The sequence below is a fragment of the Marmota monax genome, unplaced genomic scaffold (assembly GCF_021218885.2).
Source record: "Marmota monax isolate L192 unplaced genomic scaffold, Marmota_monax_Labrador192_F-V1.1 WCK01_AAM20220418_F8-fsc00560, whole genome shotgun sequence".
NCBI classification, from domain to species: Eukaryota; Metazoa; Chordata; class Mammalia; order Rodentia; family Sciuridae; genus Marmota; species Marmota monax.
In genome coordinates, this window is record NW_026694225.1 from 238455 (window position 1) to 300141 (window position 61687).

Sequence of the window (61687 nt, forward strand, 5' to 3'; positions counted from 1 at the left end):
CCAAGAAGATCAACATAGTATTGTGTGCATCTCATATGCAGAACTAAGAAAGAGTGGGGCAGAAATTATATTTGAACAAACACTGAGAAACTTCCCAATTTTGATGAAAAACATACGTCGACAAACCAAAGAAGTTAAAGAGACTTCAGGTGGGATAAGCTCAAAAATAATTATACGAAGCCACATTATAAATTAATTTATTGAAAGACAAAAATAAAAAGAACACTTTTGGAGCAGCAGAGGAATTCAAAGCAATCCTTGGTGAGCCTATCACCTAATTTCTCACTAAAAACCATGAAGGCATCAGGCTTTCTTTTCTCCATACCCTTACCAACACTTGTTATCTCTTTGTTCATGTCTTACTCATATAGTAATTTAAGCAAGGTATAATGTAATATCTTACTGTGGTTTTTAATTGCATTTCCATGATGTTTGGTGATGATGAGAAACTTTTAGCCATTTGTATGTATTATTTGAAAAAAAATGTCTATTTAAGTCTTTGTCCTTAAAAAAAAAAGGAGTTTTTCTTTTCTTTTCTTTTCTATTGTGTTGTAGGAGTTTCTTAATATTTTGGATATTAGCCCCTTTTCAGCTATATGGTTTGTAAATAATTTTTCTTCCATTATTCACATTGCTTTTTCATACTACTGATTATATATTTTGCTGTTTATAAACTATAGCTTAATACAGTATCATTTGTTTTTGTTTTTATAGATACACTTTTGGTGTCATATCAAAAAAAAATTTGTAAGACCAAGGTCAAGGAGACTTTTCTTTGTTTTCTTCTGGAATTTTAGGGTTTCAGATCTTATGTTTACATCCTTAATCCATTTCAAAATTTTTATAAGGTGTATAAATAAAGATACAATTTTAATCTTTTGCATGTATATATTTAGTTTTCCCATTTATTAAGGAGACTTTGTCTCATTGTATATTATTCGTGACCTTAATTAAGATTAGTTGACCATATTTGTGGTGGTTTTTCTCTATTTTGTTTGATTCTTCTATGTGTATTTTTTTTAAATTCCAGAACTATACTCTTTTCAAAGCTGTTGTTTCATAATATAGTCCTAAATTAAGTGATACCTAATTTTCTTCCTTCTCTTTGATTGGCTTGGCTATTTGAGTATTGATGGTCCCATACCTATTTGAGAATTTTTAAATTTTCTATATTAAAAAATGTCATTAGTATTTAGATGAGAATAGCATTAAATCTATAGTTCACTTGGATAGTATAGACATTTTACCAGTATGAATTCTTCTAATGGAAAAGAACAAAAAATTTTCCATCTGTTTGCAACTGCAATTGTTTTCATGAATATTCCACAGTTTTTTTTCTAATATTTTTTTAGTTGTTAATAGACCTTTAATTAATTTATTTATATATGGTGCTGAGAATCAAACCTAGTGCCTCACATGTTCCAGGCAAGTGTGCTACCACTGAGCCACAACCCCAGCCCTCCCATAGTTTTATGAGATGTAAAAACTTATCTGGGAAGTATTCATAGCAAGCATAAGGGGAAAAAATGAGTATTTGTCTTCTCATTCTGAATATTTGCAAAGTTTGCTTCAGTTTTTTAAAGTTTTAGCATTGCCTAACTGTATCTGGAGCCAAAAAAATCTCCGAACCAATTCATACATGGGGTGGAGTGGCATTTTTTTGAGGTCATTTATGTGAATATTAACTTCACCTTTGAGAAAAATTTCAATTACTCATTTAATATGTATTTTAAGGTTTTGATATAGTTAGTGTCATAATTGTGTTAATTTTTTTTTAGTTTCCATTGATGATTCATGGCACATAGTATACATTTTGAGGTATTTTAAGTGTATTTCTCATCTAGTCCATTTAAAAGATAACATCATACATTATATCTCAAAGTTTCTTTATAATTCGATATCTTTGTACTTTTTTGTACTAGTGTTTTCTTAATACTATTGACTCATTATATTAAGATTTATATGTGTTTATATCTTATGGAGACTTTGATATATCATGAAGGGAATAATTTTTCCATCATTTTATATTTTACAAACATTCACAAAAATATATATTCTTTAAATGAAGTTTAGAATAAAATATTAATAAAACATTGTAAATATTTTGATTGCACAGGTCTTTGAACAATTTATATTTTCAATAGTTCACAGATAAAATATATATTCAGGTAATCTGATGCTACATGAAAGTTTGCTTATTGATAATTTTTCCCCAAAAAAATTTCAAAATTGTTTTAATTTCTTATTGGACCACTATAATTATATAATAAGGGCATTGATTGTGACACATTTATACATACACATAACATAATGTGATCAATTTTATTTTCCAGTACCTCAATTCCTTTATCCCTCTCCGGATTTCCTCCCTTTACTCTATTTGTTTCCCTTTCATTTTCATAATATCCTCCATCCTTTTTCCATTTTTTTCTCCCGAGCTTCCACATATGAAAACAAACAAAAACAACACTTGATGAGTTTGTCTTATTTAACTTAACCTAATGCTCTCAAGTTCCATTCATTTTCCTACAAATGACATGATTTCATTTTTTGGGGTTGAATGAAACACCATTGTGTACATTCTTTTTAAAAACTATTTACTAGTTTTAGTTATAGGTGGACACAATCGTTATTTATTTTATCTTATGTGGTGCTGAGAACTGAATCCAGTACCTCACACATGCTAGGCAAGCGCTTTACCTCTGAGCCACAACCCCTGCCCCCCACATATTCTTTATTCATTCATTAACTGATGGATATATAGGCTCTCTACATAACCTGGCTATTGTGAACTGGGCTGCTATAAGCCTTCATAAATATATCTGTAATGGTCAATGTGAATTGTCAACTTGATTGGCTTAAGAGCTGTCAAGGAGTAAGAGGCTTATAAGTGTGTCAATGAGGGTGTGTCTAGAAATGATTGGCATGTGGGCTAGCCAACCAAAATGGAGACCCTCCCTAAATGTGGGCAACATGATACAATAGGGTGAAGGCTTGGATGGAATAAAAGTTGGAAGAATAAGGAAGCAGAGCAGATGCAAACTCAATTCTTCTTGAACAGGTTCTTGATTGCTACTGCAATCATCTGAGGATATCAGACTCTTGCTTCTACACTTTTCCAAAGCAGACTCTGCCAGTGATTCTCCAGGGAGTTTCCAGAAGTCTTTGGTAACAGACTAGGGTAGAATTGTTTATCCCTGTTGTTCTGAGGCTTCAGTCTCTCAGACTGTACAGCTACTGGTTCTTCCCCCTCTCCAGCATGCAGACAGTCATTGTGGGCTATCCAGCTTCTGGTCATTTAAGCCAACCTAGTAAATCCCCTTAGTTATGCTTCCTATTGATTCTGTTCCTCCAAAGAACCCTGACTAATACATTTCTCCACAGCAAGTATACTAATTTACAATTCTACCAGCAGTGGAATAATAAGTGCCAGCATTTATTATTATTTCTATTTGTGATGATTGCCATTCCAACTGGCATGAGTTCAGATCTCAGTGTAGCTTTGATTTGCTCCCTGATTGCTAAGGCTGTTGAACATTTTTTTCATATATTTCTTACCATTTGTTCATTCTTGTGGGAAATTTCTTATTCAGTTCATTTGGCCATGTGTTGATTGGGTTATTTTTATTTTAGTTTTCAATGTTAAGTTTTTTGAGTTTTTTAAATATATATTCTAGATATAATCCCCTGTCAGAAGAGTAGATGGCAAATATTTTGTGTAGGCGCTCCATGCTCTTATTTACTTTGCTATGCAGAAGCTTTTAAACTTGATGCCATCCCATTAAGTAATTATTGGTATTATTTCCTGAACTTTAGATCCTAATGAGAAAGTTATTGCCCGCACATACATATTGGAGTGTTTCCCTTATTTTCTTCTATCAACTGAAAAGTATCTAGTCTAATTTCCAGGGTTTTGGTCCATTTTGAGATTATTTTCATATGGATATCCAGTTTACCCAGCACCATTTGTCAAAATGAGCTATATTTTCTCCAGCCTATGTTTTTTGGTGTCTTTGTCAAGAATCAGATGGCTTTATTTGTGTGGGGTTGGTTTTGTGTCTTCTATTCCATGGTTTATGGGTCGGTTTTAATGTAAATACCATGATGCTTTTGTTACTGCACTTCTGCATTATATGCCTACAGTATTGCTCTTTTTCTTAATAATTACTTTGGCTGTTCTGTGTCTTTTATTTTTCCATCTGGATTTTAGGACTGTTTTTAACTAATTCTGTAAAGAATGTTATTAATATTTTGATGGGGATTGCACTGAATCTATAAGTCACTTTTGGTAAGGTCATCTTTTTAGCAGTATTAATTCTGGCTAGACAAGAACATAGTACATATTTTCAACTTCTAATATTGTCTTCAATTTTTTAGTCAGTATTCCATAGTTGTCACTGTAGAGATCTTTCACTTTTTTAGACTTAAACATAAATATTTTATTTTTATTATTTGAAGCTATTGTGAAAGGAATTATTTTCTGATTTCTTTTTTAGTGAATTCATTATTGATTTTTGTATGTGGGTTTGTACTACACTACTCTGCTGAATTTGTATATTAGTTCAAAGAGTATTTTGATAGAGGTTTTTTTATAACTTTTAAGTATCAGATATATCATCTATAAAGCTTGATAATTTGACTTCTTGTTTTTCTATTTGTATCCATTCATTTCCTTTTTATACCTAATTTAACTGGCTAAAATTTCAAATACTATATTGAATAAGAGTGTTGATAGTGCACGTCTTTGACTTATTCCTGATTTTAGAAAAAGTGTTTTTAGTTTTATCCCATTCTATATGATGTTGGCTCTGGGTTTATCCACATAGCCTTATGATCTTAAGCCAAACTACTCTTTTATAATTTCTTCAATTTTGTGGTCATGAATGAGTGTTGAATTTTATTGAAGGCTTTTGCCACATCTATTGAAATAATGAAGACATTTTTGTAAATATAATCCATGTAGTGAATTATATTTATTGATTTGCATATATTGGATATATTGCATATATTGATTTGCATATATTGCTTCCATAGCAAAAAACTAACTTGATTTATGGTTGTGATTTTTGATATTTTGGTAAACATAGTTGCTCTTTATTAAGTATTTTTGCAGCTACACTAGTAAGTGACATTAGTCTGTAATTTTATTTCCTTGATGTGTCCTTATCTAGTTTAGGTATAAGGGGAATACAGGCCTCAGAAAATGAATTTGGAAGTGATTCATCTCTGTTTCTATTTCATGAAATATTTTTAGGAGTCTTGGCAGTAATTCTTCTTTAAAAGCTTGAGAGAGTTCACCAGATAATCCATTTGATTGTGAACTTTTCTTTGTTGGAAGGCTTTTTATTACTGCTTCAATCTCATCGCTTGTTCTTGTTTTGTTTAGTGTTTTTTTTTTAATATCTTCTTAGTTTATATCCTCTTGGTGATTCATATATAAGTAGAAACTTATCCATTTCTTTCAGTTTTCTGATTTACTTAAGTACAATTTCCAATACAGACCCTAGTTATTCTCTGGATTTTTGTAGTGTCTGTGGTTGTGTCTCCTCTTATATTTCTACTTCTATTAATTTGGATCTTGTCTCCTTTTTATTAGTTTGCTTAAGGGCTTTTCAATCTTATTCATCATTTCCAAGAATCAACACTTTATTTTACTGATATTTTATATTTTTTAATTCTCTATTTCATTAATTTCAGCTTTGATCTTAATTATTTTCTTTTACTGCTTTTGATATTTTTTCTTGATTTTCTAGAACCTTGATATGCATCATTAGATTACTTATTTATTTATTCTTTATTTGGGACCTTTCTTATTTTATATAGGCACTCACTGCCACCAACTTTTTTTTTCGTAGAGCCACCTGCACAGTGCCATAGAGATTTTGATATGTTGAGCCAATATTCTCATATTATTCTAAAGCTCCTTAAATTTCTGACCTCATTCCCTCTATTTCCTAATTTTTATATCTTTCTTTCCTTTTGTTGTTGTTGTTGATTTATAATTTTATTCTTCTTTCATCTGGTAAGATGGAAGGAATTATATTTTTTTCCTATTTTCTATGACTTGTTTTGTGGTGAAAAATATGGCCTATTTTTTAGGTTCTATAAGCAGCTGAGAATAAAGTGAATTTGGCCACTGTTGAATGAAATATTCTGCAGATGTTTATTAGTTTAATTTAATTAATAAATTTGGGGGGGGTGCAGAGGAATCTTTACTGATGTTATGTCTGGTTGACCTATCCTAGGGAAAGATGTGTTAAAATATATCAGTATTATTGTTTTGGCTTCTATATGAATTATTACATGGAATCATGCTTGTTTATGTAATTAGGTGCACTAATGTTTGGGGCATAAATATTTAATATCATTATATCTTCTTGTTGGATTTTTCACTTTATAATGTGACTGTCTTTGTCTTTTATGATTAATTTTGGGTTTGATGCCTGTTTTGTTAGATACAAGGACAACTATTCCTGTTTCGTTTCTGCCTTTATTTATCTGGAATATCTCTATCTGTTTTAGAGAGCTTTTTCTCTACTCTGACCAAAAGACTTGAAAAAAAAAAAATTTAAGAGGGAAATTTATTTGGGGGCTCATGGTTTCAGGGTCTCAGTCCAAAGACAGCTGACTCCATTTATTGAGGCTCAAGGGCAGAAGAATGTGGTGGAGGTAGCAGCTCAGGACATCACAGTAAGCAGAGAGAGAGACCTTTACTCAACAAGAACAAAATGTATACCCCAGTGACACACATTCTCCATTTTCACCCTCCCCACCTACTGTTAGCACCAAGTTAACCCCTAACATGGTATTAATCCACTAATTGGATTAAGGGTCTCATAGCCCAATCATTTTACCTCTAAAGCTTCTTGCATTGCCTCACACATGACTTTTTGGGGACATTCCAATCCTTTCATTAAACCTTTCTAGAAAACTCATTTTCATTGCATTTGTCTGCTTCTAATGAATGGCCATTTAGCAAAGGCAAAGAGACTTTAAATTGAAATTCTTTCTGCCAGTTCTGGGAATAGTTTCTATTTAATGCTACTTCAACCAGAAAAAAAGCAGAGTGTTCTCTCTTAAAACTGAGTGTTTTCTTGCAAGTTGAAGCTGCTAGCACAAACAGCTTCTGTTCCACACTTGCAGGAATTTCACAGCCAGTACATTCAAAGCACAGTTATGGCACAATATTTAAAAAGTCCTAACAAGAAAATCCTTGTGCCTAGGAACAAAGATTTTAGCTTATGCTTATCTTGGAAAATTTTCAAGAAATCAAAAATTTATCTTTTCATTCTGAAATACAGCTTTATTGAATATGGCAATCTTGGTTTGTAGTTATTTTTGTTCAGGGCTTAAAACACATAATTCAGTCCCTCCCAGATAAGGGAGAGAGAAATCAAATTTTCATTGAATTACTTCTAAATGGTACATGACATTTTTTTCTTGAGACTTTTGAAAATTCTTTCTCTTGTTTCCCCTAATTGCTAGACAATATTATTATACAATAAGTCTTGGGGAAGTTCTTTTCTGACCTTCTCTATTTGGGGTTCTGAATGTGCCTTGTATCTGGACAGCCATCTCATTCCCAAATACAAAAAAATTTCTGATATTAACCAAAAAGTTTATATTCAACCTTATCCTGTGTCTCAGATCCCTCTTTGATTCCAATCATTCTTACATTTGATCTTTTAATGTTGTCTGTTAAGTTCTTGTATATTCAGTTCATGATTAACTTATTTTCTTAATACAGTCTAAATATTTAATGCCAGACATTTTGTCTTCTAGTTCTAGGATTCTGTCTTCTAGTTGACCTACTCTATTGGAAAAACTTTCACCTGAATTTTAGTTGATTTATTCTGCCTTTTATCTCCAATATTTTAGTTTGGTTCTTTTGAAATCAAAAGTATAATGATTTCTTTAATTTGTGAATGGCAGAGAGAAATAAAGAAAATCTGTATTTGGGGTAAAATTGGGAGTTCATAACCAACTTGAATCTAATGTATGAAATATGATATGTCAAGAGCTTTGTAATGTTTTGAACAACCAATTAAAAAAATTTTAAAAATTAAAAAAAAGAAAAGTGGTGAGGGGTGAGAAAAGTTGAATAATGAAAGTGAATTGAGAAGGAGGTAGGAGAGGTGAGAAAGGGGAACAACTGAGTAATGAAATTGACCAAATTATGCTAAGTACATGTATGAATATATCACAATGAATTCCAGTTTTATGAATCACTATTTTTCACCAGTTAAAAAAATAAAGACACATGTGGAGACACATGCATCTTATTCTGTCAAATGGGGAGGCTGACGCAGAAGGAGCACAAGTTCAGTTAGCTTCAGCAATTTAGAGAGGGCTTAAGCAACTTAGTGAGACCTTGTCTCAAAATAAAAAAATAAAAAAGGCCTGAGGATGTAGCTCAGTGTTAAAGTCCTCCTGTATTCAATAATCTGTATGAAAACAAACAAACAAGCAAATAAACAAAAACAAAACAAAAATAAAAATCAACATAAAAACAATAAAAATAGAAGAAAGATCAATAAAGCAAAGGAAGGAGGTCAATACTAGGTACTAAAATGGAGCAATGGAAAAAATTATGTTACATGAATTTATAAATGTGTTACAATAAACTTCACTATCATATATAATTATAATGTATTACTAAAACATAAAAATAATAAAATAAAAATAAAGCTATATGATAATGAGGAAAAATAAAGACAGGTGGGAAATTGTAGCAGTGTTCATATTGAAAATATTAGAGGTGTAAGGCAAATGCAAGTTTAATCAATACCCTAGCATAATCTTTTTGTCCTTAATTTGGAAAAGAGAAGGTAATGCCACAGTGTCGAGTTTTATAAATCTTGAGAGAAATTTGTTAACCAATGTGATAAATTTTAAAATGAATTAAACAAATGGAATTAAACTATATTTAAAAGTCTTTAAAATTAATTGAATAAGACAGACTTAATGGCAATAAATCTATAGGAAAAAGTAGATTGAAATATGACTTTGTCAAACTAATATTGAATTGTAACATTTTCTTCTCATAGATTGGAATTTGGTGAAAATAAAAAAAAACATTCTGAGAAAATAAATTGAGTGTATAAAATTTGCAATGAAGATTATGGTATGTTGTATTATTATTATTTATAAGTTGTATTCATAAAAATTATGTCTGAATATTTTTTGATAATAAACTAATTGTTAAACAGTTACCAGAGTATTATTGTTCTCTTTCCAAATGCTTTGAAAGAGCTAAAATTTCCTGTAGCTGAGTGTGAATATTTTAAATATTTTTAGTCCCCCAACCTCCTAAGTCTCCAAACACACCTCTGTTTTTTAAAATATTTAAACCAATTATTGATTGGGTTGTTTTTTGGTGTTATTTTTTTTAAAGATTTTTATATATCCTGGAGATTAGTGCTCTTTCTGATGTGCGTGTGGCAAAAATTTGCTCTCCAAATGTAGGCTGTTTCTTCACCTCATTGATTGCGTCTTTGCTGAGAAGTTTTTTGGTTTGAATCCATTGCATTTATTAATTCTGATTTTATTTCTTGCACTTTAGGAGTCTTGTTAAGGAAGTCGGGGCCTAATCTGACATGATAAAGACTTGGGCCTACTTTGTCCTCTATTAGAAGAAGATATACAGTTCATCAACAAATATATGAAAAAATGTTCAACATCTCTATTAATTACAGAAATGAAAATCAAAACTACTTTAAGATTTCATTTCACACCAGTCAGAATGGCAGGTATCAAGGATACAAACAACAAAAAGTGTTGGCCTGGATGTTGGGGAAAAGGCACATTCATACATTGCTGGTGAGACTGCAAATTGGTGCAACAAATCTGGAAAGCAGTATGGAGATTCCTTAGAAAACCTGGAGTGGAACAACCATTTAACCCAGTTATCCCTCTCTTCAATCTATATCCAAAGGACTTAAAAAAAAAATACTACAGGAACACAGCCACATCAATGTTTATAGCAGCACAGTTCACAATAGCTAAACTGTGGAGCCAACCTAGATGTCCTTCAGTGGATGATGGATTAAAAAAAAATGTAGCATATATATGCAATGGAATTTTACTCAGCAATAAAAAAAATAAAATCATGGCATTTACAGGTAAATGGACGCAGTTGGAGAAGATAATGCTAAGTGAAGTTAGCCACTCCCCAAAAAACAAATGCCGAATGTTTTCTCCGGTATAAGGAGGCTGACTCATAGTGGGGTAGGGAGGGGGAACATGGGAGGAATAGATGAATTCTAGATAGGGAAGAGGGGTGGGAGCAAAAGGGAGGGGGCAGGGGATTAGCAAGGATGGTGGAAAGTGATAGACATCATTATCAAAAATACATGATAAAGACAAGAATTGGGTATCAAAATACTTTATATACAAACAGAGATATGAAAAATTGTGGTATATTGTGATAATAAGAATTGCAATGCAATCTTCTGTTATTTATTTTTTTAAAAAATCAATAAAAAACATACATTATAACAATAAAATATGGAATTCATGATGAAGCTATAACATCTATGTATTGATACCATAGGAACAATATTTATGATGCAAAAACAATAGAAAACAGAATGACAAATAGAAACATACAAGAAGACATTACTTCACATGCAAAAAAATTGCTTACTTAAATAGTATTTTTTTTAAATATGCACTTGGAAAAATAATTTTCAAAGTTGCTTGAAATAACATTTATTTTGCTTAGGTTATGAAGTTTCTTGGAAAGTTTTTCAAGGATTCTTAAACCAAAATTCTAGCATTAATGCCGAATATCATTTTCTCATTCTTATTTTTGTGACATTAAAACAATCTTAGGATTTTCAGCATGCATAAATGTAAAATGATAACTGCAAAGGAGATCAAAGTGAGACAAAACATTCTGGAAAAAGAAGTTGATTTTGGAAGTGAATGAACAAATGGAAGAATGGTGTATGTGTTGACATACATGAAAATGCAGCTTCCATAAGAAATGGAGACAACAATCATGTGTGAGGAGCAAGTGGAAAAGGCCTTTTTTCTTTGCTCAGCAGAGGGGATTCTCAGAATTGTCTTAATGATGAACACATAGGACAGAATCACTAATGTTAAGGTTACAATGAGAGTTAATATGGCCAGGAAAAAATCCTAAGAGCTCTAGAAAGGATGTGTCTGTGCAGAAGATCAGGAGCATAGGAGAGGAGTCACAGGTGAAGTGGTCAATGATGTTGGAGTCACAGAAATCCAGTTGTAGTCCCATGATCACAGGTGGAAAGATAATGAGAAAGCCAGTTAGCCAAGAACCAAGGACAAGCAGGGTGCAGACCCTGCTGTTCATTATTGTTGTGTAGTGCAGTGGCTTGCAGATAGCCACATAACGGTCATAGGACATGGCAGTTAAAAGGAAAAATTTTGTTGAGCCAAACAGTATGAGGAAAAACACCTGGGCCATGAAAGAATTATGGGAAATGGTCTTATCTCCTGTTATGATGCTGACTAGGTATCTAGGAATAGAAACTGTGGTGAATGAGATTTCTACGAAAGAGAAATTCCTAAGGAAGAAATATACGGGTGTTTTTAGGTGCAAGTCTACCAGAATGAGGGCGATAATTGTTAAGTTTCCAGTAATGCTTAGTATGTAGGTGAAAAACAGAAATAGAAAAATGAAAATATTGAGCTTTGGGTCATCTCTTAATCCCAGAAGAATGAACTCAGTTGCAGATATATGATTTTTTATTCCCTTTTGTTCACTTCTTCCAGGTGTAAAAATAAAAATAAGAAATAATTCTTTAATAAGTTTAAGACTCCGTTTTTATTACATGTCCTGAGTTAAGAAACATAAAAGGCCTATAAATAAGGAATAAATTGACAAGCAAGATGTTACTGGGGTAGTAGCTCAGTGGCAGAGCACTTGCCTAGCACATGTGAGGCACTGAGTTTGATCCTCAGTACTACATAAAAGTAAGTAAACAAAGGTATTGTGTCCATCTACAAGAAAACAAACAAAAATTAAACAAACAACCAAAAATGTACTGTTTTGGAGAATGTACATTAACCATAACAAAATAATCTGTCTGTTATCTTCCATATGCATTCCCAGTCATTTAATATAAAGTCAGTCTCTTGATAGCTTTAATAAATATATCTGCATAAGAAAATTATGCTTTTAAAATATGCCTTACTTTCCTTTAAATATCTGATTATATGTGTGTAAAAACTAAGTAGAAAATTTTAAAATATAAAATATTTGTTGTTAAAATTTTTTCCAATGAACAGATGTTCTGAATTTCTGAACATGAAACTGTTAAAGAACATCTGTGCAGGGAGACTTGTGGAGGAGGCACACAAAGGACAGACACAGACACACAGGGAAGGTGCAGACAGACAGAAGGATGGTAGAAAAAAAGGGGTTCCTGCCCCTCTCTACCATCCTCTTTAATAACCCAAAAAGTTACATATTACCCACCACCAATGATTACACTTTAGCCAGTATTCCTTTTAATCCTGAAGTCTAGCTAACTGAGATAAGGTCCAGGTAAATGCAAACTCAGAGCCTCTGTCCTTCAAAACATATCAGTATGGAAACCAGGTAGTTCATGTGCATACTTATCTTAATAACCTCATTAGGGAAAAGCTGGGGGTTCCAATCATGGAAATCAGGATGCCAGTTACCCCCAGGAGTTTGCTCACCAGGGGTAACTGTCTATTTCCACAGTCAAAACACCTACATGAAATATTTTGAAGTATTTCTTAATTTTCCATGTTACTCATTATCACCCTTATTGGTATAGAGAGTTAATAATTTCACAAGGGAATCAGGACTATAAAATATTATTTACATAATTCTAAAGAAGCAAATTCAGAATTTTCCAATGTACTAAACTTATTCCTTTTTGAATTCAATAATAATTTATCACTGTATAGATCAGTTTCTGAGGGCCAAAGTTTAGTGATGTATGTTATACAATGATTAGAAAGGAGAAAAAAATAAATGAAGCCAGAAATTTAAAAAAATGCATTTACATTGAGATAATCCTACATGGTAGTAGTTGGATGCTGAAAGCCAAATGCTAGGTTATTTTTCTTTGAGTGGCAATGTTTGATGTTTTTCTTTCAGATCTTTGCATGCACTTCTCAACCTGTGGCTACCTCTGATTTTCTTGCATAATGACAAACTTGATGGAATCTGGGTTGATGATCTTTACTATATACAGTGAACATTCTGTAGGAATGACTCCATTAAAAAACATATTGCTGGGCTGGGTATGTGGCTCAAGCAGTAGAGCGCTCGCTTGGCATGCATGCAGCCCAGGTTCGATCCTCAGCACCATATACAAACAAAGATGTTGTGTCTGCTGAAAACTATAAAATAAATAAATATTAAAAAATTATCTCTATCTTTCTCTCTAAAATATATATATATATATATATATATATATATATATATATATATATATATATATATATTGCTAGGCTGGGGGTATGGCTCAGTGGTATAGCACCTGCCTTGAACATGTGAGGCACTGGTTCAATACTCAGCACCACATAAAAATAAATAAATGAAAATATTGTGTCCATCTATAACTAAAACAAAACAAAACAAAAAACATATTTCTGACATCACAGAGTCCCTGATGGGATGGGGACATGCCCTCAAATACTCAGAGAAGGTCCTACAACAATACCTAAACAAAGTATCTAAGAAGTTCTGCTGCTTAAGGTCTGAGAAATAGTTGGTGACTTGAGGAGAAATTTGGTATTCTGGGCAGTGGTAGAAGCTCTAAGTGCAGTCCCAAGTAGTCAATTCATGTTAAGCCCCAACGTCTGAAATTTCAGTAGTATTGCAAAGTTGTCATTGAGTAAAAGTGTCTCTAGTACTAACTTATTATTTAGAAATAAAAGTATGAGCTGTGGATTTGGAAATTGCAGTAGAAAAATTGATGCTTTAGAACTGCTTACAGGTAAGGATTTTGAAGCCAGAGATGATGCTCTTATGGAGTTTGAAAAAGCTATTGGAAAGAAAAAAGGAGAGAGGGAAGGGAAAAAAGAAAGGAAAAGAAAAAGGAATAGGAAGGAAGAAAGAGAGAGAAAGACATGGAGGTGAGAAAGCAGGAAAGAAAAAAAAAGTTGCAATTTTTTCAGTATTTTGGGGAAATACAGAGAAATGGAGGTGATAAAGGTGTATATTTTGCTTGTGAATCAACTGAAAATGGTTTCTAATCAAGAGAGGGCCATTTCATGAATAAGAATCAAGGAGCAATACTTATGGAAAAGAGGTGAGCTACATGGTATATGAAATAAAATTGTTGAGATGATTAATAGTAAAGTATTATCCTAGGTTGTATGATCCAAGACCAAGTACTTGGCATCTTGTTTGCCAGACTTTCTTTAAAAAGAACAGAGTCCTGACCCTAGGTGTTAGGAAACCTGAAATACATTTTACTTGGCTCTCAATAAGTATTGTTTAAAGAAAGATGGGCTGTATTTTTTAATTACTTTGTTCACCTTCCAGTTATAAAACTTGGTTTTGTAAATATTCTTTCTTAAACAAACCAATTTTATTTGCTTTTTTCCTGCCTCCAAATAGACACAGGGGACTCTTTTTGGAGAGCATAATTAAACTGTCTCTGGAGAACATGGTACTGATGAGAGCACCCTAAATAAAAGCTGAATAATTTTAATTAGGCACTTTCAGAAATTATGTTTTTCCCCCAACATTAAGTAACAGAAAAATGAACAATGCTTTTGCTAGCAACAACAAGGAAGAAATGACAGTCTTGACTTACTGTGGACTTCATACTGTTAATATTATTTTCTTTCAACCTGAAACAAATGTCTGCCAAAATAATATATCCTACTTCATGGGAACATGTAAAAAAGCATAAAATAGAGTAGAGACCATAGAATATTGTGCTAGTTATCATTTGGTTGCTCTGACCAAAATACCCAACAAGAAAAATTAGAGGGTAGAATATTTGTTTTGGATTTGGATGACTGTTTCATAAGTTCAGACCATGGTTGGTTGATTTAATTGCAGTGGGTCTGAGGTGATATGGAACATCATGGCAGGGGGTGTGGTGGGAAAGAGCTGCTGACCTCATGGAAAACATGAAGGAGATTCTCTCTCTCTCTCTCTCTCTCTCTCTCTCTCTCTCTCTCTCTCTCTCTCTCTCTCTCTCCAGGAACTGAGGACAAAATATAAACTCCAAAGTCATGCCTCCATTGACCTACTTTCTTCAACCACACCTCTCCCATTATATAGTAAGCACCCAGTTAATACATTAAAATTAAGATGGCCTAATTGTTCACTACTCTCATAAACTAATCATCTTTACCTCTGAATATTTCTTTATTAATTCAGAAGCTTTTGGGGGATATCCGATATCCAAACCATAATACATACTAACTGTGACATTTAGATTCTTACTTGTTGACAGGAAGAATATTGAGTATGTATTTTAGGCAAGATAAAGTTAGTAGATGATCACATCAGCAAGATACAATGAAAATTGAGGGTAAATATAAACATAAAACTCATGAAATATGTATCTGAAAAACTTCTCGTATATTGTTTATTTCTATACTCCATGTTTGTGTAAATAATGTGAAATACACTCTACCATCATAGGTATCTAAAAAGAACAAATAAAAAATATTGTTCCTTTCACATTAGAAACCAAGTAAGCAACATAAAAAATAGTTCATGACCTACTTTCCTTTTCTATGTGTGATTTTTCTATTGGACATTTTCAGGTCTGGTTCAGTGTTTCAGCTATGAAATTCATTGAATACAGTATGTTTTGTATGTATGCTGAATTTGAATTGTTTTTGTCCTTAGAATTGTGTTCTATATATCTGGATATGCTATGACAGATCAATCTATGGAAACTGGGGAGAAATATTGGTGAATTAGGTTGATAGTCTTTTTTTAAGAGAATGTTCAATTAAGGACAGAATTTTTCTAACCAAAAAAATTTAAAAAATTCATCTTTCCCCTTTCTTGTGTTTTTTTAATTTGTTCTTTTTAGTTATACATAACATTAGGATACATTTTGGCATGTAGGAAAGCATGGAATATAATTTGCTCTAATTCAATCCCCACTATTTCCCCATTCCCTCTTCTCTTCCCTCCCCTTTTTACCTTTCCTCTATTAATTTTTCTGCAATTTGTTTATAGATTTTCTTTTAAATTATTGTCTTGTGGATATACATAATGGTGAGATTCACTCTGGTACATTCACATATGTATATAGGAAAAATACGTCAAATTTGTTCTACTGTTATTCCCATAACCTGTATTTCCTCTCTCTCCCTCAATTACCTTCTTCTACTGGATTGATCTTTATTCTGTTGGGATGGAAGCCCTTATTTATTTTGTTTTTTCTTTTGTCCTTTTGTTTTGGCCTGGCTTCCACCTAACAGAGAAAACATTGGACCTTTGACTTTCTGGGTCTGGCTTATTTCACTTAGCATGATTGTCTCCAGTTAGCTCCCACTTCAGCAAATGCCATTATTTTCTTTTTCTTTATAGTTGAGTAATACTCCATTGTGTTTTGTTTACCACATTTTCCTTACCCATTCATCTGTTGAAGGACACCTTGGTTGGTTCTACAGCTTGTCTATTGTTAATTGTGGTGCTATAAACAATAATTTGGCTGCATTTTAACATAACACTAATTTAGATTAGTTTTTTTTAAATAGAATAACTTCTGTAGCATTATACAGGGCAGAAATAGGAACGGCAGAAAGATAGGCACAAGAGAGAGAAAAAGAAAAAATAGAGAAAAGTGGAAAGAAATAATATACATCAAGTTAAACAGAAGAAAATTGTGGATGGGTTGGGATTTGATGCAGTAGTAGATAATGTTAGAGGGAGACTAGGAGTAAGAGGAGGAAGTATAAACCAGAGGTGGGAAAACACAGACTGATTCCATGCTTTAAATGCTTTTAATGTTTAGAAGAAATACTTTGAAACGTGTTGAGGGAACAGCGTCACCTATTAGTATAATGACTAACAATCCAGATAAAGAATAATATATATAGATATATATGATTAAGTTGATGTTAGTGTTATTTATAATAAACATGGCAAATTGAAGAAAATTCTCATTGAATATTGGTTTGGGTTTTATTAGGATTTGGAATCTTCAGAAGATGTCCATCATTCTTGGCTTTGGACCCCTCCAGAGAAGCTGTCACTGGAGCCACTACCTGAGTTGCTGTGGATCTCCCACCACCTCGTTTTGGTTTGTCAGCTCAGGTGCCTGTGACTGCCTGACATGCCTGTTCCATGTTGTGTCTGTTGATCATTTTTCTTGTGTGTAGAAGTTCAGGATGCTGGGCTCTGGACTAGGGCTGTGATTGCCAAAAACCACCTTGTACTTGCTCTCCTCTTCAGGATCATTTTCAAGGTTGTAAAAGGCCTGTTGGCTGTGTACAAGCACAGGTCCCATGGTTGTAGATTCTTTGTGGTTCAAAAGCATTTCCCCTGGCTGTCACAGATCACTGGGGTACTGTCCTTATCACTAAGTAAAGAGACTCATCTGGTTTACCTGGGTTCTAGCTGAAGTAACATCCAGTAGGTGTTCAAACAGTGCCTAAACATTCGCCATCTCTGGCCATGGGTCAGTTTGTGCACCATTGCTATTTACTGCATTGAATTCTGGCAACTTTCTACCTTGACTGACTTCCCAGTGCCTAATATCACAATTCAGGCACCTTTACTTTAAGCTTCCTGGGGTTCAGGCAACTTTTCCTCATGGTCTTCTGCTGATTGCTGCCATGGTCCAAAGACTGCCCTCTATGCCTGGATTTCCAGGCAGCTTCCGTCTAGGATAGGTCTCATGCAGGCTGCAGCTGCAATCAGAGCAATAGTCCCTTCTTAAGACTTGGGCAACTTCCTGGTCAGGCCTCCTGTGTAATGATGAGCTTGTGTAAGGATCCTGACAGTTTTTCTTTCCTCTGCTTTGTGTTCAAGGTGCCTTCTTGCTTTGATATGAGCTCTCACTTTCTGCACAGAGAATTGTGTGTGTCCACTCCATCTCTGCCACAGTTCTTGAGGAGAATGTGTGGAACACTGGAACAGGCTTACACTTCCCAGGTTGGATCCACTCCACCCCACTCCCCTTGTTCCTGGTGAGAGGGAGTGAGTGGGTTCAGGCATTTTCAGGTAGTAGTGATTCCTTAACAAGTTCTTTTTAAACAGATTCTTAAGAGACCCACATGCAGATACCTCTGGTTTAGTTTATTGCTTACTGGAGGTGGCAAGATGCTGTGTTGATTTAAAGGGTGTCTGTTCAGCTGTGGGCTCCACAAAAATGGCTGCAGAGCCCAACTCTGCTTTCTCTTCAAGATTTGGCCAAAATGCTTGATCTGAGCCAGGGGTGATGTTGCATTCCTGTGATCCCAGTGACTTGGGATACTTAGGCAGAGGATCCCATGTTCTTAGACAACCTCTGCAATGTAAAAAGGCAGTAAGCAACTTAGTGAGACCCTATGTCAAAATAAAAGGGTAAGGGGGATGGGGCTGCTCCTGTCTTGCTTATTTTGATCTATTTATGTTCCCCAGCTGTTGTTAAAGGGGTGAGTTTTTGTGCTTTTCTGCTCTTTCTCTGTCTGTTGCCCTTTTCTTGCCCTATTCTGGTCTGAGTTAAAGAACTAAATTTATTTTCTTCTCCAGTAACTAATTTTCAAGTCTCTCCAGGTCTCAGATTTGTAATACTGGGTCTTAGGGCATTTATTCTGCAACCATCTCTCAGATCAGCTGTTCCTTCACTGCCTCCTTTCTGTGTTGTTGGGAATGGGGAATGGCTGCCTAGCTCTGTTCTCCCATCTTCTAATCCTCCTCTTCCCTCTTTTCCTAATATTCTTAAATGTTACATTCAGTATGTTTCAGGCATTTTTAAAAATTTTAATTTTTTTTTTTTACATTCTACACTAGACATTAAGAAAGTATTTTCTTTCTGAGATGTGGCAAAAAGATTTAAGGTAGGATTCAAGATCACCATGTTCATGCCTTTCATAGTCTGTGTTTCACCAATGTCAAGGCTGTGCCTTGCTTCTAACCAACACAATATGGTAAAGATGATGAGCTGTCACTATTGTGATTATGTTATCTAAAACTCTTGCCAGCTTAGTTGCTCTCCAATATCTTTCCATTGCTGTCTCTGAAGAAACAGTTTTCAGGAATTCCAAAGCCATGATAAAAGTGATGGTGGCAATAACCTGAGTAATCTTGGAAGTGAATCTATGATTCCTAGTTGAGCCTCAGGATAAGGACCCAGCTGCCACCGTCTGGCTGGGCACAAATGCCGCAGTCTGGCTGGGCACACAATCACGAGCCACCACACAGCTTGTAGATTCAAACAGCAACTCTTTATTCCCGAACTCACACCAGCCATCTACAATCACGTTCTGGGGAAATCCACGTTCTCTGCCCAAATCCACGTTCTCTGCCCAAATCCACATTCTCTGCCCAAAATCACCTCCACTGGGCTTCTGTCTCCAAAATATATATTGTCTAAATCCCGTGAGAACTCAAGGGGAACTCAGGCAGCAGGATACGCCCTATTCCCAGCAGGAATAATCTTAAACCTTAAACCTGGAACCTAAACTGGGAACGCCCTAAACATGATTATCTTAAAACCGGGAACACCCTAATCTGCCTTGGTCCTTGAGCAAGGTCACTTACATTCAATGTCACTGCAACATGTCAGCAACATGGGGTACGCTGGCAAGGAAATTGTCATACCTACTTGGCTAATGGCTCCCAGCACCCAGCCTACAAGGTGACTTGGTAACTATATTGTAGAACACCCAGGTTCTTTACTCACAAACACTAGATTTACATGTGTGTCCTTATGCAGCAATTGGTAACACAGCATTGAAAACTAATACACAACATACCTGACTCTGCTTCAGAAATGAAAGCTTTTTAAGGAAGTGTTGAGATTCTGCATGATTTCTAATATATTTCCTTTGGGCTCATCTTTCCCATTGTTTTTCTTTTAAATTTATTTTGCATTCATGTATTATAGTTTTATATAATTGTGTGGTTCATTTTGACATACTCATAAATTAATACAGTGTGTGTGTGTGTGTGTGTGTGTGTGTGTGTGTGTTTATTCTCAATCCCCAATACTACCTCCTTCACTCCCCATTGCCATCTGGTCTAATTATTGGGCTGGGGCTTTCCATTCAAGTGGGAGAGAAAGAGAAGGGGGAAAGGGAGAGGAAAACAAATGAGAAATGTACTGAGATAGTCTTCTGGGTTCTGGGGATGTCAAGAATAGAATAGAAGTTGCAAAAGTTGGTGTAGATCACTTATCCTCTCTGCAAACAATCTTGTCCCTTTTAACATGGATCCTTGTCCCAGTTTTCACTGTCTCCACAGGAGTGCAGTTCAGGTCCCCAGTTCAGATTTGTTTCCACATCATGACCATTTGTAATCCTGTACTTAAAATTGTTAAATTCACGTCTGTCTGATGGTGTGGTCTTTAATTCTTGAACTCTTTTTGATATCTGCACCCTTTCCCAGAACTCAGAAAGGGAATTCCCTATTTCCTCTGAGCAGCCAGACTCCACGTGGCCTTGTAGAGTGTTACTCAGACTCACTCCACCTCTGCAACTCTCTTATTTTTCTAAAAGTCTATTATTTCTGTGCTTCTTCTGAGTTGGAATGCAGCTCTGCTCTCCTGTCTCCTTGTGGAGCTGCAAAACTGTTGATCGGTTCAAAGGCAGAGCAGCCGATCTCATCTACCTGCCACTCACCCACCACCATCCTCCATAATCGCATATGTTCTTAAATACAGAATAATCCAAAATCCATAAGGAATGAATGTCATAATCATATGAAAATAACAAGTGAAAAAGGCATTTTTACTTTGCAAGGCAGAGGGAATCCCGAGATGTGTGTGTAGGAAAGAATCAACAATATTAAAATACTCTGAGTGTAACTATTGTTAAGAAAAACCTCATGAACTTTAGAAATTTTGTGGCAGGTAAGCAATCAGCAGGTGGAGTGCTCAATAGTGTTGGAGTCACAGAGATTCATTTGGAGGCCCCAGATCACTGAAAGAAAAATAATAAACCAGCTAGCCATGTGTTGGTTACAAGACAGTTGCAGACTTTGTTGTTCATGAAAGGTGTGTCATGTTGAGGTTTGCAGATAACTACATAGTAATTATAGGGCATGACGGACAAAAGAAAAAGTCTGTTGCATGAAAAAGCATTAAATAAATACCAAATAAGCCTGGCACGGAAGCCCATGCCTATAAGCCCAGAAGCTTAGGAGGTTGAGGCAGGAGGATTGTGAGTTTATAGCCAGCCTCAGCAATGTATTGAGGCCCCAAGCAACCCAGTAAGACTCTGTCTCTAAATAAAATGTATAAAGGGGCCGGGCATGTGGGCATGTGGCTCAGTGGTTAAGCACCCTAGGGTTCAATTCCGGTTACCAAAAAAAAAAAAAAAGAATACTGATCATAACAAAAAAAAATTGTGCCAGGCAAGAATTTAGAAAATGATTATGTCCTCTGTAAACAGACACAGGGGATTCTTGTTGGAGAGCAGAATTAAAATGTCTCTGGAGAGCATGGTATTGATGAGAGCACCCTAAAGAAAAGCTGAGAAATTTTAATTTGGATTCTTTTAGAAATCATGATTTTTTCCAACATTGCACATCAGAGAAATGTACGATGCCATCAACAAGAGAGAGGACAGGACAGTCTTGAATTACTTTGGACTTCCTATTGTCAATCTCATTTCAACCTGAATGAAATGTCTGTCAATCTCATATAACCTCAGGGAATGGGAAATGTAACAAAACTGAAAGAACAAGAAGAGAGGCCACAGGATGTTAAATTTGCAATTCAAATGTTTTATTCATTTATAAAAACATGTTGAGTGCCTATTTTAGGCAGGAGAAAGTAGAAAGTCACATCAGCAAGATAAAATGACACTTGACATTCGGCATTTGATTTTTTGGGATTGGCTAATTTTGCTTAGCATAATCTGCTTTAATGCCATCCATTTCCCTGCAAATGCCATGATCTTATTATTTTTTTGTGTGCTGAATTGCCAAATGTCATCTCTGATATAAGGGGCATGACTCAAAATGGGATAAGGAGGAAGAACATGGGACGAAGATTACTTCTAGATAGGGAAGAGGAGTGGGAGGGAAAGGGAGGGACAAAGGGAATTGCATGGATGGTGGAAGGAGACCCTCATTGTTGTACAAAATACATGTATGATGATGTGAATATGATGTCACATATCTTGTATACAGAGATATGATAAATTGTGGTATAAAGGCGTATTAAGAATTGTAATGCAAATAATAATAATAATAATGAGAGCTCATGTAAAAAATAAATAAGTAAAAATTTTTAAAAAACATACAACGACACTTGAGCGTATAATATAAACATAAATCTCATGAAATTGGCAAGTAAAAAACCCTCCTCAAGTATTGTTTGTTTGTTTTTTCCATAGTATAAATAAAGCAAGCAAAGTTTATGGGCTTGCTGTGACCTTCACAGCTGAATCTTAGGAACCAGGGAGAAGTAAAGGGGGGTTAAGAAACATAAACACTTATAGCTGAGATCAGGTGGGACATTGTCCTCTGATGGAGGAACAATGACATAGAGCCAGTCCAGCACATTTATTATATGTTTTTATTATCAATAGGTTATTTGTGGGAAGGATTCCGAAAAGCAGACAGGATTGCAGGTCGAAGCACTTGTGAGACATTGTGGTTATTATCTTACTGTGCTCAAAATTCTCTATCCTCAGGAGCTGGTGTCTGAGTGAGCTTAAGGTGAAGACTGATATAATTCTGTGTCTTTGCACAAAGCCTTCTCAGGAAGAGCATCACCATATCAACTGAGCAATCTTGTCCTTCCACTTTGCACAGAAAGTTCCCAGTGCAAGCACTGCCATAGGCAAGAGGCAGAGACCATGATCCAAGTCACTGTTCTCTAAAGTGCTCCTGTTATTTATTGTCTTTGTCAGATTACTTCTATTGGACAATCTGGGGTCTGTTACATTGTTTCAACTACTAAATTGTTTGATAGAGTATGTTTGGCACATATGCTGAATCGGATTTACTTTTGTTCTTCAAATTGTTTTTGTATCTACTTAGATTTGCTGTGGCAGAAAATCTAGGGGAATTGAGGAGAAATATTGGTGACTTAGGTTGATTTTAAGAGAAACTTCAGTGAAGGACAGAATTTTATTTTTTAACCAAAAAAAGAAAAAAAAAGAGCTCCTTCCTTTGTTTTCTAATATTTTGTCAATGTTTGGTGCAAGATATTTCAGAACTTTTTTTTTCTTTACATTCTCCACCAGGCTTGTAGGAAAATATTTGCTTTTGAAGATGTGGCAAGTGGATTTAATGAAGGCTCCATGATTGGCAAGCCTTGGGATCAGACCCTTTTATAATCACTTCCCCACCAGTGGAAGACAGGCTTGCTTCTATTGTGAGAAAGCTGATTTGTTGCCTCTCTTATCATTATGTTGTATTATGCAAGAGTCTTGCCGGCTTAGTTGCTCTCCAGCATCTTTCCATTGCTGTCTCTGGAGAAACAGGTTTTCAGGAATTCCAAAGCCATGATAAATGTGCTGTCAACAGCCTGTGTAATCCTGGAATGAACTCATGATCCCCAGTTGAGGCTCAGGAAGGGACCCAGCCCACAGGATGCCTTTGTGAAAATATTGTAGAATATTCAGGTTTTCCACTCAGACTTCGTGAGACTTCACTCATGTGTCCTTTGAAAATGCTTAATTTGTAAAACTTAGTTATAGGATATCAGAAACTACTACAAAAGAGGCCAGACTGTGCCATCAAAGTGAAAGCTTTGTAAGGACGAACATTAATCTATTAAGCCTGACATCTATTTCTTTTGGATTCTTTTGTACCTGGCAATATAGTGCACCAAATCTTTATTTTTTCACTTAATGGGATAATTTTCCTTCTGAGGGAGCTTATCAGTTTGCATTTATTTTTTGTGTTTTACACTTTTCTCATCTAAGTCTCAAGCTAACTTTACTCCACAAAATTTTTACTTTACGTCTTATTTTCCTGTGGGCTTGGAGATAAATTTTCTACTCTTCTATTTGTACTAATTTAATGCCTTAAATTATGAGTAATCTTATTTACTCTTCTTATTAATATATTTTTTCTTTATATGTGTGAAAATATTTGTATCTAGAGAAACACAATATTCTTAAAGGAAACTAGCAAGTGCAAAACCTTTTTACCCCTTTGTCTCTTCAGCTAGAAAAATGGGAGAAAAAAAATTCAGTTATAAAATGCATGGTGGGCAGCATAGACTCCTCCTGTGATTCTTATGCCCAAAAACACATAGGCCCCCCAAAAATTTTATCTATATAAAACCCTCAGACAAGAAAATGGAAAAACATACCATTTCCCAGTACGAAATTGCGTCTCTTGAACCATCAAATGCATGCTCAATTTCTTCAGTAAAGGGAAAAACAGACTGTAATAACTTTTATTCTTTGGGTAATATTATTTCCTCTTATACTTTGATAAAATTCTTTTTTATATCTTATAAATATTTAAGTTCTAAAGGTCACTACCACAACTTATCTTTTTATAAAATAGTTGGAAATGTAGAAAATGTAGAGGAGTAACAGCAAGAAACACAGTAATATTTACTACTGAGCTACTTTTCAGCAATTATTTATAAAAGCATCATAGGAATATTCTTGAGAAGTTTTTTCCTCTTCTTTATTTATTTCTTTTATTCCTTCTTCTTGCTTTTCAAAAATTTATTGTACCATCTGGATAGAACTCAAGGTCTCATGCAGGATGCCTGGGTGTCCTATCACTGGGCTATATCCCCAGCCTTGGGGGTTTTCCAGGGTGTTATGATTTAGATATGAGGTGTACCCTAAAAGCTTATGTGGGAGATAATGCAAGAAAGTTTAGAGGTGACATTACTGGGTCATGAGAGGTTCAGCCTAATCAGTGCATTAATCCCTGATGGACATGAGCTGGATGATAACTGTAGGCAGGTGTTATGTGCCTGGAGGAGATGGGTCACTGGGATTGTGACATTGGGTATATATTTCCATAATGAGGGGATCTCTTTCACTCTCTTGCTTCCTGATTCCATTCAAATAAGAGCACCAATTTCATCTAGCAGCAACTCTGAACTCCTGTGTTCTGAAAATTTACCTCTTTCCACAGAATCAACAATCCAATAGACTGAGGCAAAGCATCAGTGCCATTTATGATCATCTTCAGGGTTCATGCATGTGTACCTTCTTTTCTCTAATTTATCCATGAGGAGACATTTATTATCTCTGGGTGGCCCCCATGGTCATTTTCTTCTTCCTTCTCTCTTTTTTCTTTTCAGTGAATAATAAATCCCCTGAGTAAAGTTTGTCCTAGTGATATTTCTCTTTTCCTTCTAGCCAAGAACTGATGAAAAAATATAGGTGAATGTAAGAAATGACTACCATATATGGCATTATTACATCATCATTCCATTGGCTACACTACCTCCTTTGGCCTTGATCCAGACTTAAACTGAGTCTGTTTACTTATTAGCTAAAGGGCTACACAAACACATATTGAGGATTTTGAACTAAATAATTTTTTTGCCTGAGCTTCATTTCAGCTGGCTTTATTGAAGAAAAAACTGAGTAAACTGAGTATAGTTTTTGCTTGAGTTTCATCGAGATTTGATGTGTTGAGTTGATACATTTTACCTTATTTTTAATTAATTAATTATTATTTTTGTTTTAATGAGATGGGATCTTGTTATTTAGCCAAGCCTGACCTTGAACATGTGATCCTCGTGCTTTAAACTCCTGAGTATCCTGGGTTGATATATTTTAATCGGCAAAGAAAATCTTTGCAGTTATTGTTTGGAATATTGCTATTGGATTAATGCAATACCAGTTCACATGTATATTTGAACATTTTGCTACTCATGAAATACTATATTTCACATATTTTGTCATCTGTTCTACAAATTGTATGACCTACTATTTCCATTTTCCCTAAAATATCTTTTAGTCCATACTAATCATAATGAATTTTCTTCTTTATTATCAAACCCTATCAAGTATTTTATTCTTCTGTACTATCAAAACACCTGTGATGAGCATATATTAATACGAGAAAGGTAAACATTTTTCTTGTTAGTTTAATATTAAATTTTGAACATTTTATGAAATATAATGTATTACCTATAAAGGGAATACATAATGTTTCATCCTACTATGCTATATATGTCTTAATGAATTACTAATATCAATATCTGTAGAAATTTATCTGGCTTCTTCTTTTACCAGTTGAAATTGTTTTTTATATTTTTTCACATTTTACTATAGTCTTTTTAAAGAAGGAGTTTATTTTAATGTAATTTTTCATTATGTTTAATGACAGAATAAATTATCTACATGGGTTAAAGAATGTGTATGCAAAAATTTAGATGTGCTTTTCTTGAAAAGAACTTATTTAATTATATTTCTATTTAAAATTACTTCCTAGAATGTTGGTTATCACATTGTTTTTCTGGCCGTCATATTCACGTGTAAATACTTCATGCTTTGAAGTGGTGTAGAGACCATAAGTGATAAATATGTTTGATGCCCCCAAAATGAATACTATGAGATAATTTTAAAATATTCAGTGATTAATGATTATGAACAACATTGTCATTAGCTAGACATTCCTCTCTCAGTTCTTGTTTTGGAAGAGAGTGAGAAAGTTTCCCCTAGATCATACACTTGGTATAACTTAGTTTTTCATTCATCATTTGAACACCACAATAGAAATTAGACTCCACTCTAACATCAACATTTCAGACTTCCCTATAGACACTGTAACAAAGCTATTAATTAGCTTTGATATTTTGTTTCTGGGGTTAATGATGAAAATCGTCAATTAGTATGTTTTCCCATAAGAATCCCCAAGAACCTTTACCAGTTCCAAGTAAATATTCTCTGTATATAAAAACTGGATATATAACATATGGCAATGTTTTTATTCAAAACTGTTTTCATTCAAGTCAGAAAAAACTGTAGCTAGTTCTTAAGAAAAACAGAAAAAAGAAGCATTAATAATAAGATAGCACCATTTTGATACAAATAAATAGCTATGACTTCTAAACTTTAGGTTAGGCTGAACCCAAAGGTTAATCTGATTTGTAGAGAAATCAGAATAACATGTTGAAATGCCACATGTATGCTGATTGGAGAGAGAGAGAGAGAGAGAGAGAGAGAGAGAGAGAGAGAGAGAGAGCGAAATGCACAAATGTTTATGTATGTTTGTATGTTTCTAAATATCTCTGGATTTTAATGTGAACAGACTCTCTGATGAAAGTGAACCAAAACAAAAAATGTGGGTTAGAAATTAATTTTTAGAAAATTTTAAAAAATATATATATTTGATTATAATAAAAAATTCACAATGCATCAGCAAAGAAAACCCCTGGGGAATATGTGGAAAGTAAGTATTTTTTTCTATTTTGTTGTTTTGTGCATAAAATATTTGTCATGTAAAGAAGTTTATTCTGAATATATGACTACAAGATTCAGCCAGTAAAACTCAGATTTGGAGAAACATATATTTGTGTATCTCCACACTTGATCTTAGCCAAAAGACCGAGAAGCTATTATTTGTGTGCTCATAATGAAAGATTCAAAGAACATATTTGAAAGAATTACTGTTTATCTATTGAACTAACATCATGAGCAATAATTCTCAAAAATGTATATTAAAAACGTGACTGATACATATTACATTATATCTACTAAAGGATTCAGTATTTGAATATTACAAAATGCAAATTATTTATTATATAGGTAAATCTAATGAAGAAGTGAAACTTACTGCACAATTGGGAAAATATTGCAAATTCCATGTAAATTTTCAACTCTGTATTTATTTACTACTTTTGCAACTCATATTGTATTTAGGCTTAAAATGCAGAAAAATTATTTTTCTGTTGAAAAATTTCTAGTGGCCACTACCAAAAATCTCAAAACTAACCATACATATATCATCAGGAAATAACCATTTAGAAAAGATTGATTGCAAAATGTCAGTTTTAATTAGCTACATGTTTTGGAAAACAGTTATATTCTGAAAATATACATCTTTCTAAAAGAAACTGAGCAGAAGATGATTTTACTAATAACAGGATTAACCATGTTAACCTAAAAATGTTTGGGTGAGATTGTAAAAGGTAAGTCTGCATTTGTTAAGCAAACTAGATAAATGTGCAGATACTTCTAGCAGGAAATCATAAAGCTATTGATTTGTAAAGTAAAAGTATCTAAAAAGAGAATTAGGATAAGGAGTATCCAGAAAGAAGATAAGGAGTTAGCATGGAGTTCTGACTATTATGTAAAATTTGAAATCTCTAGAAAGAAAACAAAGCTCCTGCATGTCTATTGAGTTGCTGGGTGCTTTGTTGTCACTTAGAAAACTGCACTTGATGTATCTTTTAAAATATTTTTCTATTATTTATCACCTCCACTCCCTTGCAGGTCAGATGGCATCTTGACAGAACTGAATCATGAGGAACCACACAGTAGTGACAAACTTCATTATTGTAGGACTGACAGAGGACCCAAATTGGGAAATTGCAATTTTACTTTTTCTACTTCTAACATACCTTTTGAGTACTACAGGAAATCTTCTTATAATCCTTCTGACCTTGCTGGATCCCCACCTCAAAACACCCATGTATTTCTTCCTAAGAAATTTTTCCTTCTTAGAAATCACATTGACAACTGCCTGCATCCCTAGATACCTGGTCAGCATAGTCACCAAGGAAAAGACTATTTCCCGTGATGCTTGCTTGGCACAGGCACTTTTTGCCATTTTCATAGGTATAACACAGTTTTTCCTGTTGGCTGCTATGTCCTATGACCGCTATGTGGCCATCTGCAAACCCCTTCATTATGCAACCATTATGAGCAGCAGAGTGAGCCACCTGCTGGTTGCTGCCTGTTGGATAGCTGCTGGGGTAGCAATTACCCCTGGAGCTATAGTGAGTCTGACCATAGAATTCTGTGATGGCAATGTTATTGAACACTTTGTTTGTGACTACTTTCCTATCCTGAAACTCTCCTGCACAGACACACATGACTTAGAGTTGTCAAATTTTATTTTAGCCATTATCACCCTCTTGAATACACTGGCTCTGGTATTATTCTCTTATATCAAAATCATAACAACTGTTCTGAAGATCCCTTCTGCCCAGGAGAGAAAGAAAGCTTTTTCCACCTGTTCCTCCCACTTGATTGTGGTCTCCATCTCTTATGGCAGTTGTATTTTTATGTATATCAAGCCTTCTGCAGAGGAAAGTATATCTTTAAACAAGGGGGTGTCAGTGCTCACTGTTTCCGTTGCACCTGTACTAAATCCTTTCATTTATTCCCTAAGAAATAAGCAAGTGATACAAGCCCTGAGGGATCTAGCGAAAAGATGTACGTTTACAACTTTGAAATAACAGCTTTGGCTTTTGTGAACACATACTACTGAAAATTAAGTAAAAGTGTACCCTGTACCAGCTACTTTTATAACACATTCCTTTAATTTATTAGTTTTTATACAGCAGTCATGTATGTCACCCATAAGGAACCTTTATTGTCCTCCTGGATATTTATCATTGTAATAGCATTATGTATCCCCATGATGTTCTCTCATGCATTGCTTGAGTTCTTTATTCTTAGGATGTAATTGTGTGATTTTGCTCATCAAAATATTCTGCTATGAATCCTTATTAGAAAATTCACACATTAATAATGAGCCCATTTGTGAACTCTGTAAATATTAACTTATTTTATTTTATCAATCACTGAAGAAGACTGCCTTCTTAGCCACACAATGTTAATATTTTATTAAAATATGTGATGTTGCTAGAAACCAAACTGCCTTCTTCCTTCACTTCCTTCGTGCCTTCTGTTCTTTCTTCATTTTTTTTCTTATTTTTTGATCATATCAAATGACAGTTATTTCCACATATATTCTTTATCCTCATTTTTTGTATATTTTCTATTACTGTTTTTAAGCATTTCTTCTTTGTTTCTCAGCTAAATATCTAAGTGTATATACTTGTAAGAGTGAATATTTTACATAGATTCCACTACTACTGTGACATGTTACTGTCTGGTCTGTCTTTATGCATTTGATCTACAAAACTAAGGAAAACAATAAGACATCGAATCATCAACATGGTTTATGCATCATATTCCCCTTCCTGTGTATGTTTGTATCATATCTATAAGAATTCAATGAATCACCCCTAGTATGCCTCAATGACATGCAATTTTATTCTTTTTTTTCATAAGTGTTTCTGTATGTTTTGAAGATATGTGATCATGTACTAAAACCTCACTCTCTTTCACATATTAGAAGCTGTGGGGAAAGAAAATTGGTTGTAAATTTTCTTTGTTAGCAACAAACCTGTCTATTCTCTAATTTGAGGACAAAGGTTGAAGTTTGAAATGTCTATTATTTTCAGATAGACTGAATTTCTTGAGTTGATGTCTTTATAGATTTAAAGTGAGTGTTACATTCAAAATTTTTCTTGGTGCATAATAATTATATGTACAGTGGATTCAATTGAGGCATATTCATACATGCACATAATTTGACAAATTTCATTCCCCAGTACCTATATCTACCCTCCCCACATTTCTCCTCCTGATCTCTTTCTGTATCCTACTCATTTTCCTTCTACTTCATGAGATCCCTATTGTTCCTTTTTACTGTCTAACTTCTGCATATGAGGGAAATTTAGAAGACCCTTCTTTCTTACCTTTTCTTATTATCTAGCTCAGAAAACTTTTCATTAGTTGGTTATTTTCAAAATCCTGTGTTAGGTCCTGTGGCTCTTCTCTTAGTGCTTCATGATTATCAGTGTTTTGCATCATGTGTTGACAGTTATCTACATGTATTCCTGCTGTGGGTGTGGACTAGGCAGAGAAATTTTAACAGGTTCTTTTCTTAAATCTAAGAAGCTTTGCCTTATTTTACCTTATTATATCAACTAACAATGTCTCATTCTTTCCAAAGTTACTAAAATTCCATCTGATACTAGCCACACTAATGTGCTTTCCTTCAAATTTTGTACATGTTCCATCATTTGTAACATTGTACTATAGATTTTTCAGAAGGAGAGAAAATAATCCAGAATGTGTACTTTTTGCTCTTTATAATATCTGCAGACGATTCTATTTAAACTGGGAATATAATGAAGTAAGCTGTATGTTTAAAAGCAAGAAATATAATTTTCAAACAAGTTTTTCACCACCAGGGCTACCCTAAACTCTTTATCACCTTCACGTGAGTTAGACTGCAGAGGCTCAGTTGAATTAGGAGAATTATACATGTGGAAATAATCCACTGTCTTCTTTATCAGGATATGTCTAGTTTATGAGTTATTGTTAACTAATGATGAATTTATAGACAAACACTGGACAAATATTTCCATAGTTGAAAGCTTAAATAAAGCTTAGATATGCATACAGAATCTTTGGCAAGGAGGGATCAGAAATATCCCTGAAGTCAAAATATAATTTTCCTACTTCCTTTGTGTTTTACCACTTTAGCTGTTTATAAAAAGCTGTGAAATCTTTCAATTTCCAGAGTTTCTTACTCCAACTGAACAAGAATTAATTTCTTGTTGGTGCACAATGGAAATACAAATCCCTGACAACTTGCACCTGATTACATGTAAATAAACATAGAGTGCCAACTGAGATTCTGTTTGGTGGGCAGACTCATAGACAATGTCATATAAATCCTAGTTTAATCTTAATGAAAACAAAAGCAAGTCAGTCCAGAGTTCATACTCTTCCCAAGTGAAGGAAATGGAGACTTACAAAACCCTCAGGGGAAAACAGGAGCTCAGGAATCTGACCTATAGCAATCTCCCTTATCTGCCAAATTCCCACTGCTGCAGAAAGTAAGCCTTCCAGCCCCTCCCATGACCTGGCCCTGCTAAACCCTATAAAACTCAGATGCTTCTTCAGCCTGTAGCCATTTTCCCCTCTTGAAAATGTGCCCCTCCACTGCTTAACAAAGCATGGCTAATCTGTTGAGGTCTGTCTCCCTCTCTTTTCCTTTTGTATTCTCTTCCATTTGCTTTCACTAAGTAGCCTCCATTAACACAATATGCATCCAGTGAAATGATTTAAATTTGTGTCAACATAAAACTGAATTATGTATTCATTTATTCAATAAGTACATGTGTATTTATTCCTCGGATAGATTTTTATTGATAATTTTAGAACCTATAAATATAGTGAGAAACATGTACTCATATGAAGAAAATGTGGAACATAGTAGACTATGTCTTGCTTATTTTTTTATAAGCCACACACCTGCTCATACGATTTAAATGTCTTTTCCCTTGTTTTTAATATTTTATTAAAAAAATTCTATTATAGTATAAAATGCACCTTTTTAAAATGTAAAGGATAATGAAGTTTGTCTTATATGTATAACTGTGGAATCAGAATATTCTTATAATTAGTAACTGAATAATTATAAGTAAATATGTCATTATAAAACTATGGGATCAGATGTATGGTGCAATTTAATAAACAATCTATAGTTTAAGTTTTCTCTAAATTATTGTAACCAAGAGAAGATTACTCAAAGACTGCTAATATTCATTATTTCTGCTACTTTTCTAGGAATGAAACAATGGTCCACTTCATGTTTTGAATATAATCCTCCCTGCTCTGCCACTATGGTTCATTTTAAAAGGGATATGTTGAAAGGGTAAAGTTTCTAAGCTGCTTCCAAACTGCAAAGCCTGAGTTAAAATGTAAAAGACCAGGCATTGTAAAGTTCCTAAGCTGCAAGGCCTGAGTTAAAAAGTGAAGGACTAGGTATTGTTAAATTCCTCTGCTACACCCAGAAATTCCTGAGGCAGTTAAGACAATGCCCTACTGGCCATTTAGTTGATTAATAGCCTAGGGCCCTGTGTGATCTTGCAAGTAGGCATCGCGGGGCCTAAACCAATCAGTTTGAATGTGTACCCTGCTTAGGAGTAACCAATCACCCCCGCCCGACCTGTTCCCGCCAATGAATGAACTAATCATATTTAGGAATTGTTGTTTGATTTTCCCTCGGTGTATGATGATTTGTTAAAGGAGACTGTGATGTATGTAAAGTCCCCGCCCTCCCCAAGAAGTGTACTTAAGCAGTGCTCAGCCCCTGCTCTGGGCTCTGGGCTGCTCTCCCTTCTTGAGTGAGCACGGAGCCCCAGCAGGCTGGAATGGATCCCCAATAAATAAATCCCCTTCTGCAATTGCATGAGTCAGTCTCTTGGTGGTCTCTTCCTCTGAGGCTTCGCCGGACCCTTACAATGTGTATATTTTTTCCTCCTCTCTCTATCTCTTCTCCCTCTTCCATTCCCTAACAAATTTAGGGAGACAGAGTGATTTTTTCATCCCCATTTTAGGCTTATTATCTGTCCTTGAGCACACACCCACCACAGGAAGGAGATGTCCCTGGAAGATTTAGGAAGTGACTTTCAACACACCATCAGGGTGCACCTGGGACTCCCTGGAATGTAGCCTTTGAATCCTCTTTTAAAAACTCTCTGTTCTTCTTGATGGGAGGAATCAGCCTCTGAACAGAAGTTGCCTGTGCTTCTCCTTTGCTAGCAAACAATAAAGCTTCTTCTTTGTTCTCAAAACTGTGTCCTCCATATTAAATTGTCATTGGGGACAGGACTTTTGGTAACAAAATTTATGATGGAGGAGTAGACTCAAGAGTGCTCCTGCTCCAGGTTTTGGGGGCAGGACTGGCATTCCAAGCAACTCCACCTCCCAGCTGAGGATGCAAGGCAAGCTTGTTGAGGGCTGACTGCTAGAGTTAGGAGACTGGAGAGTTTGCCTCAGTAGACCACAGGAGGTATCCCTGTGAGTAAACGGAGGGACTGAAGGGCTGTCCCAGAAACTGTTGACATCCCTTTTGCATTGGAGAAACCCTGCCTTCCTTCCCTGAACTTTATGGATTGCTCCATCTTGGTCTACTTTGAGAAAAAGAAAACTCAAAAGCCCATATTTCTTACCTTTGGTTTTTTAATGTTGTGGCAGATTTTCTGAGTCCTCTGTTCATGGCCTATTATCTTTACTTTATTGTTAGCTCTATTTTCCAGATTATATATCTTGTGTCTTTGAGGCCTGAAAATATGTCTTCTCTATGGTTTAATCAGTCAGTGATACTTTCAATTGAATTTTACATTTTATCTATTCATTTATTTCTGAGACATCTATTTGATTCTTTTTCAAAATCGCTATTTATTTAAATGAACTTTTAATTCCTTTATCTTTTCTCCTGGCTCATCCTTTGATTTTTCTCTTAGCTCATTGATCATTTTAACTCTCATCTTATTGATCGCTTCATATAGGCTTTTGTCCACTTAGGTGTCTGTGGATTCAGTTGTCAGGGATTATAGATTTTGGAGCATGCTAGTGTCCTGTTTTCTCACATTTTCTGCATTTATATGTTGTCATTTGTCTTTTTACTCATATGGGTCATTCTCCCACTGTTGTCTGAAGGACTCTTGTGAGCTGCTTTCACTTTATTATAAATCCCAATCCAGGAATTTATCCTGGCCCATGTCAAAGAGCCCAGTCAATGTGTTTTCAATGCTTTTTTCCTTACACCCCTTTGAAGGAACATGATGATCACCTGTGACTGAAAATAATTAAGACAAGACCATATGTTAATAAGTTTTTAAGCTTCCTAAATAATTTGAAAAAGTCCAATTGATTTGAAGTGGACATGGGACATTTGAAGTGGAAATACCACACTACAATAGGCTTAAAGTTTGGTATGAAAGAGGTGGAATTGTTATTGTACTACATATGGCATGAGCCAAAGAGAAAGAAGGCAGGGTACAATGAGAAAAAATGGAGAAAGTGAGGAAAATAATGGGGGCCAAAAGTGAAAATCAAGTGAGATTATTAAAAGTAGAACGAATAAAAAGCAAATGTATTGATCCAATTCCTACTGTACCCTAAAGAAGATAACACTGGCAAACAACCCCTCACAAAAAAAGTAATAAAATATATCATGCAAACAAACAGCACTAACAACAACAACAACAAAAACTAGGAAAGAAGAAGAAAGCAGGAAAAAATAAGTAAAAATATAGAAGGAAAGAGAATAAATCTAAAACAATACAAAGACAAAAAAACTAAACAATGAAGCAAGTTAACAAAAGAAAAATCATACAAAAAGCAGAACACAGACACACACACACACACATACACACACAAATCACATTCTTGCACATACACATGCACACGTGCACTTACCAAAAACAGAACAGAATAAAACAAAATAACAAAAAGAAAGAAAAAAGAAATAATATTATATATATATATATATATATTATATATATATATATATATATATATATATATCAAGGGGTCACATAGGGTCAGTGAAAGTGGCAAAAAATAGAGAGATAATGATGAGAAGAGAGAGTATGAGTAATAGAGTAAAAAAGAGAAACAGAATATGTAAGTCCAATATATACAACATTTTACATTTAAAAATATCAGAGAAAAAAACTCTTTCTAGGAACCCAGCCAATCAGAGGTCTGAGGCAATAGGATCACAGGGCTGAGCATCCCTTGGTTCATCTCTAGTGCTACAAAACTCAAAATGCAACAAACAAAATCAATAATCATCTAATAAAAAAACAGAAAAAAATTTTAAGAGAGAGAGTAGAAGAAGAAAGGGGAGTGGAGAAAGAAATAGCCAGGAAGGGAAATAAAAAAAACAATGAAAAAACAGAGAGGGAAGATCATCAAAAGATAAAACAGTGGTGTGTTCCCAATTAACACATTATAACATTACAGATTTTTTAAAAAAAATTATAGAAGAATGGTTTAAGGAATGTAATTCTTGGTAGTGTGGGGGAATCTCAAATCAATACATAAAGTGATAAAACTGATATAACAAAGAATAACATTAGAGAATCAAAAATTATTCCTTGGTGATTTTTCTGAGATGGAGGGAGTTCTGAGACTCCCGGTTTGGATTTTGCACAATTTTGGGAGTAGGCCTTTTGTACACAACATATAGTTGGGGTTTTCTTTCCCTTTTCTTTCAATGACAAGCACATTGTTAATAGCTTCAAACTCTAGCCTCTTTAATTTTTGAGTACTTTATGCATTGTTCCCTTGATCTTAATTTCAATCTTTATTACTGTTTTGATTTCCTTAATTGTTCTTATTTTGCTCATTGTATATCATTGATAACTTTAAAAAATTTATTTACTTTTTTATTGACTTAACTAGTAATACTATTTGTGGGAACTTAAAATTTGGTGTTCCGATTAACATTCATGCATCTATTCTGAATTTGTAATGCTTAATAAATGATTTAATGTTTATATTGCTTTAAATTAAGTATATATCCTTTAAGTGGTGTTGGTCTGCTATATAAGAAAATAGCAACTAAATCTTACCAATGATTATGAAGATATCTTCAATTCTGATGAATCATAAACTCCTGTTGATATAATCTTTCCCAATATTGTAATAAGCTTGGAATGCTTTATTTTTTAAATATATTTTAGCATGTCTCTGCAGTTTTGGGATTTTACTTTTTTATTTTCTTGTTGCCTTTATGCTATTCATTTTATAACTTGTATTACAGTAAGAAAGTAGCTAGCACTATTGTCATATAATTTAACGTATAGATAACTAACTTACAAGTGGAGAAAAACTTAATTTCTTGGAAATTATATTTTTTAGTTTCTCACTTAAAGAAAATCCAATGCATGTATTTGATTTGAAGTAATAAAGAGTTTAATACAGGTGAGATCAGGATGAAATGTTAAACGTCATTGAGAAGGCTAATTTGACTAAAATGCAGAAAGGAAACAATGAAGTTAGCAGTAAAACAGTCACGGAATGTTTCATTTTCCTTTTATTCATCAAAACTTCTGCTTCTTTGAGAGAAACACAATCTTCTTTATGCAGTCATTGAAAGCATGTTTCACTTGCTTGTTTCTCAAGGTGTAAATGAAAGGGTTCAGCAAGGGCGCTACAGAAGAGGTGAGAATTGAAACTCCTTTATTTATGGCCACCTCTTCCTTTGCTGAAGGCTTGATGTAGATGAAGATGCAGCTGCCATAGGTGATGGAAACCACAATCATGTGGGATGAGCAGGTGGAAAAGGCCTTTTTCCTTTGCTGAACAGAGGGGAATCTCAGAATGGTCCTGATGATGTACGTGTAGGACAGAACTACACAGACTAATGTAATAATGAGGGCAAATACAGCCACAATGATAACCATCTGTTCTAGTACCCATGTGTCTGAGCATGAGATCTTTAGGAGGGGACTTGCATCACAGCTGAAATGATCAATGGCATTAGAATCACAGAATTCAAGCTGGAGACCTACACTTAAGGGTGGGACAATAATCATCAAGCCAGCTACCCAGCAGGAGAGGACTAATATGGTGCACACTCTGTTGTTCATGATGGACATATAATGAAGGGGTTTACAGATGGCCACATAGCGATCATAGGACATGGCTGCCAGGAGAAAAAATTCTGTTGCTCCAAAGAGAAAAACAAAAAATATCTGACTTGCGCAAGCATTGTAGGTAACAGTATTGTCTCCAGTTGATAAACTGTACAGGAATCGAGGGATACAGACAGTAGTAAATGAAACTTCTAGGAAGGAAAAGTTTCTGAGGAAGAAGTACATAGGAGTCTTAAGATGGGGATCCACCAATGTGAGGGTGATAATAGTCAGGTTCCCTGTTACACTCAACATGTAGGTGAGCAACAGGAAGATAAAAAGCAGAACTTGCAGTTTTGGGTCATCTGTCAGTCCCAGCAGGATGAAAGTGGTTATTGCTGTGTGGTTCCTCATCATTGAACCTTGATATTTACCTAATCCTTGTGTAAAAATCAAAATTTTATGAAGAAAAAACATATTCAAATTCTACAACAAAGAGGTGTGCATATAGAAGCCCAGCAAATCAGACTACGTTTATCTTTTCCTTTTACATCATAATCAATATTTTTATTATTCAAGTAGCCTTACTGAATTTTAAGTCTACAAGTAGTGGAGATTTCCTTAAGAGTTCATGTTATTGTAAAGCAATCCAACTGTTTTTGATCATTTGTTCCCCCTCAGAATTTACAAATGTAATTGACTTATCACATAGGAATCATTATGTGGATTGGATTTCCAGGTAGGTTAAAGAAAGATCTCATTTTATGGGTGGCTAATATTTCTTCGTCCAAGGCAAACCTTGGATACAGGGCATATCCAGGTAACTAAAAGCATGGATTCTCTTCACTACCTGGTGATTGTTGTAAGGAAAAAAAAAATGATAATGACAAAAAAGAATTCTTTATAGTCAAAACTATAGTACTTACTGATGGATTGATGTACAACTATTTTACCTATAGTGTGAGAAAATGTTATGTACAAGATATTTACAAAAAGAGAACTTTCTTATGCATTCATTTATGCTTAATTATTTAATTGTGGCTCCCTTTTTCTCAAAGCCCAAGAAAGTAATTTATATTTAATTACACTAAATAGCACTTTCTAGGCTGCATCTTTTTCATGATGTTTTCAATTCATTTGAAAAAACATTAGTGTCTCCTTTGCTCAGCTTCCCTCCATTGAGGTTTTAACTGGCCGTGTGGGACTTTCACTTGCAACTCCCTTGCTTTCCTAGTACTCACTAGACTTCATTTCTGTTGAACCAAGTAGCAAATTTTAATTTTTATCTTGCCTGAAATTGCCACAGCATTAAAAAGCAAAGATTGGTCATTCTTTAAATGAGTCCCAGGCCATCTTTCTGATTTTCTTTCTAGGATTATATTGTTATTTTTAGTGTCTCTCTTTCTAGCCTTCTCTTTTCTCTATTCATATATGAAATATTGGTGTTCCCCAGTATTCTATTTTCAGAACTCTCACTTCTTGTGTTATGTTTATTATTCTTTTTTCTCTGTACTCTCCATGAATGATTTCACCAATTCATGTATTTTATCATTCATATGAGGTACTCCAAAGATGAGGCCTATTTTCTATTTTTTTAATTATTTTGTTTGTTTGTTTGTTTAACCTGCATGGCTTTTTATGGAAAGTACCTTCTTTGATTTTCTCACTTCAAGTCTTGACATTTCTTACCTTTCTTCCTTAGGGTTTGAGTTCCACTAACACTGACTGCTTGAAATTCTTCATATTTTCTACATGTTTTCTCTTCTGCACATGCTAATCTTTGGATTAATACCTATTAGTCCTTCAGGATTCCTTGTAGGTATCAGTTCTTTGGGGAAAACTTCATTCATGAACCCAAAGCATGTGAAATTGTGCTCCTGTGGTATTTCCAAGTACCTGCTGTTTATCCAGTCATGGCATATATCATATTACATTATGCTATGCACTGTAATTACATTTCTCTAAAGTTTCTATAAATTTCTCTAAAGTAGAAACAATATTTTATGTGGTATTAAATTCCCTCATATTTGGCTTATACACTAAATTTAGGGACAAAACAAAGCAGCACTGTCTATGTACTGGGGAAATTTGTATTCCTTAATGCCTATTCTGGTCAGTTGGTTCCAAGTTTTTATTTTCATATGTTCTTCAAATTACTCTTTCCTTTCAAATGCTTTTATAAAACAAAAGGGCTGAATATGCCATATATGCAGTACTCCATGCACATTGGGGACAAGTACATGGAGTATTGCATATATGGCATATGTTAAGGGCTGTGCCTAAGGGGTAAGCGGCCTGCCACTCACTCACCTAGCAAGAGAGGAGTGGCCTGCCACTCAGAAGCCCTTAATGTATGCCATGTATGCAGTATTTCATGCACTTGTCCCCACAATTCCCTGTTCCAAACTTTAAAGATTCTCCTTTTCCAGGGTTTTCCCCATTCTGTGTACTACCCCTGCCTTTACCTTTAATAACTAATTCATACATTTTACAGAATTTGCTTCCTATATATCATTTTTTGAGACTGTGATTGTTTCACTTTCTGATTTTTTCCCTTTTTTTAAGCTTATACCACCTACTGAATATTTCATTTTCTGATTTTTTTCTTTCTTTAAGCTTATAACACCTACAGCATTTCTAAAAATTTCATCTCCTAAGAGACATTTTGTTTTTTCTTAAAAAAATCAATAGTGGCTCAGCGGCAGAGCACTAGCCTAGCACGTACAAGGCCCTGGGTTCAATCCTTAGCACCACATAAAAATAAACAAATAAAATAAAGGTATTGTGCCCAACTACAACTAATTTTTTTTAAAAAATCAATAGTGATCCATATAGATAATATGAACAGATACAGTCAAGAAGGTCAAGATACTTGAATATTCTCAAGATCATTAGATTGTTAGGGTAGATAGAAAATGTACTCTAAAAATGAGGAATTTCTTCTTTTTCTGTTATATCCTATGTGGCTACAAAAACAATGTCTAATACATCGCACATGTTCACTAATTTTTGAAGAAATGATTTAATGTACCTTTTTATAATTATAACTTGTATTTCAATGTTTAAAAAAGTAGAGAATGTTTCAGATAATACTCATAGCTAAAAGGCTTTTACTGCAATGTCTGGGAGATAAGAATTCCTAGGAAATCCTGATTGTAACAAACACAGTTTTTTTTTTTCTTCTTCTTCTTCTTTGTTTAATTTACTTTCCTATACATATCCCAAAACCATTTCTGTCACACTGACTCCAAGTACATTTGCTGATATAATGAAATGTAATTAGTGATAAAGCCTTTTCATCTTTGTAATATTAACTCTACTCATCTTTTCATATTCATATTGGAATTTTTATTTAGCCATCCAGTTTTCTGTATTTTTCATAAGTAAATTCAATGTTTCTAGATTAAAATGCTTGCCATAGAGATAAATAAATAAATTTACCTTTTGTAAAGGAAAAATAATGTCATCATAATTCTATGGCCAAGAACAGTCACAGTCTGAAAAACTGTTATTCCATTTTTTTTTTTTTGCCTGGCCAGGTTTCCTTCTTTTTTCTCCATTCTTCTAGTCTATCGATTCACCTAAAATATTATTAGATTATAAATATCTTAGGATCCAACAGTTTTGAGGTAAGGAACACAATAGCAGTGAATTTTTCTTTTGCAGTGAACAGAAACCAGGTACAGGATGAAGAAAAGGCTGAGTGAGTAAGAAAAGATCAAGGTTTTTTTGTTGTTGTTGTTGTTTGTTTGTTTTTTAATTTCTCTCTTCTAGTGATTTTGCTATCCACCAGGAGGTGTGCTCATGGCTTACAATCTTTGTTACACTGGAAATCTTGGGTGTTTGGAGTTGTACAGTAAAAAAAAAAAAAAAAAAAAAAAAAAAAATCTGTCTATTCAGCTTTATAACAGCTCATATTAAGTTGTAAACTACAATCAGATATCACCTTATATTTTTAAAAATTTCATCTCCTAAGAGAGATATCTATTAACAGCAGCATATGTATGTTTTGATAAGGATGTGGAGAAATTGGAATCTGTGCACCCTTTTGATGGAAATGTAACCTGGTATAGTTACTATTGAAAACATTATGACGTTTTCTCAGAAAACTAGCAAGAGATTGGCTGTATAGTCTAGCAATTCCATTTTTTCTCATATTTTCAAAAGAATAGAAACAAGTATCCCAAAGAAAAATCTGCATTTCTGTGTTCACTGCAGAAAAAAAAATAGCAAAGCTTTGGAAACAACCCAGACATCCACCAACAGATAAATGGATAAAAAGAAAATGTAGTCCACATGCGTGCACACACACACACAATGGAATAGTATTTAACTATAAAAAGAAGAAAATCCTGCAATATGCAACAACATGAATAACCTGGAAGACATTATCAAAATGAAATGAGTTACAGAAGGGCAAATGTTGTGTGATTCCACTTTCCTGAGTATTTAACATAGTCAGATTCAAGCAAACAGAGATTCAGAAGGGTGGTTGCCAGGATCAGAGGAAGGGGAAATGGAGAGTTGTTCTGTGGCTATGAAATTTCAGTATGGAAGATAAGTAAATCTAAAGATCTGCTGTGCAACATGGTGCAATTATTAGCACTGCTATTTTGGGCACTGAAAAAAATTAAGAGAGTATATGTCCTGTTAAGTGTTTTTACCAAAACAAAGAAAAACAACAATAGTTATAAACAAACAAATCCAAAACCTAAAAGGGAAACAGGAAATTTTGGGAGCTGAAGGATATATGTTCATTTTAAGCTCTCTATTGTGATGATGTCTTCATGGCATGCATATGTCACACCTCATCAAATTGAGTATTTCAAATATATGCAGTTTATGTTACAAACTATACCTCAATAAAGCTGTTGAAAAGAAACACATGCTGAAGACAATTACACTATCTAAATGAATTCTCACTTCCATAATTATGAACAGGCTGTCACATACTCTGCCAAATAGCATCTGGCCCCATACACACTGATCTCTATCCCTAGTGAGTGGGCTATTGGTGAATCACATATAAAGTCGTTTGATAAACTGTATCATTTGGGAAAGACCTATGATGTTTACTTGAAATGTCTTAAAGTAAAAACTTGCCTCCTTAATTATTTGACATATAGTTTTTCCTTTTGTACTTTTATAGCCTTTCATGTGATCCTTTACCCAAACTCCAAATTTCACCTATTTTTCTCCTAAGAAATACAATATCACTTTCACTTATCTTTTCAGTCTTTATATTTTACAGAGTAGGGGTAAATATATCTTCTCCTTCTTTTATAAGGAAAGAATCCTCTTAATTCTCCTAATATTTTTGAGTTTGTCCTCTCAGAAATCTTTCCACCAGTGCAGGCTAGAGGAAGTTGTGTTAAGGTAATGATTGCTTCATAGCGTCCATTCTCCATACCCATCTTCCCAAACTCCCAATGTCCTTCTGCCAGAGTGCTCCACTCTGACATCCTCTTGGCCCTAGTCTTCCCAAGGAATGAAGTGCTCTGGACCCATTCATTCCCCCCCTGCTCTTATTAATTCTGTTTCAGGGATTGATTGAACCTGGCTATTGGAAAATCAGAAGCAAGCTATGTAAAATAAATCGATTCCATTCATCATCCACCATTTCCCAAATGCCAGGCTAGGTTCCATATCATGAAAGTCATTTAATTTGTACAAAACTCTCACTGTTCTTTTCTATAATCTGTAACATTCATCTTTTAAATTAGAATTATCAAATATTTTTTTTTCAAACACACATTCAATAATTAAAGGGAGTTAATAAATTTTCACCAAGAAATAGGGGAGTGATGTCAGATTCTAGTGGAGAAATTAGAAGGCAGAATAATTGTAATATAATGATTAAGAGTTTCATATACATAGTAATGTTTGAGAATCACCTAGGCAATTAAAGTTTAGTGTTCAACACTGCCATTGTCATCTACCCACTCCATCAGTACTGTTCCATAAGCCATAAACCATCACTTAATTAATATATTTGCATTATAATGTAGACCCAAATGAAGGATAAGTAAAATATTAATAAACTTCCTTTTACCAGCATTATACTCCTTATTTTGTTGATGTAATCCCTGATCATTACATGTAGTCTTCATGTAGAGGAACAGATTGTGCTTCTGTTTGTAGAGTAATGATTGCCCCAATCAGCCAGCCTTAATTATTTATAATGCTAGCAATGAACATATGCATTATCTGAAAACACTGTCTCTTGGGCTTTTTCTATTTCCCTATCATTGAATAAAATGTTGTTTCTGCAGAAGATAATAGTTTGTTTTTAAAATGATTTTTTAAGTCAGTTTGCTTTTAAAAAATTCCTGCAAATAACATGAGTCCTGTGGGTTTAGAAAAATGAATTCTTCCTTCCTATGGCCATGTGCCTTAGAAAATCCCATGTAGTATATATAGCAAGACTCAGCTTGCTTTCAGGGTATCATCACAGGAAAACAGGTAGAAAACTAAGGGAAATGGCACAGACCTGGTATGCCTTGGATGAAGATGCTAACAGAGCACAATGAACAATATTGTCCAATGACTGTGTGTCACGTGAATTTACTTCTGAGTGAGACGCAAGGTTTTTGAAGACATCCATAAAACGGAATCTATTCCCCTTGATAATATCCCATCCCCATCTCAAGATTGGTCCCTAAAAGCCTCTCAGGCTAACTAAGAGCTTATTTTAGGAAAAGAAAACAGGACTCTGTTTTCATGTTCCCTGGGGTTTTCCATATGAGCTCAATCTTTTTAAAAGTAAATCATGTTTTGGCTTTGATAGATAAAAATCAACGTCTTAATGGTTTCTCTTTTATACAGGTAAATCATACACTAATACTTTACTATAACTAGCTCTTTGATTTTAGTTATCTAAGAACTATTTTTCTCTCAACTACTTCAGGACCGCAAAAAGTGCAATGAGTGGAATAAGGTATGAAGTCAATAAAAGTTGACATCTTTTCTGTCACCTCATCCTTCAGACCTCCCCCTCTGTACACATACCAGGCAAAAATGGTCTTGGTGAAAATCCTTGCCTTGATAATGTTGTGCAGTGAAAGAGGAAGAAATAAAAGTTCTCCCAATATACAGTAATTTGTCTCACTTAGATATTAAGGGAACAATTTCATTAAACAAATAGGAGATACTGGAATATTTCTACTTAAAATTTTCACAGTAAAAGAAAATTTACAATTTAGAAAATGTTGAAATTTTAAGTAATCTAATATTCTTTGTGGTACATTTTCCAAGCATTTGGAAGGCATATTTCAATGTGTCTTTTAAATTACACAGCATAGATAACTAGAAATTACTAGATGGATACTTAAATATGCCCTGACCAAGTCGTTAGTCTTGTCAAAAATCTGTTGAATAATTTAAAAACATGTTTCTTACAATTTTCCATAATAAAAAGTTGAAGCAAATCTTAAAAAAATTACAGGAAAATACAGCAACAAATATTTCTTTCCCTGATCTCTCAAAAGAGAAAGCAGTTCTCTCGTCTACCTTACATTACTTACTCTTGATAATTTTTCATCATTTTGGCTGGCAGCTCCTTAGTGGGTTTAACTGTGTTGTGTTAAGGAAGATGTGACTTGTCCAGGGCTAGCACCATCATCTAAATTTGCTCTGCACACATATTTTGGAGAGTCTTGAATTTTCCTAGTTTCCAAGTTTCACTTAGTTATGTTATATGTTTAGAAACTCTTTCTTACTTTGAATATTGGAAACATTTTCTTTGCTCTCCATCATTCTGATAAGAAAATCTGAGAGAGAGAAGAAAAAAAGAATTTTCTTTGGGTTGCAAAGAGTGATGCTCTGATCTTTCTGAGCAGACAGTTAATATTTTCACTCCCCAAATAATGATATTTATGTTTTCTGCTCTATCTCTGCAAGGCACACTGGGATTACCTGAATTAATAGTCAAGTATCCTTAGTGCCCAGGTTCAGACATCACTTACTGAGCCCTCTGTGTAATTAGCCTTGGCAAAGCAACTAGAATAGGCAGCAGCAGAGACACTTTCCTTTGAGACAGTAAGATAGCAAACAAGAATCAGCTAGGGGGCAGGTGCTCATCTTAATGAAAAAGTAGAAAAGCCCAAGTCACATTCAACTCCCCATTCACTCCATTAGAATGTCTAAGGGTATAATTCTGTCTGTTAATAAAATATTTTATTGAATCCTCCATGATAAAATGTTTGGTAGTATATCTACTACATGTGAAAATGTTAATGGACATGATTATTATGAATACAAAGTTATTATAATATTCATCATTTTGTTAATCTGAATTTACATTTGAAAGCAGGGAAACAAATATAAGGTGGACATTATTTGTTCTATATGAAAACAATGTATCTTCTTATTGTTTGTGTTTGGAGACTTCCAGCTTCTGTCTTTTAGTTATTTATAAAATACAAAATAAGTTATTATGAATTACAGTTGACCCTGTTCTATAGAATATTATTGCACTGTATTTGGGTACCACTTTTTTTACCCCCATAACCCTCCCCATTACCAGTTCTAGTAATCACTGTTATACAATGTGATCAACTTTTTTTAAACATCCATTAATGAGAAAGAATAGATAATATTTGACTACATGTGATTTATTTTACTTTCCACATTGTTCTCTAGTTATATCCATTTTTTGGCACTTGATATTAATTTATAGCTGAAGAATCTTTCTCGATTTCTAATTCAGACAATTAGCTATTAGTGCACAAAAACACTAAGTAAGGATTTTTGTGTGTTGATTTTTGTATCATGCTACTTTGCTGAATTAATTTTAGTTCCAATAGCTTTTTAGTGGAGTGTGGGGGATTTTCTCTACCTAAAACCATATTATTTTACAAACAATGACAATATGATTTCCTCTTTACCAATTAAGATTCCCTTTATTTCTTTCTTTTGCCTGATTGTTCTTGCTAGAATGAAAGTGGTAGAAATAGCATTCTTGTTCCAGATGTTAGAGCGAAAGCTTCCAGCTTTTCTCCATTCAGTGTGATTGAAACTGTTGACTTACCATTTATACACTTTATTGAGATACTTAATGTGTTCTGTTTTTTTGTTTGTTTGTTTTTTAAATATATTTATTTATTTATTTATTTTTAGTTTTCGGTAGACACAACATCTTTGTATGTGGTGCCGAGGATCGAACCCAGGCCGCACGCATGCCAGGCAAGCACGCTACGGCTTGAGCCACATCCCAAGCCCATGTGTTCTGTTTTTATCATGAAGGGATTGTGAGTTTGTATCAAATGCCTCTTCTACATCTATTCAGGTGATTACATATTTCTGTCCTTCATTTTGTTGATGCTGTATATCTTGCTTATTGATTTGCATATTTTGAACCATCCTTGCATCCCTGGCATGATTCCCACTTAATCATGGAGCATAATCTTTTTAATATATCATTTGATTCAGTTCAGTTTGCTAGTTGTTTTTGAGAATTTTTGCATCTACATTCATTGAGGATATTGGCTTGTAGCTTTGTTTTTTGTTAAGTCCTTTTCTAGTTCTGGTATCAGGGAAATTAATGCTAGCCTGAGGGAAGAAATTTGGAAAAAAGTTCCTCCTCTTCAATTTTATGGAACCACTTAAAAAAATGAAATTAATATATGTTACATATTTGGTAGAACTTCATAGTGAAGCCATCTTTTGAAGGGAGATTTTGTTTACTGATTCAACCTCATTATTCACTGTTGGCCTGTTCAGTTTTTCTGTTACTTCATGATTAAATCCGGGCAAGGTGTATTTTTCCAGATATTTGTTTTCCTTTCTTCTAGCTTATCAATTGTGGTATAAGTTTTTCATAATAATATCTAAGGTTTCTCTGTATTTCTTCAGTACCAGTTTTAATAATTTTATTTTCATCTCTGATTTAGTTTGAATATTCTGTCTTTCCAATAGTCTTGCTAGAGAATTCTCACTTTTCTTTATTTTTTTTAAAGGAACAGCTCTTCATTTAACTTTTCTTTTGTGCTGTTTTTTAAATTTTGTATTCCACTCATTTTGCTTAGATCATTATTTTTTTCCTTTTACTAATTTTGAATTTTTTTTGTTCTTTTTCTACTGCTTTGAGATGCAAAGATAGGTTCTTTATTTTAGGTCTTTACTTTTTTGGTGCACGTGTGACTGTTGTGAACATTCTTCATAGTACTGCTTCTGTTGTACAGCATTGGTTTTGGTAAGTTGTGTTTCCAATTTCAATTGTTTCAAGAATTTTTTAAACTTCATTTATTATTGGTTATTCAAAACAGAGTTTGTTTAATTTCCCTGGATTTATATAATTTCCAAAGTTTTCTTATTGAATTATAGTTTTATTATGTCATGCTATGTTTGGAAAACATAAATGAATATGATCTCAATTTTTTAAATATTTATTGAGATTTGTCTTGTAGCCTGTCATATGATCTATTTTGAAATTTTTTCCATGGTTTTAGAAGAACATGCATTCTTCATTTGTTGGATGGAAGGTCTGTAGATGTCAACAGACGATTAATTCTGCTGTTTCTTTGTTGATTTTCTACCTGAACAATTCTGTGCATTACTGAAAGTGGGGTGTACAAGTCCCATACTATTATTGGTTTGAAGTTGATTCCTCCCCTTACATCTATTAATATTTACTTTATATATTTGTGTGCTCAAATATTGGTAGCATATATAGCTATTATTTCCTTTTGCAGAATTGACCCTTTATCACTATTTAATTACTTCCTTGTATCATTTTTTAAAATTTATTTTTTATTTCCTCTTTTGGTCTTAGTGGTGCTGGGGATTAACCTCAGGGTCTCACACATTCTAGGAAAGCACTTTAGCACTGAGCTACACCTCTGGCCCTATAGATTTTTATTTAAGGTATGGTTTCATGATGTAACTGTGGATACTCCGGCTTTATTTTACGTTCCATGAAAATAGAATGAACATCTTATTACATACCCTTACTTCTAGTCTCTGTGAGTCTTAGAGGTGAACTGTGCTTCTTATTAGAAATGTATAGTTGGTTCTTTTTTTGTTGTTGTCATTTAACTACTTTACATATTTTACTAGAGAATTTAACATGCTTACATTTAAATAAATTATCAATAGGGAAAGACTTTTTTCCTCCTCATTATTTTTTTAAAATTTATATATGACAGCGGAATGCATTACAATTCCTATTACACATCTAGATCACAATTTTTTTATATACAGTATATTCACACCAATTCGTGTCTTTATACCTGTACTTTGGATAATAATGATCATCACATTCCACCATCTTTAGTAACCCCATGCCCCCTCCCTTCCCCTCCAACCTCTCTGCCCTATCTAGATTTTGTCTATACCTCCCATGCTCCCACTCCTTATCCCATTATGAATAAGCCTCTTATATCAAAGAATACATTCAGCATTTTTTGGGGGGTGGGGGATTGGCTAATTTCACTTAGCATTATCTTCTCTATCCATTTACCTGCAAATAACATGATTTTATTCTCTTTTATTGCTGAGTAATATTCCATTGTGAATATATGCCACATTTTTCTTATCCATTCATCTATTGAAGGGCGTCTAGGTTGGTTCCACAGTTTAGCTATTGTAAATTGTGCTGCTATGAATATTGATATGGCTGAGTCCTGTGGTATGCTGTTTTTAAGTCCTTTGGGTATAGTCCGAGGAGAGGGATAGCTGGGTCAAATGGCAGTTTTATTCCCAATTTTCTAATTAATCTCCATATTGCTTTCCATATTTACTGCACCAATTTTCAGTCCCACCAGTAGTGTATGAGTGGACCTTTTTCCCAAAATCCTCGCCAACACTTATTGTTGTTTGTATGCATAATAGTTGCCATTCTGACTGGAGTGAGATGATACCTTAGAGTGGTTTTGATTTGCATTTCTCTAATTGCTAGAAATGATAAACATTTTTTCATATATTTGTTGATTGATTGAATATCCTCTTCTGATAATGTCTCTTCAGGTCCTTGTCCCATTTATTGATTGGGTTACTTGGTTTTTTGCTGTTTAGCTTTTTGAGTTCTTTATTTACCCTAGAGATTAGTACTCTGATGTGTGCGGGGAAATATTTGCTTCCAAGATGTAGGCACTCTATTCACCTCACAGATTGTTTCTTTTGCTAAGAAGAAATTTTTTAGTTTGAGTCCATCCATTTATTCATTCTTGGTTTTAATTCTTGTGCTGTAGGAGTCCTATTAAGTAAGTTGGGGTCTAATCCCACATGAGGGAGATTGGTGCCTACTTTTTCTTCTACTAGACACAGGGTCTCTGGTTGTATTCCTAAGTCCTTGATCCATTTTGAGTTGAGTTTTGTGAATGGTGAGAGGGGTTTAGTTTCATTTTGTTGCATATGGATTTCCAGTTTTCCCGGCACCATTTGTTGAAGAGGCTACCTTTTCTCCAATTCATGTTCTTGGCACCTTTTTCTAATATAAGATAATTGTAGTTTTGTGGGTTGGTCTCTCTGTAATCAACTCTATACTGTTGGTCTACTAGTCCGTTTTGGTGCCAGTGCCATGCTGTTTTTGTTACTGTTGCTCTGTAGTATAGATTAAGGTCTGGTATAGTGATGCCACCTGCTTCACTCTTCCTGATAAGAATTGCTTTAGTTCTTCTGGGTCTCTTATTTTTCCAGATGAAGTTTATAATTGCTTTTTCTATTTCTATGAGGAAAGCCATTGGAATTTTGATCAGAATTGCATTAAATCTGTATAGCACTTTTGGAAGTATGGTCATTTTGATAATACTAATTCTGCCTATCCAAAAGCAAGTTAGATCTTTCCATCTTCAAAGGTCTTATATAATTTATTTCTTTAGGGCTCTGTAATTAGTATCCTATAGATCTTTTTCACCTCTTTTGTTAGGTTCATTCCCACGTATTTTCTTTTTATAGGCTATTGAAAATCTTTTTTCCCTACTTTCCCTTTCTGAGGATTTGTCACTGATATACATAAATGCCTTTGATTTATGGGTGTTGATTTTATATCTTGCTACTTTGATGAATTCATTTACTAGTTCTAGGAGTTTTCTGGTGTAACTTCTAGGTTCTTCCAGGTATAGAATCATATCATCAGCAAATAATGCCAATTTGAGTTCTTCTTTTCCTCTGTGTATCCCTTTAATTTCTTTCATCTGTCTATTTGCTCTGACCAGTGTTTTTTTAAGAACTATGCTAAATAGAAGTGGTGAAAGAGAGAATCCCTGTCTTGTTCCAGTGTTTAGAGGGAATGCCTTCAATTTTTCTCCATTTAGAATGATGTTGGCCTGGGGCTTAGCATAGATAGCCTTTATGATGTTGAGATATGTTTCTGTCATCCCTACTTTTTCTAGTGTTTTGAACATAAAAGGGTACTGTATTTTGTCAAATACTTTTTCTGCATCTATTGAGATATCACATATATGATTTTTATATTTGAGTCTATTGATGTGGTGAATTACATTTATTGATTTCTGTTTGTTGAACCAATCTTGCATCCCTGGGATGAATCCCACCTGACCATGAGGCACGATCTTTTTGATATGTTTTTGTATTTGATTTGCCAAAATGTTATTCAGAATTTTTGCATCTATGTTCATTAGAGATATTGGTCTGAAGTTTTCTTTCTTTTTTTTTTATTTTTTGATGTGTCTATGCCTGGTTTTGGCATAAGAGTGATATTGGCCTCATAGAATGAGTTTGTAAGTGCTGCTTCTTTTTCTATTTCCTGAAATAAATTGGAGAGCATTGCTTTTAGTTCTTCTTCAAAGGTCTTATAGAACTCAGCTGTGTAACTGTCCGGTCCTGGGCTTTTCTTGGTTGGTAGACTTTTGATGGTGTCTGCTATTTCACTACTTTAAATCTATTTGTTTAAATTGTGTATGTTATCCTGATTCAATTTGGGCAAATTATATGACTCTAGAAATTTGTCAATGCCTTTGATATTTTCTATTTTATTGAAATACAAGTTTTCAAAATAATTTCTAATTATCTTCTGTATTTCTGTAGAGTCTGTTGTGATATTTCCTTTTTCATCATGTATGTTAGTGATCTGAGTTTTCTCTCTCCTTCTCTTTGCAAGCATGGCTAACGGGTCTGTCAATTTTATTTATTATTTCAAAGAAACAACTTTTTGTTTTGTCAAATTTTTCAATTGTTTCTTTTGTTTTAATTTCATTGATTTCCACTCTGCTTTTAATTATTTCTTGTCTTCTGCTTCTTTAAGTGTTGATTTGTTCTTCTTTTCCTAGGGCTTTGAGATGTAGTGTTAAGTCATTTATTTGTTAACTTTTTCTTCTTTTAAGAATGAACTCCATGCAGTGAAATTTCCTCTTAGAACTGATTTCATAGTGTCCCAGAGATTTTGATATGTTTTATCTGTGTTCTCATTCACCTCTAAAATTTTTTAACATCCTTCTTGATGTCTTCTGTAACCCATTGTTCATTCAGTAGCATATTATTTAGTCTCCTGGTGTTGGAGTAGATTTTATTTCTTATTTATGATTGATTTTTAATTTCATTCCATTATTATCTGATACAATGCAGGGAATATCTCTACTTTTTTGTATTTGCTAAGAGTTCCTTTGTGGCATAGGATATGGTCTATTTTAGAGAAGGATCCGTGTGTTGCTGAGAGTATATTCTCTCATTGAAGGATGAAATATTCTCTATGCGTCAGTTAAGTCTAAATTATTGATTATATTATTGAGTTCTATCTTTTCTTTGGTCACCATTTGTTTGGAAGATCTATCTAGTAATGAAAGAAGTGTGTTAAAGTCACCCAAAATTATTGTGTTGTGGTCTATTTGACTCTTGAACTTGAGAAGAGTTGGTTTAATGAACATAGCTGCTTGTTGGTATATGGTTCTCTTGAGCAGTACTACATACTACCTTTCAACTTTAGTTTGAAGTCTACTCTATTTAATATGAGGATGGAAACCCCTGCTTGCTTCCGCAGTCCATGTGAGTGGTATGATTTTTCCCAACACTTCTTCACCTTCAATCTGTGGATGTCTTTTTCTATGAGATGAGTCTCTTGGAGGCAGCATATTGTTGAGTCTTTTTTTTTAAAATCCAGTTTTCTAGTCTGTGTCTTTTGATTGGTGAGTTTAGGCCATTAACATTCATGGTTATTATTAAGAAATGATATTTAGTCCCAATCATTTTTGTTTATTTTTGGTATTTAACATGACTTGGTTTCTCCTCTGATTAGATTTTCCTTTAGTGTAATCCCTCCCTCTCCTGATTTTCATCATTGTATTTAATTTCCTCTTTTTGGAATATTTTGCTGAGGATGTTCTGTAATGCAGGCTTTCTAGTTGTAAATTACTTTGACTTTTTTTATCATGGAGGGTTTTTATTTTGTCATCAAATTTAAAACTTAGTTTTACTGGATATAAGATGCTTGATTGGCATCCATTTTCTTTCAGAGCTTGGTATATGTTGTTCTATGATCTCCTGGCTTTTAGGGTCTGGGTTGAAAAATCTGCAGATATTCAATGTAGTCTCCCCCCTATATATGATCTGATTACACTCTGTTGCAGCATTTAAGATTCTATCCTTATTCTGAATGCTAGGCTTTTTCACTCTAATATGTTTTGCTGTAGATCTGTTGTAATTTTGTATATTTGGTGTCCTGTAAGCCTCTTGTATTTGGTTTTCCAATTCATTCTTTATGCTTGGGAAATTTTCTGATAGATTGTGCATTGCTTTGATTGGAAACTCTGTGCCTTTCTCTATCCCAATAACTCTTATATTTGGTCTTTTGATGCTGTCCCATAATTCTTGGATTTTCTGTTCCTGGTGTCTAACTATCTTCACTTTGTGATCAACTATATTTTCCATATTATATGCTTTGTCTTCATCTTCTGACATTCTTTCTTCCAAGTGAGCTAATCTGTTTGTTATGCCTTCTATTGAGTTTTTTATTTCATTTATTTTTCATTTCAAGGATTTCCAGTTTTTTTTTTCCAGAGTATCTCTCTCTTGAAGTAATCTTTTGCTACCTATATTTGCTCTTTTATCTCATTGTTGAAGTGATCAATCTTTGCTTATATTTGCTAATTTAGGTCATTCTTTATTTCATAGATCATTTTAATTATGAACCTTCTGAGCCCCTTCTCTGACAATTCATCAACTTTGCTGTCCATAGGTTCTGTTATTATAGTGTCCTGGTTTGTTTGGGGCACTTTCCTCCCTTGTATTTTCATGTTGTCTATGTGTCTTCCTTTTTTTGCAGTGTAGGTCTGAGATATTACAGTTTCTTCTCTATATTCTTATAGTACCCATGCAGATTGTCTGTACCTCAACTTCGTGTTGGGCTTCCAGACCATGCTGGTGTCCCTCAATGAATGCTACTGCATCCTGGGTCTGGGTCCTGCTAAAGTTGGATCTGGGCTGCTGGGCTTGACCTACTGCAGTAGTCTGCTGGTGGGAAAGTGTGGTCCTGCGCTTTGGGTAGGCTCTGGTGAGTGTCTGCCCCACTAGGGGAGGGGTGAACTGGGTCCACTGAAAGCCTGGATCCTGGGTGGGCTGGTGTGGGCACTCTGGCCTGGATCTCAGCTCCCGTGGTAGTCAGAAGGGGTGGTCCTGCATCAGAGACTAGGCTCTGGCAAGTGTCTGTCCCACCTGGGAAGGGGTGTACCAGGCCTGCTGTGTGCCTTGGCCCTGCAGAGGTCTCAATATGCAAATACTTACTACAGCCATTTTGTAACTTCTTTTCTGATTTTAATGTAGTTCCTTCCTATCCTTTCCACTTTCTTACAGTCTCCTTTTCTGATTAAGCGATTTACTTCATTTGTGATAGTGTTTTGATTTCTTGCTTATTATTTTTTGTTTACAGATTTTTTTGTTTTTCCTCTGAGGGTACAAAGACATCTTTGAGTATAACAAGTTATTTAAAAATGATTACAACATAGCATGATTATAAAGCTAAGATAAAAAGAAACTATAACAATAAAAACACTACATTCGTACTCCACTCCTCCCTATATTTTGAATTTTTAATATCTCACCTCACATCTTTCATGTAAACATATAATGTACTTATTTGGCTCTTTTTGCTCACCATCTTCATACACACTACTGTACAACATTAAGGCATTGTGAATTTGTCTGTATGGTTACTCTCACTATTGAGTTTTAAATCTTCCCATTTTTCCTTCCTACTCTTCAACATCACTTTCTTTCATTTTAAAGAACTCCCTCTAGCATTTCTTGGCATTCAGTTCTGGTGGTCACTAATTCTCCCAGCATTTAGCTAAGCACATCCTTTCCTCTTTTTCATTTCAAAGAATAGCTTTGATTGGTACAGTATTTTTTGTTGATAATTTATTTTCCCTTCACTGTTTTAAAAATCTCATGCCACTCTCTCCAACCCATAATGTTTCTGCTGAAAAGTATGTTGTCAGGTTAATTGAGACACACTTATGTGTTGTTTCTTTTCTCCTGCCACCTTAAGAATCTTCTTTTCTCTTTATATTTCACATTTGATAACTTCATTTAAGTATATCTTGGAATAGACTTGGTCGAGCTAAGTCTGTCTGGTGATTATTTAGTTTCCTATATATGGATATTTGTCCCATATTGATTTGTGTATTCCCTTATTGCTTTTATCTCTTCCAATAAGCTATCAACTGATTCTTTTAAATTCATCCATGAGGGCTGGGGCTGGGGGTCAGTGATAGAGCACTCACCTGGCACATGTGAGGCACTGAGTTCAATTCTCAGCACCACATAAAAATATATGAAATAAGGTATTGTGATTTCCTGTTGTTGGTATAGGAGCAAAATTCTATGAGTTAGACCTATGTCCCCCTGTAGCCATTCTTACAAAAGGTCTTGTCATTGCTTTGGGATTTTTGTTTCCTGAATTCTTTGTGTTGAAGTATTGCTGAAGTTTGAACATGGTTATGTTGTATGAGTATCAAGGTTCACTGTCTCTTTACTGGGTTGAAGTGTACCTCAGCAAAAGAGTGTCCATAATGTGAGCTTATCATCGAACTGAATTCTCAGTCCCTTATAAAAAGGGAAGATAAACTATAGTAACAATAGCAGTGAACAATATACAGCATTACAGCAAACACTACTCGCATGTCATGACCTTTATTACACTAATAACTACAAAAACAGGAATGGCAGAGTCAGAAATTAACCAGGTCGAACAACAAAGAGTTGTGAACAAGATAGTGCATTAATATAAACATCAGTTGTCAACAACATCCACAATACTAATAACAAAAAAAAAAACAAGAAAGGTGGGTAAGAAATTATATAAACTAAATAGTTTAAACAGTTGGTGAAAATACAGTTAATTAGGAGAAAAGAAAATAGGGAAAGGAGGCAAATAAAGTTTAGAATATTGATAATGTGAAATGAGAAAAAGCAGGAGAGGGGAAGCTACTGAAGCCCATAGAGTAAAGAAAGAAAATAACAAAAAAAATACATTTATATGTAATACACAGAGAGAGAGAAAGTGAGGAGACAGAAAGAAGGAACAAGTCATTTTGACTACTGAAGAGAAAAGGAAAGAAAGTATAACAAACCAAACCAAACCAAACAACAGTTAAAGAAAAAGCAAAAGAGAAAACTCATCAGCTATCAGGGAACAAAATAACAAAAGGATACTAAAAACAAAACAAAACAAAAAAAAAAGATGGAACTTAAAAAGGAACAAACGTATGTATTTGCCTATGCATGAAGTAATCTGCAAATGTAATGGGAATGAATAAACAATTCTTAATGAAAAATGAAAGAATTGTGTACACTGAGGTGGCCAAAAGTATGGACAAGGAGAGATATTTATTATATATGCCTTACTGCTCTTATTTCCATTTTTATTGGATTGTGTGCCCTTTAGAGATGACAAGACCTGCGAATTACTTAACATTTCCTCCTTTGATGTCCTGGGATCAAAACTGGAGTGGCCTGGAATCAAAGTTGGTTGAAATGGCTCTCAGCTTCCCTGCTCACCAATAAAAGGTAAGATAGAATGGGAAGTATGAACTATTGAAACACTTTATTTTAGAAAGAGTAGATCAATGCATTCCCAAAATAGGGCTGATACAGAGTTCTAAATGGGAAGTTCCTATGACTGGGGTCAAGCTCTGATAGCAACTTTGGGAATTTGTTGGGTGGTACCTACTTTGGAGAGATATCAACACATCCTTGAGGCCAAAGAGATGCAATTATCTGATGGGCACCTGAATCTCTGGACATCACCCCCACCAAGAAATCTAATTATTGGCAGGATGAACAGCTGCCTTGGATGTAGGGTGTATAGCTGGTATTGTTATTAAAAGAGAATATTACAACTTGTAACTCTGAGCCATTTGTAAGTCCAGAAGAATAAATTCTCCTACTGATATTTCATTTTGTATGGCTATGCTCTGATTTCTGAAACTTCTACAGGTAAAAGCAAAAGTGAATGTCAACTCATAATACAATTTCTTATACATTTTTGGTGCTCTTATTCTGCATAAAGAACATCACTAGACACATTCAATAAGAAGTGGCAAAACAGCTGTCCCTCAGAAGTAAAGTTTATATCAGAATGTGTTAGGGAGGGAAAGGATTAATCTATGTCCAATTACTTTAAAACCTCGGTTTTGATAATTCTCTCTCATGTTTTTGGTTACTTAATTAATATACAGAATGGAGTTTTTAAATAAATAGTAATAAAATGAGTAATTATTACAACTGCTTGGCTTTATTGTGCTTGAAGAAGATGAAACAAGTCATCAAAACAAGTAGCAACTTTGAAAAGTTAGTGACCATAAAACATAAGTTCAATGTCTTATTGGAAAACATTGTTTAGCTGCAAGTCAACAATTTTAAAAATGATTCTTGATCTACAGTTACAGAAAAAAATATCAAATAAAAATACTATATTTGGGGGAAATTCAGTGAAATCCTTCTTCACTTACCATTATGATAAGTTGACCCTATTAGCTCTTCTTTGACTAAAGTTGGCTTAAGTTGACAAAACTTTCTTGGGCAAAAGCACCTCACAAGGGCCATCTCATATATCATGAAAGCCAGCCTGAAATATACCTTCCCAGGGTCAGGAATTTGTTGGAAAAGCCTTTAGAATAGCATAGGCTTTTACTTGTGGCAGTTGGGTGAGCTTCTTGAAAGCAGTAGTTGAAGATTAAGGCAGAGTTGTAAACAGTCTGACTTAGTATTGAAGGAGTCCCCTTTCTTTGAGTCAGGTCACAAGACCAGAAGATTTCTACTTATTATATCTTTTTTTCCTTTTTTAATTTTTTTATTTTTTAGGGGGATGGAACACTACAGATGTTTAAAAAAAAATTCTAAGGAGTCACTGTCTGAGTACCGACATAAAAAAAATAGTAGAGACCACTGTGATTGCACCTGATAATGGAAGGAGTCTTATAAAAAAATAGTAAAGTCTCTAAATCAATATGACTGCAGTCCTCAGCAAACAACAGCAGGAAAACTCAGCAAGGAAAAAGGATTTAATTCCCAGAATAACCAAATTAAAATATTAAAAATGTCCAGTTTTAAAAAAAATAACAGTAACAGGCTTACAAAAAATTAAAAAAAATATGGCCTAGTCAATGGGGTTTGGAAATGGGGAAGATAGAAGAAAAATTGTCAAGAACAGATCCTCAGAACGTGTAGACATTGGACACATTCGATAGGGACTTCATATCCAATGTGTTCAAAGAGCTGAATGTAACTGTGGACAAATAAAGGAAGCAGTAAAATGAAAAATAAATAAATGAAAATAAATAAGTAATGTATTTAACATTTCCTCCTTTGGTGTCCTGGGCTCAAAGACTGGAGCGGCCTGGAACCAAAGTTGGTTGAAATGGCTCTCAGCTTCCCTGCTCACCAATAAAAGGTAGGATAGAATGGGAAGTATGAACTATTAAAAACTATTAAAAACCAAAAAAAATAAATAAATGAACAATATCAACAAAGTGACAGATTACAACAGCAAATCAAACAGAAATTTCAACCTGCAAAGTACAGAACTAACAAAAAACTTGCAAAGGATTTCAAGAGCAGCTTTTAGTGCCCATGAGAAAGGGAAAATCTTGAATGTAGGTAGGAAAATTGAAATTATGTAGTTAGAGGATACAGAAATAAAAAAGAACAGAGAAAATGTGTCTAAGCCTATAGGACTTGCACTGTATACATTTTGGGAAGCCCAGAAGGATGAAAGAAAAGGGCAAAGAGACTATTTGGAGAAACAACTTGTTAAAATTCCCTAATTAGCGGAAGGACATGGATTTACATATGTAAGAGATTCAATAAACTCCAGTTAGGAAAAACTCAGAAAACTACAAAGAATAGGTTAAAATCCAATGTCTAGAGCCACCCAATTTCTGGTTCTCAATACAGCAGTACTTATAAATGAATGTGTTTTCTTACAATTTTACTCTGGAAAGGTTTACATTGATTTTCAATTATTTCCAATTTTTGACTTTTAGAACAAACATCTTCAGATAAGTTTTGAATAATATTTTATAATTTTGCTTTATTTACCTTCAATATCTACCATTACCCTCTATGTATCTATGTATCTGTATTAATTATGTATGATCATATAAAGTTAACATTTATCCTATTATTTAACATTTACATGTGTTTTAGTCAGCTTTTCACCATTGTGACTCAAATGACCCAACCAGGACAATGGTAGAGGAATAAAAGTTTATTTGAGGGCTTATGGTTTCAGAGGTCTTAGTCCATAGAAGGCCAGTTCCATTCCTCAGAGCTCAAAGTGAGGTAGAATATTATGGTGTAAGAGTTTGGCAGAGGGAACCAACTCTCATGGTAATCAGGAAGCAGAGGGAGTGTCTCCACATGCCACATACAAATATATATCCCATAGCCATGCTCCCAATTAGCCACTTTTTCCTGCCACACCCACCTGCCTCCAATTACCACTCAATTAAGCATATCACTGATTAATTCAGTGATTAGATTAAGTCTATAGCTCAATCATTTCTCCTCCAAACCTTGCATTGTCTCACACATGAGCTTTTGGGGGACACCTCACATCCAAACCATAATAACATGCTTTATCCACATTTCTCATTTTCTCTTTTGCTTTTTTGCTTGAATGTCTTACAAAATGTCTTGTTTCATATCTTTGTGAGTTGTGTGCAACAATAGGAAATTCACAGACAAAATAACAATACGTTTATAGTTTTGTGTTAGTATAATGTATAGTGGATTAAATTATCAATAGTCAATTTGCTATTTTTAAAAAATCTCTGTTAAATTGTAAGGTTGTTATCTATAGGTCAAAAACCATTGAAAATGTTTATTGGGAAGACTATATTATTAAAGACAGATGGGTGGATGTTCACTTTGGCAGCACATATACTAAATTTTCAACAACACAGAGCAGTTTAATATAGCCCTTGTGAAAGGATGGCATATAAATTCATAAAATGTTTCATATTTTTTTAAGAAATAAAATGGCAGGAAATGATCATTTTTATAAAAACACTAAATATCAATGGTCTCAACTCTCCCATTAAAAGACAGGCAGATTGGGTTAAAACTGGCCTCAATCATATGTTGTTCATAAGATATATGCCTTATAGGAAAAGATAGCCACAGGTTGAAATTGAAAGGGTGGAAAAAGATATTCCATGAAAAGGAGAATCAAAGTAAGCAAGAGTAACTACTATCTTGTCCAAAAAAGCAGACATCAAGCCAAAATTAATCAGAAGAGTCAAGAAAGGTCACTTTACATTGGTAAAGGGAACTATCCAATGATGCCATATAACAATTTTAAATACTTATGCCCCAAACATAATTACATAAATAAAATACTACTTAAAGACTCAGATATACTCTAATACAATAACACTAGGTGGTTTTTAATATAACCCTCTCTCTAATAGATAGATTATCCAGACAAAAACTAATGACACTATAGACATTAAGAATAATATAAACAAAATGAATCTAACAGACATCTATAGACTATTTTATTCCCTCAACAATAGAATTTACTTTTTGCTCAGCTGTACATGGAATCTTTTCCAAAATAGAATGTATTTAGGGGCACAAATCAAGTCTTATATAAAATACACAAAAGTAGAGATAATTCCTTGTACTCAATCTATTGTAATAGGATAAATTCTAAATTGACAAAACAATAAAAAACAAATCATTTTGACATGTGGAAATTGAATAATACCCTTCAGATGAGAAATGGGTCATATGAGAAATTTAAAACTACCAATTCTAAAATCCATAGACAACAGGAAATCATTAAAGCAGAGATCAAATTAATGGAATTTAGAATAAAAAATAATTCAAAAGACCAATGCAACAAAAAGTTAATTCTTTGAAGAAATAAACAAGATCAAACCTTAGCCAAACTAAGCAAAAGAAAGACAAGACCCCAACCAAAAACACTAAAGATAAAAAAAAGAAAGATATAGACATAGCTGAAATCCAGAGGTATAAACAAGTATTTTGAGCTGAGCAAGGTAGTGCATTCTTTTAATCCCAGCAGCTATGGTGGCTGAGGCAGCAGAATTACACATCCAGAGTCACCCTCACCAATTTATCAAGGACTTAAGCAACTCTCTGTGACCCTGTTTCTAAATAAAATACAAAAAAGACTGGGGATGTGACTCAGTGTTAAATGTCCCTGAGTTCAATCCCTGTTACCAAAAAAAAAAAAAAAAGAAAGAAAAGGAAAAGGAAAGAAAGTAAAAGAAACTATTTTGAAAACATTTTCAAATAAATGAGAAAATCTAGAAGATATAGACAAATTTCTAGATACTATGGCCTACCCAAATTGAAACAAGAGAATACAGAAAACTGAAACAGACCAGTATCAAGGAATAATATTAAAGCAGTAATAAAAAGACTTTCAACAAAGAAAAGCCTTGGATAAGATGAATTCTCAGCTGGGTTTTACCAGATCTTTAAAGAAGAAATAAATGCTAATATATTCAAATTATTCTGTGAAACACAAAGAGAAGGAACACTCCCAAATTCATTCATAAAGTTAGTATCACTCTGATACTAAATCCAGATAAACACACATCAAGGGAAAAAAATTACAGAAAATATCACTGATTAATGTAGACCCTGGAGTCCTTAGTAAAATATCAGCAGTTCACATTTAAAAATACATTAAGAAGACTGTAGACAATGTTCTAGTTGGCTTCATGCAAGAGATGCAAGTTTGGATATATATATATATATATATATATATATATATATATATA

At 34.2% G+C, this 61687-nt stretch overlaps 2 protein-coding genes, 1 non-coding gene and 1 pseudogene across 3 annotated transcripts; 2 read left to right on the forward strand and 2 right to left on the reverse strand.

Annotated features, from left to right (window-relative positions):
• Window positions 1–9613: 9613 nt before the first annotated feature.
• Window positions 9614–20780, reverse strand: LOC124108142 (olfactory receptor 6C65-like; annotated as a pseudogene).
• Window positions 20781–28544: 7764 nt separating this feature from the next.
• LOC124108145 (olfactory receptor 6C75-like) lies at window positions 28545–29483 on the forward strand. Its single transcript, XM_046466476.1, has one exon. The coding sequence runs from the start codon at window positions 28545–28547 to the stop codon at window positions 29481–29483; it is 939 nt and encodes a 312-aa protein (XP_046322432.1).
• A 7464-nt stretch (window positions 29484–36947) lies between these two features.
• Window positions 36948–37895, reverse strand: LOC124108143 (olfactory receptor 6C2). The gene has a single exon (XM_046466475.1). The coding sequence runs from the start codon at window positions 37893–37895 to the stop codon at window positions 36948–36950; it is 948 nt and encodes a 315-aa protein (XP_046322431.1).
• A 21899-nt stretch (window positions 37896–59794) lies between these two features.
• LOC124108158 (U6 spliceosomal RNA) lies at window positions 59795–59899 on the forward strand. Its single transcript, XR_006856625.1, has one exon. It is a non-coding gene; the product is annotated as a U6 spliceosomal RNA (small nuclear RNA).
• Window positions 59900–61687: the final 1788 nt, after the last annotated feature.

Excerpts from the sequence above, each read along its gene's own strand:
- LOC124108145 (XM_046466476.1), top strand. The coding sequence starts at position 28,545 with ATGAGGAACCACACAGTAGTGACAAACTTCATTATTGTAGGACTGACA.
- LOC124108143 (XM_046466475.1), bottom strand. The coding sequence starts at position 37,895 with ATGAGGAACCACACAGCAATAACCACTTTCATCCTGCTGGGACTGACA.